At 36.5% G+C, this 56355-nt stretch overlaps 1 protein-coding gene and 1 pseudogene across 1 annotated transcript; both read left to right on the plus strand.

Annotated features, from left to right (window-relative positions):
- Positions 1–27328: 27328 nt before the first annotated feature.
- Positions 27329–29022, plus strand: LOC132270612 (secoisolariciresinol dehydrogenase-like). The gene is made up of 2 exons (XM_059771782.1): positions 27329–27463; positions 28032–29022. The coding sequence occupies exons 1-2, from the start codon at positions 27426–27428 to the stop codon at positions 28801–28803; spliced, it is 810 nt and encodes a 269-aa protein (XP_059627765.1). The 5' UTR covers positions 27329–27425; the 3' UTR covers positions 28804–29022.
- A 5516-nt stretch (positions 29023–34538) lies between these two features.
- Positions 34539–36666, plus strand: LOC132269817 (secoisolariciresinol dehydrogenase-like; annotated as a pseudogene).
- Positions 36667–56355: the final 19689 nt, after the last annotated feature.

Here is a 56355-nt window from a genome sequence, read left to right on the forward strand (position 1 = left end):
TAATATGCTTTTATGTGGTTAGATTGCATTGAAGTTGTAAATTGCGGTTTGATTGTTCAGCATGGCCTAGGATGATTCCTTAGACTTATTTAGAATATAGATGTTAGGTGACATGATCACTTTAGTTGTTTCTGTATTCGAGATTGCAAATTAATACCTTTAAGAACCTATATCTTGTTGCTTTGTATAACGTGCTTCCATATTGTTTAAATGGCATAGATAATGTGATTTATGTTAGAAACACTCTAAGGTGGCTTAGGATGCTCCCTGAGTCTCATTTCGATATAGACGTTAGGTGGCATGAACCCCTTTAACATGTTTCACCTTAAGGTGATAAATTTGTAAAATGCTAGGTCGATGCATGCTCATCTCCTACGAGTAGCTTTACGTTACTCACCCCTACGATACTGGGGCATATTTCAGGTACGAAGACTTGGTTCATGACACCTAGCATTCCTTGGATGTCGTGTAGCTTTTAAGTTTCCATTTCATGCGAATGTTAGCATGAAATGTCATTTTGTAGACTTATATGTCAAAATATGTATATTTGATTCCATGTATGTAATGTGTACTTAAGTACACTTCTTTCAATGTATTTGATATGTATAAGATGAGGCTGAAGGCCAATGAACATTATATTGTATTCTATGTACTTTTTAACTTCATGAAATATTGTGAAAATCTTGAAAAATCGCAAGTCATTGCTTTACCATGGTTGCATCGGGTGTGGGAATTCCATTCTCATTCTTTCATAGGGTCTCATAAATCGTGTTTGAAGTATGTCCAAGGGTCAAACGGTCATTTGATTCCATTTTATATTTTTGGATTTCGAGTTTTCATTCCAAGTTCCATTTTTGCCTTTTTGCCCGTTGGGGGGTCGAATTTTGTATCAGTGGTATTTTTAAGTCGTGGACTATTGTAGTACGTCCAAATAGGTAAGTTATGTTGCGTGCATGGTCGTTTCTGGGCAAAACCTTATCGTTTGTGTTTTGAGCCTCTTGTGAATTCATTTCGCATTTTTTTTGCATATTCTGATCTAGGGGCATTACTGACCTTTCACATCAGTTTTATTTTCTTCTTTTGATATGGTTGAATAGAAAACATGATTTTAAGGGGGGTTTCTTCTTCATATTTTTCCAGAAAATGTCATCTTGGTACCAAAAATCCCTCGTGAAGTTTCAGCTTCCAATTTTCATTTAGCAACTTTATGACCCTCTTGTTCAGTTCTGATCTAGGGGCATTTTGGGAATTTCATAGTGAGTTTTTTTAATTTCCGTCTACAAGGTCGAGTAGAAAACTCGATTTTAGGGGGGGTTTCTTCTTCGTGTTTTTCCAGAAAAACTCGTCTTGACCTCCGTTTCAAGCCTCAGTTCTGGGCAGATCAAAAAAAATGTAGCAGCAGCCAAGGGTTGCCACCAGCCATGTCTTTGGGCGTCGGCATTGGCGCCGGTGGGTTCGCGCACGGGCGCTGTGTGTGCCATGGCCCTCGTCGGGCCTCCGTGACGTCAATTCTTCTTTTGGGCTTTTCTCCTTCATCCGGACTCCGATTCAAGTGAATTTTTTTTTGAACTTGACCAATTTTTCGCTGTCTTTCCAACGGTGTACTCGGTTGCACCCGGTTCTTCTTGGATAATTACCAATTTGCCCTTAAAGCTTTAAGTGTCCGTTTTTCGTCGTCATGCCGTTTCTCCTTCGTCTGGACTCCGAATCATGCGATTCTTGAGTCCATCTTGATTAGTTTTTCGTTGTCCTTCCAGCGGTGTGCTCGGTGGCACCCGAATCCACATTTTATTTAAATGACTATTTCCAAAATGTCAAAATGCTCGGCTTATTTGTCATATTTTGACATTTTGCTTCCACATCAGTTCTCATTGAGTTTCATGACCTCATAGAAGGTCACTTTGACTTCTTAGAGTCCTGTTTTCTGTTTTCGCTTCCGCATATTGGATCCGTTATGGGGTCAAATCTTCAGTTCATCACAGGACACGCTGGCCTAAAAACCAGGGTCGTCACAACATTGGTTTGGATGGGAATTTATATATATAAATTATGGTACCGCGATATAAGCTTGAGTCTCAAGATCGTTGGTTAGGGTGTGCATATGCAGTAGATGCGTAACTGGCTATAGTAGGTTGAGGTGTACCCTGTTAGGTCTAGGTACTCATGCCCACCTTTGGGTGCGTTTTCGCATGTTGCCTTCTATTCAGGTTGAGACCCCTATTATAGTTCAGTGAATGTCCCTTAGTGTGGATATATATATTTTACAGATTATATAGATATGGTTAAGACATCTAGGATGTATCTGCATATCGAGTCTCTGTTTGGATTGTAATTAGGATAGAACTTGTTCGTGGGCCTGACCCACTATTATTTTTTAGGTATCGGACAGTTGCAGGTTTTAGAGCTTGTTCGTGCTGAGCAGAGATGGTCACTCATTCTTCCGATGACGTAGGAGTTTCTTCGAGATTTAGCATTAGAGTTCTTCAGTTGTTGATTTAAGTGTTGTTTATTAGGGGTCCACCAGATGGATTCCCGAGTTGTATTAGAAATGGAGAATTTGGATGTATCAGAATAATTCTTTATTAATAAATTTTTATTCTGAGGTTTTGGTATTTGGATTATCATTCTAGTTTCTTTTCAGTAATTTATTTATTCCTGTTTTCTTAATTGTATTCTATGTTCGTTTATTACTAATTGGTTTGATATCCTTGGGTAATCGGGCGTGAGCCTGACCAACCTGCATCCAAAAATTCGGGAGTATCACAGTGGCTGACCCCCTTTGCTATCCAAAACTATATAGGGACATTGAAGAACTTAACCCATACATGGGTCAGATGGCCATCATTCCTAACCTTAGAAAGACCCGGATGCCATTTCTGTAAATGAATAAGCTTCCCTACAAAGAAGTAAGGGCCAGAAGCGAGGATGGAAGCCAATAAGAGCTTATCAGAGAACCAAAAGTAGAAGAACCCATTCCCATCTGCGTAGACCTACAGCAACCCCTTATTCTTCCACATCATCATTGCTGATTGTTGGACCACACTAAAAGAACGCTTCTTAGAGATGGTTAAATTTTTTGAACCATCTGTAACTAATATGGGTTCTGTGGTGGTTCCTCTAAATTCTCCATTTCTAATACAACTCGGGAATCCATCTGGTGGACCCCTAATAAACTCCAACACTTAAATCAACAACTAAAGAACTCCAATGCTAAATCCCGAACAAACTCCTACGTCATCGAAAGAATAAGTGACCATCTCTGCTCAACACGAACAAGCTCTAAAACCTGCAACTGTCCGATACCTGAAAAATAATATTGGGTCAGGCCCACGAACAAGTTCTATCCTAACTACAATCCAAACAGAGACCCGATACACAAATACATCCTAGATGTCTCAACCATATCTATATAGTCCGTAAAATATATATATCCACACTAAGGGACATTCACTGAACTATAATAGAGGTCTTAACCTGAATAGAAGGCAACATACGAAAACGCACCCAAAGGTGGGCATGAGTACCTAGACCTAACAGGGTACACCTCAACCTACTATAGCCAGTTATGCATCTACTGCATATACGCACCCTAACCAACGATCCTGAGACTCAAGCTCATATCGCGGTACCATAATTTATATATATAAATTCCCATCCAAACCAATGTAGTGCTGCTCAACTATTCATTGCCATGACACGACATAAAATTAGGATTTAAATGTTTTAATTAAATCCCTATCCTTCCTATTAACAGAAAATATAAACAACTATCCGTTATGTCGTTCAATTGTTTTAATTGACAAGACATGCATCCATGTAGGATTTAACTATTTTAGTTAATCCATTCCGTATGTATGAATGGGTTGGAATTAGCATTTTGATCTAATCCGTCCCTCTGTATACCACCGTTCCAAACTGGTGCATACTATGCATATAATCCGTAAATGATGCAACAACTCAATTAGTACATCACATAAATCCACATAATTCAAATAGCTGATAAAACATAATTGAAACAGTACATCAACTATAATCCCAAAATACCATCCCTATAATTGCTAAAACAATTTAATAGTCCAGCAATACAAATCCAAATCCATAATCCAAGTAATTGCATAAACAATTTAATAATCCAGCAATTAAAAACCAAGCATTTAATCCAAGTAATTGCCTAAACAGTTTGATAGTCTAGCAATTAAAATCCAAATCCATAGTCCAAGTAATTGCAGAAAACGTTACATTATTCTAGCAATTGCAATCCAACAGTAATCCAAGTAATTGCAGAAAAGGTTTAATATTTCGACAATTAGCATCCCAAAACATGTGTAGATTAAAACAAATACATAGATGACCCTAACATGCATTAAAAATAAGTTTTAGAACCATCTTAAATCCCATTAAATTGCTAAAATTTTAGTTAAGCAATTAATCCGTTTTTGATTTGTTAACAGTATAGAAAGTTTATCAATCTAATATTGTTTGTCCCACTGACTCAGAGGCCAACTATGATCAATCTAAGGTCTTAAAAACACCCAAAATAAACCATTTAATCCCTCTGTGAAGTCCTAAAATTTTTAGAACAGTTCAATCCTCGCACAATTCAAAATAGTGCGTCAAAAACAACATCAGGAAATTTTTTTGAGGTAGAGCCTGCTCCAAAACTTTGGGAGCCGGCTCCAATTAGCTTGGAGCTGGCTCCAATACCCTTGGAGCGGGCTCTACATATGTGGTAGCCGGCTCCCACTTCTATAGAGCCGACTCTCACCTCCTCTGAGAGCCTCCTACTCCGATGAACTCCGTTTCAGCCCGTCTGCTCTATCTCCGGCCATTCCAACCCATCTGTTCCTCTTCAATACTAAACTTAGGAGTCTTATCTAATCCCAGTAGCATCCCTAAGGGTTTACAGTGATTAAAAGCAATTACAGTAATTTCAACAATACTAGTTAAGTATGCTTAAAGAACAACACTAGAATTCAAACAAACATGAATTGAAACAGAGTGAATTGCAACACATACAGATCACCAATATAGCATATCTTATACATGTATAACTCAGTTCATTGATTAATTAAACCCTAGAGACTATTTAGGTGCACAGAACACGAGCTAACGGGAAAGAGGAAGAAAAGAACTTGCTTCTATGGTTTTTGAATAAAAACCTTGTCACCATCTTCGTATATTTTTCGACGACGTCCAATTCACTGCCAATCTCCTATTGTTCCACCTTCCTTTCTCCTAGGTCCATCCTTTAATCCGCAGCCGAACCCTGACAGCAAATCCCTCTGTTTTCCTTACAATCTCTGTGATACCCCTCGAATTCGAGACGCGGGTTGATCAGGTCCGAGCCTAAACCCGAGGGATATCAAACAATTAAAGTATTTTATAACGAACACAGAATACAAATTGAAATAATAAGAAATAAATAATAAATGGCTAGAAAGAAATCTAATGAAAATCCTCCAAAATTATAATTATTGAAATTTGATAATCCAAAACTCCATAAGTTTACAACTCGGGAATCCATCCAGTGGACCCCTTATTAATATTCTCAATCCAAAACTAAAATGACTGAAATAAAGTCTAAAGCTAATATGGAGAAGATTCCTACATAGTCAGAGGAATGAATATCTGTATCTACTCTGCACGTCCAAGCTCTAACCCTAGAATTGACGAACACCTGAAAAATAAAGGAGTGGGTTAGGCCCACATGCAAGTCCTGATCTACTACGATCCAAACAGTAATCCGATAGGCAGATACATCCTAGAAAAACTCAATAATATCTAGAGTAGTCCATATATGTATATATAGGACACACTATAGGATGCTCATTAGTCCAGTAGGTCTGTCTTAGCCTGAATAGAAGACAACATGCAAATGCGCACCCTAAGGTGGGCATGAGTACCTAGACCTACCAGGGAACAACACCTTTGTCCAGTTATCCATCCTAGGTGATATACTCACCCTAACCATGGTCCTGAGACTCAGGCTCATACCATGGCACATAAAATAAATATATACAAAGTCCGTACTCCCAATACAAAATATCAGCTATCTATGTAGTGGTCTGATATATGTAAACACTCCATCTTGAAACCGTAGCAAGTCTTTCAATTCACAATTGATATGACACATGTAGGTGATGGACTTAACCTTTATGGTTAATCCATACCTTAATCTAATTTAGGTAGGACTTAGTGTTTTAAACTAATCCATTCCCAATATAGGTAGGTCTTAGTGTTTTGAACAAAGCCATCCCTAATATGACACTGTCCCATACCGGTTCATATATATCCATATAAGTAGGACTTAACCTTTTTATGGTTAATCCAACTCATTCCAAATTAGGTAGGATTTAGTGCTTGAGCTAATCCATAGCTAGTATGTCACCGTCCCATACCGGTACATACAATCCTCCAGTTAACATAGTTGACAAAAGAATATTAAATTGTCATCAACCATATTACACAGTATGCACAAGATAAGTTAATCTATATACATAAATATTAGGCATTCAATACAGCCTAAAATCCAACTCCAATAATAGGAATTGCTACAATAAATTCATGCATTCACATTCAACATCATCATCCATGAATTGATACAGTTAACAGAAATTTAAGTATCAATTACACCCAAGCTAAGCACAGGTAATTCCAGTTAATTCACTTTACTTCTAATACCCTGGAAATATGATTTATTATATATATTTAAATCATATTTAATAACCTCGTTAAACTCCAATATATAAAACTAGCAAATCCTCCAACATAGCATAGTTACTAAAACAACACTATATAATTAACTGTCATCCTCCAAAATATACACCAATATGATTTCATACATACATATCAACATTAGGTATTCACTTCAGAACCTAAATATCATGATCCAACAATTTAAATAGCTAAAATAGGTCATAGCATTTAAGTTCCACATATAGTCCATAAACTGATACCATTTAACAACCATTGAGTACCAATTGATTCCAACCCAATCATAGTTGAAATTACAGTTAATCCACTACGTTTATAACATGGTGGACAATATGATTAAATATAATTAATTCATATACCAACAATTTGCTAAGTTCCGGTGATTAAATTCTTTGCCAAACAGTGCAACGTATAGCCGTTTCTTTGAGCTGTTCATTACTCCTTTCCCTAATCCATTATTGTACTAAGCATTTTCAATATTAATATAAGTCCCTAAAATTTAATTACACCTTACAATAGCCTTTAAACAGCTTCTGAAAACATTGTACAGCCCAAACACGCACAAAAACCCTACTATATGAGATTTCTGGGCAAGAGCAGGCTCCAAAATTTTAGAGCCTGCTCCATTTATGTTAGAGCTGACTCCCTAACTTAGGGAGCCTGATCTTTTTAGCATGGAGCCGGCTCCATGCTCCTTGGAGCCGGCTCTTTATGTGAGGGAGCTGGCTCTCTCACTTTGAGAGCCTACTCTCTCCCTTTTTAGAGCAGTTCGTCCGTTCCTGCCTCATCTTCTCCAACTCCGGCGATTATCTGAGCCTCTGTAATGTTTTTAAATCCTTGTTCTAGGTTAAATCTTAGTCCTAGACAAATATTAAACCACTGATATGCAATCACGATCTGAACTAGACACAAGTTTTGCAGCAACGATTATAGAATTTCTGATAGCAACTTTAAGCAACTTACAACAGATTTATTTAGTAAAAATCAAAATTGTTTTAAGATCTTGTTCTAGGGTTTAAACTCATTCCCAGAATAATTACAAGGCATCCAATCATATTACTAATCTCATTAAAATAGGCTTAAACGTAAAAGACACAGATAGTAAAATATTAACACGTATGCAAAACAGTTAATTCACTGAGATCAAATAAATTCATATATGCATGGAAAACATGTAATTATGTTTGTGTCAATCCGTTTTAGCCTTTATTAAAACCCTGAAGTCCAACCAGGCATGCACAGAACACGAATTAAGGGGAAAGAATAGAACAGAGACTTGCCTGCAATTTCATATTTTGAAACTGTAAACCACCGTCTCTGAGTTCTTCGTCAATGTTGTCGACTACTGTTCTACACCTCCGGTGCTCTTGGTTTAATCCAGAAGCAACCCCGTTCCCTTCTCCTTGAACCTCACTATTAAATCCTCAAAGGTTTCACACTCTTTGCTCTCTATTTCTAAGTACGTGAACAAATGTTTATGTATTTTTCTAAAACCCTAAACCCACATAAAGAATATATTTATAGAAGAATTCACTATAACCCTAATCCATGTATAATTAGAGACTAAGCCCTAATTCCCATCTTAGCCAGCCCATGAAACAACTTAAGTTATAATCTTTGTCGGCTACACAAACGTGACTTCCAAAAACAAAAATAAAAGAAAACATAATCCTATACATAAAGTATTTAACTTAACGCAATTAAAATAATCCGATTAAAAACAATAATAAATAAAAGAGAACAATTAATTAAAATAAAACACAATTAAATAAAATAATCCACAATTAATCAATTAATCAGACAAAATACAATTTAAATAATTAATTAAATAAAAATACCATTTAAACAATTAATTAAATAAAAATACCATTTAAACAATTAATTAAATTCCAGGACTGTCCTTTTAAAATTAGGGGTATTACATTCTTCCCCCCTAACAAAAGGAATTCCGTCCTCGGAATTCGCTCTTACCTTCTTCCCACAATTTAGGAAATTGCGAGTGAATGACATCCTCCCGTTCCCAACTGGACTCAGCCTCATTGTGATGACTCCACTGAACACGTACCAAAGGAATAACCTTATTACGAAGGATTTGATCCCTACGGTCAACAATACGACATGGTAGCTCCAAATATGTTGCATCCGGCTGCAACTCAATCTCTCCAACATCGATATACTGATACCGATCCTTATCTCGTAGAAACTTCCACAATATGAAAACATGGAAAGCATTGTGAATGCGATCCAAAGTATCCGGAAGTGCTAACCTATAAACAACAGCTCCAACGCGATCCGTGAGCATGAATGGACCGAAAAACCGCGGTGACAACTTCCCTCTCTTCCCAAAGCGCATAACACCTTTCATAAGCAACACTTTGAGTAGAACTTGATCCCAACCTTAAACTCCAAAGCACGAGTACGCTGATCAGCAAAGCCTGAAACTCTGTACCGATAGTCTGCGGAAAACTCTTCCAAAAGCCAAACACAAAGCTCAAATCCCTATCCGATATAATAGACAACGAGATACCATATAATTTCTCAATTTCAGAAATGTAGAGTCTTGCCAACTGCTCCGAAGTGTAGTCAGTGCGAATAGGCAGGAAATGAGCTGATTTGGTCAACTATCCACGATGACCCAAATGGAATTATGCCCCTTGAAAGAAATGGCCAATCCTTCCACAAAGTCCATAGAAATGCTCTCCCATTTCCACTCCGGTATTGGTAAATAATCTGAAAGACTCACCCAATAGATAATGCCTACAAATACGTAAGGCAAAGACCACTGCTGCCAATTCACAATCATGTGTTGGACAATTAAGCTCATGAGGCTTAAGCTTTCGAGATCCATAAGAAATCGGTCGCTCCTCCTGCATCAAAACACATCCCAGACCCTGCAACGAAGCATCCGTGTAAACAAGATACTCAATCCCACTCTGTGGAGTAGCAAGAACCGGTACAGAAGTCAACTTCCTTTTGAGCTTCTCAAAAGCTCGCTGACAATACTCATCCCACATAAACTATACACCCTTTTTAGTTAGGTGTATGAGTGGTCCAGCTATCTTGGAGAACCCCTGGATGAACCGACGATAATTTTCTGCCAAACCGAGGAAACTCCGAATCTCGGTAGGTGAAGTAGGCTGTCCCACTCAACCACTACTGAAACTTTGGCGGGATCCACTGCTATCCCCCTTTCTGACACCACGTGACTCAGAAATTTCACTTCTTGCTGCCAAAATTCACACTTCTCGAATTTGGCATACAACTGGTGCTCACGAAGCATCTGCAACACTATCCAAAAATGTCTAGCATGATCGTCCTCAGACCTAGAATAGATCAATATATCATCAATGAAAATAATGACAAACTGATCCAAATAAGCCCTGAAGACTCTGTCTATTAAGTCCATGAACACTGCTGGTGCATTGGTTGTCCCAAACAGCAGAACTTATAAGAACCATATCTCGTGAGAACCGCGGTTTTAGGAACATCCTGCTCCTTAACTCTCATCTGATGATACCCAGAACGCAGATCAATCTTGGAGAAGTGTGTGGCTCCCCTTAATTGATCAAACAAATCATCAATCCTGGATAGTGGATACTTGTTATGAATAGCAACTCTGTTCAGCTCCCTGTAATCTATACACAAGCGAAGCGAACCATCCTTCTTCTTTACAAACAAAATCGGTGCTCCCTAGGGCAAAGTATTCCTTTGAATGAAACCCTGGCTGAGTAATTGTTAAATCTGATCCCTCAGCTCTCGCATCCCCACTAGTGCCCTCCTATATGGTGTCCTAGCGATAGGCGTAGCGCCTGGAGCTAAGTCAATCACAAAATTGATTTTACAACTAGTTGGCAACCCTGGAATCTCCTAAAATACATCCGGAATGTCCTATACCATTGGTATGCTATCCAAAAATACAGTAATTCCTTCCTCCATTTCCTTCTCCGTAAGGTACAAGTAAGTGCTAGTGACCCCGTTAAAACGTGGTATAGCAACGACGTACAAGTCCTGACTAGGTATGGTGAAAACCCCAGACCTATCATAAGAATTAATTTGGGCATGGTAATGCAATAACCAATCCATCCCATGCATCATATCATAAGTGTGCATGTCCAGAACTAAAAGACTGGCTAGATATCTGAGTCTTTCAATATCTAGTGTCATCAACTAAACAATCCAAACCAAAATGTTAAATACCCGTAGAGCATAACATGGAAAATATACAAAATACTCCAAAATCAACTCATAGTTAGAACGGCACTCTATTTTGAGAATTCTTCCTTTAATATCCAATTTATCATATTGATTTACACAAGTTCCTCTATAACTCATTAGTAATCATCCCGTCTCAATCCAACGTACCTATAAGCAAATATCTGTTTGCCTATCCAAAACCAAATCACTTCACTGTGATATTCCTTTATCATCGCATCATATACAATCCAATATAGTTTAATAAAACCATTCATGTATACAACACAACAATACTATCAGAATCCACAACAGAGATAGCCAAAACCACAAGTTTACTTTATTTAAAAAAAAAACTTCTTTGAATCATAAACTGTCAAAAGAATAATCATAAAATATTATTGAACATACAAGTGCATGACAGTTAAACAGTACTACTCATTAAATAATACTCCCACTCCTACTAGTAATGAAAATCATATAACTCCTAGAAGAGCATTTATTCTTGAACCCCGGTAACCTCCATCTTGGACATTCCGGTATCATCTCCATCCTAATCTTCTTCGGGGTCTTCCTCTCCGCTTGGCTCAGTTTCGAGCACCATCGAAGTTATGTTGGGTCCACAGTATGGTGGCCAATCCCGCACATAAGAAACCTTCCTTGACTTATACTCCGAGACAACACTGACTGGATACAAGTCCTTGGTCTCCAGCTTTGCTTTCTTAGTCGGCCTTCGCAGATGAATCATCGTAGTAACCTTCCTCTTCTTCTGGTCCCTCTTTGCTTTCATCGCGGACCACATTCTTCTCCTAGTGCCACATATCCTGAAATTACATAATAAGATTGACATCAGTATTTTCTAAACGAACTGTAAAGGAATTCAACGAATCCTAAACTTAAGCTCTAATCAAGAGATAATGCTATGCGGAAGTCTTAATACGAAACACCCTAGAGACACTTCAACCTGGAATGCTCTGATACCAACTGTGATACCCCTCGAATCCGAGACGCGGGTTGATCAGGTCCGAGCCCAAACCCGAGGGATATCAAACAATTAAAGTATTTTATAACGAACACAGAATACAAATTGAAATAATAAGAAATAAATAATAAATGGCTGGAAAGAAATCTAATGAAAATCCTCAAAAATTATAATTATTGAAATTTGATTATCCAAAACTCCATAAGTTTACAACTCGGGAATCCATCCAATGCACCCCTTATTAATATTCTCAATCCAAAACTGAAATGACTGAAATAAAGTCTAAAGCTAATATAGAGAAGATTCCTACGTAGTCGAAGGAATAAATATCTGTATCTGCTCTGCACGTCCAAGCTCTAACCCTGGAACTGACGAACACCTGAAAAATTAAGGAGTGGGTTAGGCCCACATGCAAGTCCTGATCTACTACGATCCAAACATTAATCCGATATGCAGATACATCCTAGAAAGACTCAATAATATCTAGAGTAGTCCATATATATATATATAGTACACACTATAGGATGCTCGCTAGTCCAGTAGGTCTGTCTCAGCCTGAATAGAAGGCAACATTCGAATACGCACCTTAAGGTGGGCATGAGTACCTAGACCTACTAGGTAACAACACCGATGTCCAGTTATCCATCCTAGGCAATATACGCACCCTAACCATGGTCCTGAGACTCAGGCTCATACCATGGCACATAAAATAAATATATATAAAATCCGTACTCCCAATACAAAATATCAGCCATCTATGTAGTGGTCTGATATATGTAAACACTCCATCCTAAAACTGTAGTAAATCTTTCAATTCACAATTGATATGACACATGTAGGTGATGCACTTAACCTTTATGCTTAATCCATACCTTAATCCAATTTAGGTAGGACTTAGTGTTTTGAACTAATCTATTCCCAATATAGGTAGGTCTTAGTGTTTTGAACTAAGCCATCCCTAATATGACACCGTCCCATACCGGTTCATATATATCCATATAAGTAGGACTTAACCTTTTTATGGTTAATCTAACTCATTCCAAATTAGGTAGGATTTAGTGCTTGAGCTAATCCATACCTAGTATGTCACCGTTTCATACAGGTACATACAATCCTCCAGTTAACATAGTTGACAAAACAATATTAAATAGTCATCAACCACATTCCACAGTATGCACAAGATAAGTTAATCTATATACATAAATATTAGGCATTCAATACAACCTAAAATCCAACTCCAATAATGTAAATTGCTACAATAAATTCAAGCATTCACATTCACCATCATCATCCATGAATTGATACAGTTAACAGAAATTTAAGTATCAATTACACCCACGCTAAGCACAGGTAATTCCAGTTAATTCACTTTACTTCTAATACCCTGGAAATATGATTTATTATATATATTTAAATCATATTTAACAACCTCGTTAAGCTCCAATATATAAAACTAGCAAATCCTCCAACATAGCATAGTTACTAAAACAACACTATATAATTAACTGCCATCCTCCAAAATATGCACCAATATGAATTCATACATACATATCAACATTAGGTATTCACTTCAAAACCTAAATATCATGAATCAACAATTTAAATAGCTAAAATAGGTCATAGCATTTAAGTTCCACATATAGTCCATAAACTGATACCATTTAACAACCATTGAGTACCAATTGATTCCAACCCAATCATAGTTGAAATTACAGTTAATCCACTACGTTTATAACATGGTGAACAATATGATTAAATATAATTAATTCATATACCAATAATTTGCTAAGTTCCGGTGATTAAATTCTTAGCCAAACAGTGCAACGTATAGCCGTTTCTTTGAGCTATTCATTACTCCTTTCCCTAATCCATTATTGTACTAAGCATTTTTAATATTAATATAAGTCCCTCAAATTTAATTAGACCTTGCAATAGCCTTTAAACAGCTTTTGAAAACATTGTTCAGCCCAAACACGCACAAAAACCCTACTATATGAGATTTCTGGGCAAGAGCAGGCTCCAAAATTTTAGAGCTTGCTCCATTTATGTTAGAACCGGCTCCCTAACTTAGGGAGCCTGCTCTTTTTAGCATAGAGCCGGCTCCATGCTCCTTGGAGCCGGCTCTTTGTGTGAGGGAGCTGGTTCTCTCACTTTGAGAGCCTGCTCTCTCCCTTTTTAGACCAGTTCGTCCGTTCCTGCCTCGTCTTCTCAAACTCCGGTGATTATCTGAGCCTCTGTAATGTTTTTAAATCCTTGTTCTAGGTTAAATCTTAGTCCTAGACAAATGTTAAACCACTGATATGCAATCACGATCTGAACTAGACACAAGTCTTGCAGCAATGATTACAGAATTTCAGATAGCAACTTTAGGCAACTTACAACAGATTTATTTAGTAAAAATCAAAATTGTTTTAAGATCTTGTTCTAGGGTTTAAACTCATTCCCAGAATAATTACAAGGCATCCAATCATATCACTAATCTCAATAAAACAGGCTTAAATGTAAAAGATACAGATAGTAGAATATAAACAAGTATGCAAAACAGTTAATTCATTGAGATCAAATAAATTCATATATGCATGGAAAACATGTAATTATGTTTGTGTTAATCCGTTTTAGCCTTTATTAAAACCCTGAAGTCCAACTAGGCATGCATAGAACACGAATTAAGGGGAAAGAATAGAACAGAGACTTGCCTGCAATTTCAGATTTTGAAACTGTAAACCACCGTCTCTGAGTTCTCCGTCAATGTTGTCGACTACTGTTCTACACCTCTGGTGCTCTTGGTTCAATCCAGAAGCAACCCCGTTCCCTTCTCCTTGAACCTCACTATTAAATCCTCAAAGGTTTTACACTCTTTGCTCTCTTTTCCTAGGTACGTGAACAAAGGTTTATGTATTTTTCTAAAACCCTAAACCCACATAAAGAATATATTTATAGAAGAATTCACTATAACCCTAATCCATGTATAATTAAAGACTAAGCCCTAATTCCCATCCTAGCCGGCCCATGAAACAACTTAAGTTATAATCCTTATCGGCTACACAAACGTGACTTCCAAAAACAAAAATAAAAGAAAACCTAATCCTATACATAAAGTATTTAACTTAACGCAATTAAAATAATCCAATTAAAAAATATATTAAATAAAAGAGAACAATTAATTAAAATAAAAAACAATTAAATAAAATAATCCACAATTAATCAATTAATCAGACAAAATACAATTTAAAAAATTAATTAAATAAAAATACCATTTAAACAATTAATTAAATAAAAATACCATTTAAACAATTAACTAAATTCCAGGACTGTCCTTTTAAAATTAGGGTTATTACAATCTCCCTCTCTGTTTTCTCTCTATAACTCTCTGTTTGTGAACGAGTGTTTCTGATTGAAGTTTTATTGATTCCTAACCCTAAGCCGACGTCTAATGATTTATTTATAGGTTTAGAAAACTAAAACCCTAATTCTAATTCTTATCCTAGAAAGAAAAGAACAACCACAAAAGGTATAATCCAAGTCTGCTAAATACATTAGAATATACACGTAACCATACTATTATAAAATATATTAAATTATGATAAACAATACCAGTTTAATTAATAATAATTACCAATAAAAACTACCCTATATACATATATACCCATATATACATGTATATATTTCCATGAGTAAAAACTATACCCATTTACATTATTCAAACAGTCCGTTAATCCTATCCAAGCCCAACCTCGTTTTAAAGTTAAATAAATAAAATAACACATTTAATTACACATTCAAATGCCACCTAAGCGTATAATTCAATTAACCAACTAAACATTTAGACAATCAAGCAAATAGTCAAAATTGTAATTTAAAAACCTTTAAACAATTAATTAAAAACACTTAAGCACACACAAATAATCAAAATACAATAAAATAAAATAATTAATTGTCAATTATATCCTTTTGAACCTAGGGGTATTACAACCACTGTAATACCCCTAAGTTTAAAAGGATAGTCTCGGCATTTTAATTATTGTTTTATTGCATTTTTGTGTGACTATTTGCTTATTTGTTTAATTGTTTAATTATTTTAATTAATTATTTGATTTAATTATTTAATTATGTGTTTCAATTGCATTAATTGATTTCTTGTCTTCTTTAATTGAATTGTTTTATTTAATTGTCTTTTGTATTTTTGTATTTTCTTTAATTGGATTAATTTAGTGTTATTAATTTTAATGTATAAATTAGTTTAATTAAATGTTTTAATTGGAATAAATTTATGCAATTAGATTAAATTAGTAACAGTTATAATGTATTAAATTAATAACAGGTATAGTGTTAAACAGTAGGGTTTTCTAAGAAGTTACATATATGTAGCCAACGTATATTATAACTTAGGTTGTTCTGTGAACCGACTAAGATTTACATTAGGGCTCTGTCTCTAATTATACAACGATTAGGGTTTTAGTGTTAAGCCTATAAATACACCATTACGTTTTAGTTTAGGGTTTGCAAATTATAAAGTTAGTTCATAAAACAGAGAGTTGAAAGAATAGAGGCACCATAAGGGCTGTCAAGGAGAGGAACAGAGAGGACCAAGGGAGTATTGTGGTGGATTAAACCAGAACCATAGGAAGCTTGAAGGTATTCAGTGGTTGCCAGAAATTTAGAGACGGCACTGAGATTTCATAACTGAAATCACAGGCAAGTTCTTTTCTTCCTCTTTCTCGTTGGCTTGTGTTCTGTGCACCTAAATAGTCTCTAGGAGATTAATTAGACATTAATTGAACCATGCATGATTATTATATGTTATATTTGATAATCTGTTATCTGAGAAATTTATCTGAAATAATTCTATCATGTATGGTTTCATCGTCTGTTTCTTTAGCATAAAAAGTCATCACTGTTTTAATCTTTGTATTGAGTCTTATTGTTATAAACCAAGTTCTGGACTAATACTAGATAAGATTTAAGACCCTTAAGTTCAATTTAGAGGAAGAACAGAGGGGTTGGAATGGTCGAAGATGGAGTAAATGGGCTGAAACGGACTAAAATTGGACTGGAGACTCTCAGAGGAGGAGAGAGCCGGCTCCATGGAAGTGGGAGCCGGCTCCCATACTCTTAGAGCCAGCTCCAAGGTGCATGGAGCCGGCTCTAAGCACCCAAGAGCCTACTCTCAAAGTTAGGGAGCAGGCTCTCTCAATTTTTCACTTTTCTGAAATTTTTTTTTTACGTACTGTTAGACACTGTTGAGTGGTTGAACTGTTCTGTTTAATTATGGGACTTCACAGAGGGCTTATGTAGTTAATCTTGGGTGTTATTAAGGCCTTAAATTGATTAAAGTTTACCTCTAAGTTAATGGGACGAACAGTATAAAATTAATGCACTTTTTATGCTGTTAACGGATGGAAGACAAATTGATTGCGTAACTAAATTTTAGCAATTTAATGGGATATAGTATGATTATAAAACATATTTTAAATGCATGATAGGGTCATCAATTTAATGGTTTTGATCTATGCATGCTCTGGATGTTAATTGTTGAAATATTAAATTCTTTTCTACAATTACATGGATTGCCGTCTGGATTTTAATTGCTGAAATATTAGACATTCTTCTGCAATTATTTAGATAATGGTTTTGGACTATAAATTGCTAAACTATTGTAATTTACATGGATATGGAGGATTGTATGCACCGGTATTGGAAGGTGGCATACTAGGGATGGTTTAGCCCAAAACGGTAAGACCTAACCTATTGGATTAATGGAAAGGATTGTAAAATATTGAATCCTAATTTTATTTAAGTCAGATCGACTGAGTAGGTTGAGTGACTATCTGGATTAATTATGATTTGTGGTTAAGTCAGATCGACTGAGTAAGTTGAATGACTACCTGGATTTATTGTTATTCGCGGTTAAGTCAGATCGACTGAGTAAATTGAGTGGCTAACCGGATTAGGAGTCTTATGTCAGATCAACAAAGAATTGAATGACATACTCTAGTGTTGGATGGACTTTATATATATAATTATGGTACCACGATATGAGCTTAAGTCTTAGAGTCGATGGTTAGGGCGCGTATATGCAGTGGATGCATAGTTGGCTATGATAGGTTGAGGTATACCTTGTTAGGCTTAGGTACTCATGCCCACTTAGGTGCGTTTTGCATGTTGCCTTCTATTCAGGTTGAAACCCCCTATATAGTCCAGTGAATGTCCTTAGTGTGGATATATATATATATGTATGGACTAGATAGATATTGTTGAGATATCTAGGGTGTATCTGCGTATCGAGTCACTATATGGATTGCAGTTAAATTAGAACTTGTTCGTGGACCTGACCCACTCTTATATTTTTTCAGGTAACGGACGGTTCCAGTCTTAGGGCTTGTACAGCTAAGCAGAGGCGGTCATTCACTCTACCGACGACGTAGGATTTCATTCCATGTTTTAGACTTGGTTTTATTTCCGGTTATTCAGTTTCAATTGGGATTTTATTTAGGGGTCCACTAGATGGATTCCCGAGTTGTACTCTTAGAAGTTTTAGAAGGATTGGATTATTTAATCTTTATTATTTGAGAATTATATATTTTAAAATTCTTTCAGCTTTATTAATTATTTCTTAAATCTTTTTGTCATCTGTATTCGTTTTAAAATACTTTAATTGTTTGATATTCCCTCGGGTTTGGGCCTGGACCTAATCAACCCGTGTCTTGGATCCGAGGGGTGTCACAGCCACATTGCTAGCGCCATCAGGCATCCACTACATGCTGATGAAGCTACTGAGAATAGGGAAAAACTAAAATTTGCAAAGATTCGTGTTGAGATTGACCTCAACTTCCCACTTGTTAAATCTTTCCCGTTGAAGACTGCTAATGGAGACACTAAGATTATTTGAGTGGAGTATCAAAGCATCCCAAAGTTGTGTACAACATGCACGAAGGTGGGACACATGTCTGCTATCTGCCTTGTTGTTTTTGTGGGTGGGCCTTCCTCTTGTGCTAGCCTTTTAAACAGAATAAGGGATGGAAGGTTGTTTCACCCAAGAAGTCAAGGCCTCAGCATTCAAGCCCACAGCACTCAATTACCTTAGAGGAACCGGTTTAAGTTCTGCCCAATGATGGTTGTTTCGCACCTCATGAGGGGGCCTCTCCAATGAAGAAGCTGTCAGTGCTTCAAGCTAAGAATATGGCACGATCACGATGCTCTTTGGATCTCTGCCCTAGAAGTGATAACCCACAGTCTTCCACTTACCTTGGTACAAATTAGTTTACTCCTATTGCAGTGGATGATCATACTTGTAACTTGGATAGGGAACCTGAATGCCCTGAAAATTCTGTGGCTAACTCTTCCTCATCATCAGGGAATCAATCCTGCTCAGACAATTCAAAAGGGAAGAAAATCAGTTCAAAGAAGAAGAGTGGGCAACTAATGCATGTTTTTCCCTTTAAAGGGCTAAGGCATATGAATGGTACTTCCAAAGCCCCTTCCAATGGTTAGCATTGCTACCTGGAACATCAGAGGTCTAAATGGCCTTCCGAAATAGCTTAAGCTGCAAGGCCTTATAAGGTCGCAAAAACTGGATCTCTTGGCGGTTCTTGAAACCAAGGTTTCTCCAGATAACATGGGATGTATTCACAAGTTTGTCGCTCCTAAGTGGTCTTTAATTCACAGTTATGATCACTTTCCACTCGGCAGGATCTGGATATTGTGGAATCCAGATAAATTGCATGTTTCTATGGCTATGGCCACTAGGTAAGTTATACATTGCCATGTACACTTGCCAGGGGGTATGGTATGTTTCATCTCTTTTATCTATGCTGCTAACACCTACTTGGAAAGGAGGGAGTTGTGGAACTCCATTACACTCCACTTATCCATTTTTTGTGGCTCCTCTTGGCTAGTCCTAGGGGATTTCAATACAATTGCTAATTCTCATGAAAAGTATGGTGGGTCACTTAGGTGGACCAATGAATCTTCTGAATTCTTTGACTGTGTTATGGAAGCAAAACTGGAAGACTTGAGATATACAGGTATCCAGTATACATGGAATAATAAGAGTGTGGGCTATGCCAATAGAGCCAAGAAGCTGGATAGAGCATTAATCAATGAGGTTTGGCACACCTCATTTCCCCTCTCTGACTGTAATTTCCTTCCTCCGGGTCTTTCAGATCATAGCCCCATCTTGATAAGATTTGGAGTCACACAAGTAATGAGGAAGCTTTCATTTCGTTATTTCAACTCATGGAGCTCTAGTCCTCACTTTTTGCCTGTAGTAGAGCAAGTTTGGGCTTTTGATATTAGAGGTTCCACTATGTTCAGGATTGTTCAGAAGCTAAAATCTCTCAAATTGATCCTGAAACAAAGGTGTGGGGTGGAAATCTCGTAGGCGTCTGCTTTGGTTGCTCAAGCAAAGCAGTCTCTGGATGCATGTCAAATACAGTTAGATATTAATCCTAGGGATGTTGCCTTAAAACATCATGAGAAGATTCTTATGCAGCAACTTACCTCACACACCCTAATTGAGGAATAATTTATTAAGCAAAAGTCACAGGTGAGGTGGCTGAAAGAAGGGGACTGCAACTCTTCATTTTTCTTCAAGATCTTCAACTCTAAGAACAATAGGAGGAAAATCACTAGGCTGGAGGCTGCTGATGGAACTTCAATTGACCAGGTAAATCTTATCAATCTGGGAGTTATCTCTCACTTTCAATCTTTATTTGGCTTTTCCCCTCCACGATATCTGGGGATTGCTCATTTACAACCTTTCATCAACAAGGCAGTTATAATATCCCTAATTTTAAAAGGATAGTCTTGGTATTTAATTAATTATTTTAATTATTTTTTTTATTTGATTAATTATTTATTTAATTGAATTCTTTGTTTATTGCATTTCTTTGTTTATTTGCTTCTTTGCACTTGATTATTCATTATTTAAATTGATTGTTTTATTTTTTTATTTACTATAAATTGTATTTAGTAAATTAATTATGTTAATTGTTTAAATGGTTTATTTGTTTTTATTGTGTTAATTGTTTAAATGGTTTATTTGTTTTTTTGGGTAAATTAGTTTTATTACTTAATTAAAGCATAGTTAGGGTTTTGGATGTCTGGGAAATCACGTAATGGGTTTAGCCGACTTAGATATAGAATGTATTATTTTCTTTTCCCATCTCTAAATTAAATTAGGATTAGGGTTTGTGTTTTTTCTTAAGCCTATATATATATCATGTTGTGTCTGCAAGGGTTTAGAACTTTTCCCGTAACTGGTGGTAGAGAGAAATAGAGAGGGCTTGAGAAGATGAACAAAGAGTGAAATTAAGAGATAAACAGAGGGGTGGTTCAAGGAGGATGGGACGGAGTGTTTCTGGGTTGAACCAAGGGCAACGAAGGAGTGGAACGACAGTGTAGAAGGTGGTCGGAAAACTCAAAGATCGGTGGTGTAGAGTTTCACAACTGAAACTCAAGGCAAGTCTCAATTCTGTCTCTTTCCCTTAAACCTGTGTTCTGTGCATGCCTAGCTAGACTCCAGGGGTTTAATTAATGCTAAAACGAAATAGTCATACATGCTTAATCAGACTAAAACAGAGAGTTTCGTGATTTTATATGCTTATTCGTGATTTTCTTTATACTTAAATTTTTATGCATGAACTGTTGTTTAAGTTGAATCTTTGCCTACTAAAACACTTAAAATAATTTAGTATGAATGTATGGGACTAAGGTTGAAGCTTAAAGGCCTTAACAATGAAGTTTTAGGGTTTACAGAGGCTGAACAGATGAAGAAGGCGACTTCAGCACCAATTTAGCTTGCTGAATTGGTAACTTAGCTTGCTCAGTTGGACCGCGATCTGGATTTTTGGTTTAATTGCCCAAAATTTGCGTTTTAATTGTTTTAAAGCGTTGCTTGGGCTGTATAGGGTAGTTTTACTTCATATAAACTATTTTAAATGTTATATATGATTGGTATAGACCCGTAAAATTATGAGGAAACATTAATTCATAATTAGACGAAGGAATAGGGCAAGAACCTAAGGGAAAAGCCGGTAGGTTGCGCACTATTGGGTTAATTAAATTACTTGCCGGAATTTGGAGCTTCTATGATATAATTTAGTACTGTTTAATCATATCTAAACAGTGATATAAGTATAGTAAAATACTTGCTATTAACTATGCTTAGTTTGGATTAAATTGGTATTTAGTTTGCTTTCACTGTATCAATTTATGGATGATTTGGAGAATTTAAATGCTATGAATTATTTTAGCTGTTTAAATTGTTGGAGCATGATTTTTAGGTTCTGTAATGAATGCCTAATGTCATGATATATGTATTAAACTGTATTTATGCATATCTTGGATAATGGTTGATAAATAACAATTATTATTTTAACAATTATGTTATGTGGAGGGTTGTATGTACCGGTATGGGACAGTGGCATATTAGGGACGGCTTAGTTCGAAACACTAAGACCTACATATGCTAGGGACGGTTTAGTTAAAAATACTAAGCCCTACCTATTTGGAAATAAGTTGGATTAACAATAAAAGTTAAGTCCTACTTATATATGTGTATATGCACCGGTATGGGACGGTGGTATCTTAGAGACGGCTTAGTTCAAAACACTAAAACCTATCTATTCTAGGGACAGATTAGTTCAAACACTAAGTCCTACCTATAGTGAAATAAGATGGATTAACTACAAAAGTTAAGTCCTACTTATATCTATGTGTCAGGGCAATAAACCTTTTGAATGACACACCTTGAACGGACTTTATATATTTATGTTATAGAGCCATGGTATGAGCTTGAGTCTCAAGACCATGGTTAGGGTGTGTATATCGCCTAAGATGGATAACTGGACAGTAGTTGCTGTTCCCCGGTAAGTCTAGGTACACATGACCACATTATGTGCGATTTGCATAGTATCTCTACTTAGGCTGAGACAGACCTATTGGACTAGTGAGCGTCTTATAGTGTGTACTTATATATATATGGACTACTCTAGATATTGTTAAGTTATCTAAGATGTATCTGCGTATCGGGTTTCTGTCTGGATCGTAGTAGAATAGGACTTGCATGTGGGCCTGACCCACTCTCTTATTTTTCAGGTGCTCGTCAGTTCCAGAGTTAGAGCTTGGTCGTGCAAAGCAGATACAGACACTCATTCCTCTGACGACGTATGATTCTTTCCCAAGTTTTAGAGCTGGATTTTATCTTCAGTTGTTTATTTTAATTTTGGGATTTTTGTTACGGGTCCACTTGATGGATTCCCGAGTTGTTAATTTTATGAAGTTATTTTGGAGTTTGGATTTTAATAATTATATTTTGAGGATTTTCAATTAGAATTCGTTTCAGCCATTTATTATTTATTTCTTATTATTTTAATTTTTATTCAGTGTTAATTTAAATATTAATTATTTGATATTCCCTCGGGTTTGGGCCTGGGCCTGATCAACCCGTGTCTCAGATTCGAGGGGTATCACAGCAGTTCTCCCTTATCTACATGATATGTTAGTATCTATTCCTATTGTGGAAGAAATCCAAACATGTTTTCTCTCTATGAACAAAGACAAATCTCCGAGTCCTGATGGGTACAATGCTTATTTTTACCATGTTGCCTGGTCTATTGTGGGAGGGGATATTGTTGCTGGTATTAGGGCCTTTTTTCTCGCAGGAAAATTACTTAAAGAAATCAACAACTCATACATTGCTTTAGTTCCAAAAATACCAAATCCAATGACTCTTAATGACTTTCGCCCAATCTCTTGTTGCAACACACTTTACAAATGCATTGTAAAACTGATTGTTAATCGACTCAAGCAAACACTTCCCTCTCTAATTGACCCTTGCCAAAATGCTTCTGTTAAAGACAGACACATTAGGGATAGTGTTTTTTTGGCTTAATAACTCTTTTAAGGGTATCATAGGTAGCTTATGCCTCCCAGATGTGCTATCAAAGTTGACTTAATGAAGGCTTTTGACACTGTTGGGTGGGACTTTCTTATTAATTCACTGGTTATTTTTTGTTTTCCATCTATTTTTGTGGATTGGATCAGGACCTACATTACTTCCCCCTCATTCACTATTTTAATTAATGGGGAATTCCAAGGGCACTTCTCTAGGGCCAGAGGGCTGAGACAAGGGTCCCTATCTCTCCTCTACTCATTGTCATTATTATGGAAGTTTTCACCTCCATCACAATGAAACACATCACTGATAATCCCCAATTCAAGTATCACTCCAGATGTAGAGGGCTGGGTATCTCCCACCTAATATTCGCAGATGACCTTCTACTCTTCTCCTACGGGGACCTTGCCTCCATTGACACTCTTAAGAGATCACTGGACCACTTCTCTGCACTTTCCGGGCTATGCATCAACCCTTCTAAGAGCAACTTCTTCATTTCTGGCGTTAGCTTAGACATGGCTAATTATATTGGGACATTATTGGGCTTTGATCGTGGAGAATTACCATTCAAGTATCTAGGTGTTCTGCTTATCTCTACATCACTTAAAGCTATTCACTGTAGGGGGCTGGTAGAGAAAATCACTAGGCAAATCACTCACTAGTCATCAAGCCTTCTATCATATGCAGGGAAATTACAACTTATTCAATCAGTTCTTTTTAGCTTGATAAACTACTGGATTAGCCTATTCATCCTCCCTAAATCGGTGATTAATGAAATCAATTATCTTCTAAGGAATTTCCTATGGTCAGGGAATGAACTTAAACACACAGGGGCCAGAGTTACGTAGGCTAATGTTTGTCGACCTAAAGTTTGTGAAGGTTTGTGGTTTAGGAACTTGGAGGTTGCTAACACCGCAGCTTGTCTGAAGCATTTGTGGAATGTTATTGCTATGCACAGGGACAATATTTGGGCTAGATGGATAAGGGCTCAGCTTGTTAGGGATCGTTGTTTCTGGACTTTGAACATCCCTCAAGCCTGCTCAGGCAATTGGAAGAAACTCATGCACCTGAGAGGGGTGGTTAGGTCGATGGTCCAGGTTAAAGTTGGGAATAGGGCTTCGATAGATTTTTGGGATGACAATTGGCTCCCTAATGGTCCACTTAGCCTACGCACCACAACCAATTTCATTAAAGACTCACCAATCTTGCAGGGACAGAAACTCTCCACACTTGTGACTAATGGCGCCTGGAACTTCCCTAATAAATGCATTCTTCAATTTCTAGAGCTCTTGATGATCGATCCGCCTTCCACTTCAGTTGATGAATATCAGTGGATCCCATCACATGACGGAACCTTCTCTCTCAGATTCACAATCGAATGTCTCACTCCTTATTACCTGCCGACAACTTGGCACCACCTGGTCTGGAACAATTTCTCCATCCCTAGGCGCAAGTTTTCTCTCTGGCTTGCAGTGCAGGGCCGTCTGTCTACCCTTGATTGAAATTGTATGTTGTCAATTGCTGGCGCTGGCCTCTGCCATTTCTGTCTTTCTGATGTAGAATCGCATGAACACCTGTTTTTTTCCTGCCCATTTTCATCACCAATTTGGAGCTTCTTCAAAATGAAGTGCCAATTTCAAGCCCCTCCATCTTGGGTTGATTTGATTCTTTAGGCATCGCGCATTTGGAAGCAGAAGAATCTACAGAACTCAATCAACAAACTTACTCTCTCCACCTTCATCAATCGGATCTGGACTGAACGAAATGATCAAGCTTTCAAAAGGAAGAGGAAATCACAAGCACAGATCCTCAATGAGACAATGGACATGGTCAAGCAACACCTCTTCTCTATGAAAGTGAAGGACTCTGCAGCGGCTCGGAGAATAGTCGTCGATTGGGGACTCCCTGGAGCCTTCATCAAACCACCGACGGAGCCACCAAACTGATTACAGCAGGAGCGTGCTTAGCGGCTTAGCTTCTCTATTATTGTTTGGTACCGGATTGTTTTGGATTGTTGGCGTATATAAGATTAGTCTAGGGTTTTGTACCTTATCATTGTCTTTGTTCAACTTTGATGGACTTGGGCCATTGTTTTCACAGTCTTGGACTAGTCTGTTGTATTGGGCTTTTGCCCTGCTTGGATCGTGTACAGTTACATAATCAATACACTTTAACTTTCTAATCAATCAATCAATCAATCCGTGGTTGGAAATCCGTGACCACCACGGATCCTTTCTTTTTGAGATTCCATGCACTTTTATCATTGTATTGATTGATAACTATCTTTCAAACAGTTGGCTTCAATGAAAAAACAAATAAAATGTACCACCTAACCAGGCATTCACGTTTTAGTGATTTTATTTCATAGATACAAACGGAAAAAAGACGAAATTTATTCCACTTGAAAGGACATGTCATTGATCTAATTACTACAATTGAAAGAAAAATTAGATTAACGGGGTTGGGTGATATTTTGGCGTCGAGTTCTTCGTTTAAATTGTGGTACCAAATTGATTAGACAAAAAGGGAAAGGTAATAGGGGGAGTAGTTCACAACTCCCACGCTTCAATGAAGTTTGTAGTGTTGCGGACCCCCTATTAATTGACAAAAAACGCCACTTCTATGATTTGATAGTTGCTCGCCCACCAGAGGTGTTTTACTCCTAAAACAAGCAATCATCAATCTTACAAATTATTAAAGAATCAATCTTACAAGTCGAGAGGAGAATTATATGTGTCGGAAACAAATACTTTCTAAATATGTGTTACTAATATTTTATATGTGTTTATAAATAAAAATTAATTTTATTATTTTAAACATTTTATCGATATTTTTAAATACATGTCAAAAATGATCATTAATTTTTATTACACATAGGTCAATAATTTATAAAAAAGTGAAAAATACCCTACTGAAATAATTATTTACCCTTGGACCAATTAATTTTTATTGCAAATAGGCCTATAATTTATAAAATTTTACAAAATGCCACTAAAATTAAAGATATTTTTTAAAAATATTTTTAATTTTTCCTTTCTTTTCATTCTTACTCCTCATCATCTTCTTCTTCTTCTTCTTCTTCTTCTTCTTTATATTCTCTTAAAAAAAAAAAAAAAAGTTACATTCCTTTATTTATTTATTTTTTCCTCTTCAAAGTTTGGTAATTAAATTTGTTGCTAACAGGACTCTTGAGGTGTATTTTATGTTTTTGTTTTTTTTAAATAATTATTTTTCAAATTATTAAATGCTATTATTCCACCATTATTACAGTTCTATTTTTTGACTTGTTGTCTTGCATCACTATTCGCTTAAAAAAAATATGATTTATTATCTTTAATAAGGACCCACGCAAAACAAATTCCTGACTCCGCCCCTATGTAGGTATATACATACATATCATTGACTCGTGCACGCATTAATTGCCAAGGGGTGTGCTCTTTGAATCAATCAACGGTAAAATTTTTGCGTGTAAAATATTGAGCACGTTTATATTTGGGACTACAGGTAGTTTCGATGCTTATAAATCTAGTTCATATTTCCTCAGATAAATCATATCATAGCTTGGTTATTGCCTAATATTTTCTTAGATTATAGCTTGGTGTGTGGCTTTGTTTTTCCACAACTTCTACAAAATTTTCAAGTATGGCTAGCCTCCCAATACTATCAACTGCCGCAAGAAGGTAAGGTCATCAGATCCTCTCATTTTTTATTTTTTTGAGAAGCAAATCTTCTTCACTTTTCTCCCAAATAATACTAATGCTATGTTTTGGATTATTGAATCGTGGACTTTGATTTGAAATTGAAACAAATTTAGTTTAAAATTTTAACAAATATTTCTCCAATTATAAATCTAAGTTGACGATTCAGTGGTCCAAAACATAGTATTAGTAGTATTTGGGAGAAAAGTGAAGAGAAAAAACACTTGAAAATTACTTTTATTCTAAGAATAGAGGCAGGAAGTACAACATTTAATACACTTATGAGCAAACAAATGACTCTTGGACAATGTATGAATTACAGATGCTGACTAACCAAAACATGTATCTATTTGTCTAGAAAATTTTATTAATTTATAATTAATTAAAATCAAGTTTAATTACCAGTACAATCTTTAATAGCTTATAGGTGCTAAATTGCTTTTGCCACTTTTGACTTGACTTCTTAAGAATTGCATGGCAAAAGGGCCCAAAGTTGTTTCATAGACCAACCATGTTGAATTCTTGCTTTGTCATGAATTTTGAAAACTAGATTGGAAGGTAAGGTGGCTCTGATCACAGGCGGGTCTGCCGGCATTGGATCCTACACAGCCAAGCTATTCTGCCAACACGGCGCCAAAGTCATGATTGCCGACATCCAAGATGATCTTGGCCATTCGATTTGCAAGGACTTAGGTCCAACTCATGCTTCCTTCGTCCACTGTGATGTCACAAATGAAATGGATGTCAAAAATGCAATTGACAAGTCTGTTGCCAAGCACGGCAAGCTTGACATAATGTTCAACAATGCAGGCATCGGAGGAATTAAAAGACCCAACATTTTTGACAACCATACAACTGATTTTGAGAAAGTTTTTCGTGTTAACGTAGTAGGTCCATTTTTGGGCACCAAGCACGCAGCTCGTGTGATGATACCGGCTCGTTGTGGAACAATAATCAACACGGCTAGTGTTTGCACTGTGATTGGAGGTGGTGTTTCACATGATTATGCATGTTCCAAGCATGCATTGCTCGGGCTCACCAGGAACACCGCGGTGGAACTAGGAAAGTTCGGAATTCGTGTTAATTGTGTGTCACCTTATTTAGTTCCAACTGCGATGGCCAGGGATTTTTATGAACTGAAAGATGAGGAATTCAATGATATATATTCAAACCTCAAAGGGGTGTCTCTCAAGTCAGAAGATGTGGCCAAAGCTGTTTTGTATTTGGCTAGTGATGAGTCTAAATACGTGAGCGGACACAATTTGGTCATTGATGGTGGTTTTTCGGTTGTAAATGAAGGTTTTTCAATGTTCAAGGAATGAAAAATGGTGCTCTGTTTTGAGTTGATCAATTTGACAATAAGTTGAGTTTATTTTAATAAGCTTATGTTCTTACAAGTGTGCTAGTGAATATATTCTTAAGTCTTGGTTGAATAGTCAAATATGTGCAAGAAATGTGGAGTCTCAAGATTTGGTAGACTCTGTAGTCAATTTTTTAAGTGTTTTCTAATGTGCCACGTCGTACTACTTTGAAGAAAGAAAGCCGCGTAACAATCTCTCTCTCTCTCTCTCTCTCTCTATATATATATATATTTTGAAGTGTATATTGTACATTGAATGTGTACATAACAGTGAGGTGTAAGGGTAGTCAACAATAATTGTTTGGTTGATGTGTCGGTGCATTAATAAATAGTGGGATGCATTTTGAAAAACGAGAGCTGCTATTTCACCTGACTAATAAACATCTCATGAAAATCGATTCCTACGCGACGTGTCTATGGCTCACTCCTTCTTTTTTATTTTCTTTTTCTTTTCTTTTTTTCTTTTTTTTGCCACCAGTTTATATTATTTTCCACCAATTCTGCTAGTCCTCTCTTTGGGGTCAGCGACGAGGACAGGGCAATCCATACACCCAAACAGTGAAACCCACGGACAAGGAAGGGAGGGAAAGCAATTGGTGCCGGAGAATCGCCGGAAATAGAAGAGATTGACGGAATCACTACATCAGCCATGGATCTGGAGCGAGCTCAGTCTCTGGTTAGAATCCGATAATATCACAGAGTTTTCAGAATTGACGAAATTGTTCAGAATTTCGTTCGTCGTAGAATGACGATTCGCCCATCACGTGAAAAAAGAGAGGAGAGGGTTTTGCAGAGGAGTGAGAGGGAAGGGCTGTGAGCAGAGGAGCAGAGAGAGTGTTGTAAGCAAATAGTCGGTTGCCAAGTGGAAGTCAGTTTTTTGTCGGTATTTATTTGTCGTTTGAAAAATTAGTAATAGTGTATCCTGATGTGGTGGACATATTAAAGACTGGCATGTCTGATTCATTAAGTATTTTTCTTGCATTGTGCTATATTAGAAACGATTTTTGCTTGTATTTAGGCCTCGGTAAAAACTTTGACAGAAAAGTCTAACTTCACTTTGATAGAAAAGTCTAACTTCACTTTGACAAATAAATTTAATTAATCAACGTATTCATAACATAATTTTTTTCTTCAATTGAATTAACTTTTCACTAATCTTACCATAAATTACAAGCACGTGGGACATATTTTCTTATATTATTACCTCTTTAAAATTTTTATTTACTTATTATTAGGTCCCATCAATAATAGAGATTTAATAGTGAACCCAAAAAAATATAATTCAACCAAAAAATTTTCCTTCCATTCTATATTAAAAATCAGGCTCCAAAAAAATTTTAAAAAAAATAAACTCAACAAAAAAATATTAGCCTGGCAAAAGGTAAGATACGCCAAATTGTATGGTCTATTCTCCCTACTGTAAATCACTAGTTTACAACAACTCATCAAGTCTGAAATGCCCAATGATGACGGTAGAAAATTTTAAAATATTTAAATAATAAATATAAAGCTTGTGAAAACTTGAGGGAGGATTTGTTGGGTTAAATTAATTGCAATAAAAGAGGTATGAAGATTTACCGTCCCTCCAATTACGAAATTTGAAAAAGAAAATTGGATCAAAGAGTAAATAAATAAAATTGGGTCAATTAAACAATATGAAATGGAGTAAAAGTGATAAAAGACGAAGTTTCATTATATTATTTTCATTAATTTAAGGATGGAAAAGAATATAGTCTTTTTTCAAGGAATGGTCAAATCAAAAATAGACAGCCATACAATCCATGGAAAGTAACATAAAGTCGAATCCGACAGAAAATATTTCATATCCATCAAATTGGATCTTGGATTGAACCAAATGATGTATTTGATACATTGTTGATAGAATATTAAGTTTTTTTTTTTTGTTTTTTCCTACAAAAATTATTTGGTAAATAAGTTTCCTAAAGAAAAGACAGAGAAATTATACAGAAAAAAGCCGCCAAAGCATAGCTTGGTGTTGAAGTGTTATTTAGCATTGTTCTATGATTTATGTTGCAAATTGATTACAACACAGAAAATTAAGGGTAAAAAAGTTCACAACTTTACAAGATTTTTGTGATTTAATAGTTTAAAAACAGAAGAAAGAGGATATTTTACTGAAATTTGTAACGGCATGATCTATTTCGTTGATCTTATCTATTATTTAGGATGTCAATTCTATAAAATAATTATCAGGAAAAAAAAAAATTTCTATAAAATAATTGTGCTTCCTTGGACTAAATTTAATTTCTAAGAAGAAATTTTTTGTCAACAGAGACAACAATGAGAGGGTGAGCATTTGCTTAAAAAAAATTTAAACTTGTAATGATGGAAGTCTCTGGTAACCCTTAGGGTTAGTTTGGTGTGGTAGAATTGAATGATTTTTTTTTTTTTTTTTTTTTTTTTTCATTCTTGTGTTTGGTATCTAATTTTAAATTTGGAATCGTCATTCCCTACCATTCTTGGAGAACGGTCATTCCATCAAAATTATTCCACCTTCTCACAAAAGGAATGACCATTTCATTCCTACTTTAAAAAAAATACAAACTAAAAAAAATATTAAAAAATAAAACCTAACAAATTACAAAACCCACGCCGGCATCATCGTCTCCTGTATCAAACCCACCGCCAGCATCATCATCTCCTCTATCGACATTGAAACATACAAGAACACACAACCCAACCCAACCCAACCCAACCCATTGTCTAACAAACATAATATTGATCTTGAACTTCAAAGTGATGGACCAAGTAGGGATGGCAACGGGGACGGGATTGAGCGGTTGTACCCTCCCCCCGCCCCCACAACCGTTTAAAAACCCCGCCCCTGTCCCCGCCCAAAACCGCAAAAAGGGGAGAATTTTTCACCCCATCCCCGTAACCGTTTAACATTTTTACTCCCGCGGGTACCTGCCCCGCCCCATTTAAGACCAAAATTTATTTATTATTAAAATAGATTTGCTTTTTTTTTTTTTTTGCCCATCATCTTCAACTCTTCACCATTGCAAATTTCATTTTAATCAAATTCATTTATTACTTTAATATTCTTATATTGGGTACTTAATATATAGTGGAAAATATATATACTAATAAAATAAGGATACTTAAGTAATTTGCCTATCTAAACGGGGCGGGGCGGGGTGGGGCGACCTCCCCCAGCCCCCACACCAAACCCCTACGGGTTTTTATTACATCAAACCATCCCCGCCCAAATAAGCAAAACGGTCCCCCAAAATCGCCAAAAACGGTGCGGGGTGGAGCGGGTAACTGCGAGAACAGGTCAAATTGCCATTCCTAGGACCAAGACACAACAAAAAATCAAAAGTAGATCTGAGTGAAGCAAACAGTGAACATGACCCAAAAGCATTGAAGTTTTTTCGTGATTGTCTCATTGATTTTGTGAAATAATTGCTGAAACCAACTTGGGAAGAGGGTCGTTTGGTCGTCGTTGTGGAGCTCTCTAGCCGCCGTCCTTGATCACCGCCGTTCGTCGCCGCCGATCAAATCGGATCCGTCCTCACCCTTATTCAATCGCTTCCTTCTCCCCATTACCTTTTCTCGCCCAATCTCCAACACCTCGCTTGCTCAGTTTCTTTCTTCTCTCTACTTTCTCTCTCTATCTCTTGCCCCGATTTCCCTCTTACAGACCTCTTGCACACCACTGGATTGGAAAAAAATTTGATGTTAATTTTTTATTATTAATGATAAAGGTAATTTGGAGGAAACAATATAAATGATGATAAAGGTAAAACAATATAAATTCATTCCATTTCAATTTTTTAGTCCAACCAAACAAATAAATGGATATCATTATTTTATTTTTACACATTCCATGTTTGCAACCAAACAAGAGAATGGCAATCATCATTCCCATTCCATTCTTATAGACAACTTTAATCTTACAAAAATTGACAACACTTCCGACTTAGTTTTCAATACTTTAATCTCATCAACAAGAAAACATGATAAATGGGGTATAAATAGATAAGTTGTCACCACACCTTATATCCAACCCATTTATAATCCATTTATACTCATTTCATTTTTTATCTAGATTTGATGTGGGACAAGATCCTCTTGTGAATGGTGAATGAAATGAGTATAAATAGAAAGGGTGTTCGCCGCAAGGTTAAACCCGATGAGGTATTGACCGTGAATTTCATGCTTCAGCTCTATAACCTCCTGCGAGTACAAAGCAAGGTTGAACCAGGTGTTTATGTGTATGTTGTAGGCGTCGCCAGGAAAGAGGGTGAGGGCCTCGTCGTCGTCGATTGTCCGCGGTAGGAAAGATTAGAGAAAGAGTAAAGCTGAATGTATACATGGCATATTAGACATTTCATGTCAGTTAAGGCCTTATTTGGCTCCTTGTTTATGAAATGGGGTGTCATTGTTTAAGTTCCCAAATTTAAGAGGGCAAGTGGATCACACTTTCTCTAAATTATATCTACCCGTCTTTTAGACAAACTAGAATGTCACTGCACCCCATACCTATGATGAAAAAAGGCGCTACTGAAAAAAGTGGGCTTTATCCTCTCCACGGACATTCCGCATAGCACCTCATATATGATGAAAAAAGGTGGTAGTTTTTCCACAATTTTGGTGAGTGCTTTATAATTAGTCATGCACATGATAAATAAGGCAATCCCACACTGAAATGAAAGTGGTAGTATAATTAATTGGGTAAATTACACCGACACCCCCCGAGGTTAGGTCATATTTCAGCTAGATGAAGATTTTGGTTTTATCTTTCACTTACACCCCAATCATGTGAATGGACCATTTTACCCTCAATTTTTTAATACAAAATATATATATATAATCTTAAATGACAAAAAAACCCTTATCCCTACCCCCATACAACCACCACCATCTCCGGCTCCATTAGATGCACCAATTCGTGTACAACTCCTTCAAGTTTAAGAAATTGGTAAAGTAGTTTTGGAACCTTGTTGGAGCATTTATGTCCCAACATTGAATAGAGTTAAGATCTTCAGAATCTTTCAACAATCTATCCTAAACTGTTTCCGAGAAGCAATGACAATTGCTTTGGGGCAGCCTACATCCACCACTAGTCCACCACTTATCCCAAACCACTGCCACCATCTCCATCCCGACATCCACCACCACATATCCAAACCACTGCCACCATCCCCACCTCCATCCTTACAACCACCACTATTAACCCATCACCCAAAATCTACCGAGTGAAAAAACCATCCTCATCACGAATTGATCTGCGGCAAAACCCACCCCCAAAACCCATCCTTATCGACCTGCAACTTTCCTTTCTGTCCGCACCTTCCACCATCCGCGAAGGTGTTAAAGAAATTCCAGAAGGAAGTGGTTGATGGTGCAGTCGATGAAGACGCCGTCGCCGAGCTTACTGACCTAGACAGCAGTCAACGACTTATAGTGGTCAGCGTAACTGAGAGTGTTGTCGAAGGTTAAGAACTGTTTGAATAAATTGGGTACGTCTAGAGGGGCTAAATGTCATCGATGAAGAGGTGTTTGGCTCTGGCCTGAATAAATTCGACGCCGGTGTCATTGCAGGGGATTTGAACATGGCCGTCGGGATAGGTGAAGAGTCTTCCGGCGAGGTCGGGGAAGTGAATCGGCGACCACAGATTCACAACGTTAGCGAAAATCCCAACTTCTTCGCCAGCGAAAGAAGCCGAAAAGATGGCTGAAACGGCAGTGGATGACGGCCTAATAGCAAAGAATCCGATGAAAACGCGGCCGATGGATGAACGACAGCTTAGGATGAACTGCGGCAGTGAGCTTCGGAGCGATGGCGCAACCGTGGACGGGCGGCGGTGCACGGCAGGATGGAACGGCAAGGATGAAGATGGGTTATGGAGATAACTCAGCCAAAATAATTGATACTAACTAATGAATATTCCTTTTGAGTGCAACAATTTTAACCAACAAAAGAAAGAAAATGTCATCAGGCAGTATAGGCATCGTCCTACACACATATCTGAGGTCAAAATGAAAGTTCATGACAGAGAGGCGGTGGTGATTGTGAGGGTACTTTGGTCACAAAAAAAGTCAATGTGAGGTTAAAGGGTAGTACAATCATCTAACACCTCAAAAGTAGTCTGATTCAATCAAAAATTGATGTTTGGGGTGTAAGTGAAATGCTAAATAACTCATTTAAATATAAGCGAAATCTAAAACCAAAATATTAATCTAGGTGTAATATGACCAAACCACAGGGGGTGTGAGGGTAATTTACCCTAATTTATTTATAGGTAAATTTTGTGTGTGTAAAATATTGAGCATGTTTATATTTGGGACTACAGTTAGATTTGACGCTTATAAATCTGGTTAATATTTTGCTTATATAAATCATATCATGGCCAGTGATATTGCCTAATATTACAAGTAATAGCTTGGTGTGTGGCTTTGCTTTTCACACAACTTTTACAAAATTTTCAACTATAGCGACTCTCCCAATTCTATCAACTGCCGCAAGAAGGTATGGTTATCAGATACTCTCATTTTTATCCTTGATTTTATTTTCTTGATAAGCAGATCTTCTTGACCTTTTCTCCCAAATGACACTACTATGTTTTGGATTACTGAACCATCTTTAATTTGAAATTGAAATAAATTTAGTTCAAAATTTTAACTAATTTTTCTCCAATTATAAATCTAAGTCGACGATTCACTGATCTAAAACATAGCATTAGTTCTATTTAGGAGGAAAGTGAAGAGGAGAAACACTTGAAAAATACTTTTATTCCAAGAGTAGCGGCAGGTACAACATTTAATATACTTGTGAGTAAACAAATGACTCTTGGACTATGTATGAATTACAGATGCTTGGACTGACCAAAACATGTATCCCTTTGTCTAGAAAATATTATTAATTTATAATTAATTAAAATCAAGTTTAATTACCAGCACAATCTTTAATAACTTAATAGTTTTAGCTTATAGGTGCTAAATTTCTTTTGCCACGTTTGACTTGACTTCTTAAGAAAAGGGCCCAAAGTTGTTTCATAGACCAGCCATGTTGAATTCTTGCTTTGTCATGAATTTTGAAAACTAGATTAGAAGGTAAGGTGGCTCTGATCACAGGCGGGTCCGCCAGCACTAGATCCTACACAGCTAAGCTATTCTGCCAACACGGCGCTAAAGTCATGATCGCCGACATCCAAGATGATTTTGGCCATTCAATTTGCAGGGACTTAGGTCCAACTCATGCTTCGTTCATCCACTGTGATGTCACAAATGAAACGAATGTTAAAAATGTCATTGACAAGTCTGTTGCCAAGCACGGCAAGCTTGACATAATGTTCAACAATGCAAGCATCTTAGGAATAAAAAAGTTCTTTATGTTAACGTAATAGGTGCATTTTTGGGAACCAAACACACAGCTCGTGTGATGATACCGGCCCATCATGGAACCATAATTAACACAGCTAGTGTTCGTTCTGTGATTGGAGGGGTTGCTTCACATGATTATAAATGTTCCAAGCATGCAGTGCTCGGGCTCACTAGGAACACCGCAGTGGAGCTAGGAAAGTTCGGAATTCGTGTTAATTTTGTGTCACCTTATGTTGTTCCAACTGTGTCGGCAAGGGAGTTTTTTGACCTGAAAGATACGGAATTCAATGATATATATTCAAACCTCAAAGGGGTGTCTCTCAAGTCAGAAGATGTAGCCAAAGCTGTTCTGTATTTGGCTAGTGATGAGTCTAAGTATGTGAGTGGCCACAACTTGGTCATTGATGGTGGTTTTACTGTTGTAAATGAAGCTTTTTAAATGTTCCCCCCCCCCCCCCCCGGCCGCGAAAATTAAAGCAATTTTCATTAAAGGAAATATGTACAATAGGCCATTCGCCCAAAGAAGCAATTACAGCTTAAAACAAGCCCATGAGGGCTGCCCAACAATGAAAACATTGAAATCAAAAAATAGTAACTGCCATTAACGGCAATTGCCATTAACAAGATGAACAATACTTGAGAATAGCTCTTGATGAATCGCAATCGCGGAGGCACCCCAATTTTAGAATTGCAGAGATGGTTGAACAGATCTTGGCACAGACAACTCTCTGAGAGGCCTTCTTCTCTCTAAAAATCCTGGCGTTTTTCTCCTCCTAGGTATGATACACTAAAGCTGAAAGCCCCAATTTTCTGTGTAGATTAATTGAGTTTTTGACTTTCCATTGGATACTTGCCCACTAAACAAGAGCATCCTAACTCTTTAAGGCTGTAGAAATGTTGAACTTGTATTTGATAAAAAGCCACAGTGGAGAGAAAAAAGAGCAATTTAAGAAAATGTGATCATGAGATTCCATTGACATGCTGTATAGTGGGCAGATATTGATGTGCTTAGACATTGATTTACTATCAAGAGTTGGTAACTTGGATTGGACCACTAGCCAAAAAATGAACTTTATTCTAGTTATGGAAGGAGAGTTCCAAACTAGATTATGCCATGGGGCATTGGAAGGTTCCCCACCAAATAGGAGACAGTATGATTGAATGAGTATAATCTAGTAGGAGAGGCTACCCACTTCTTTGAGTCCCTAGAAGAAGAAGCTGGTAGGTTAGCCAATTCAAGGATCGTATTAGTGAGGGATATGGGAAAGAAGCAGTTGTAGTTATGAATGAAATTGTTAAGTGTTACTCCTTCATGAATTCCCCCCTGTGTTAGTAAGGAAATTAGAAACCTTAAACAAAGAGGACCCCCTGGGGCCCAATTATCCTACCATAATGTTGTATCTGCCCCATTGCCAATAGAATGTTTGATGAGTGATCTAGCAGTATGTCTCTATTAGAGCATTTTCCTCCAACTTCAAGAACAGGGTTGGGGGTAATTAAAAGTCCATAGGTTCTAGGATTTAAGGAGGTGTGAGTGGCACCATTTTACCCGCAGCCTGTTTGAATTGTCAGTTTGGAGGTCCCAAATGAACCTTAGGATTCCAGCCCTATTAGCAGCTTCCAAATTAGGGATCCCTAGACCCCCTACAAGTTTAGGTATACATACCTTGCCCCAAGCAACCTTTGATCCTGTGGCCTTCAACTCTGGTCCAGACCAAAGAAACCTTCTGAAAATTTTGTTTAGTTCATCAATAACCCATTTAGGAAGGATGAAGATGTTGCACCGGTAATTTTGAATGGAGACAAGGACTGATGAGCACTGAAAAGTGCGCATTTAAACCCCTTAAGCTTAGGTATTCTAAGACCTTTATCTATCTTATTTTCTTAGCTTAGACTAATTTTGTGTTATTGCCCTTTTCAGACACTTATCCGAAAAATAAGTTAATTAAGCCAAATAAGAGCTTAAAAAAAGCAATCTTAAGCTGAATGGAAGAAAGGAGCAAAGTGGAAGCAAAGTGTGGAAAAACAACAAGTTCGATCGATCTCAACAATTCTTCTATCAATCTGCAGGTGATCGATTTAGACATTTCAAGATGGATCCAAGCCTTTGTCCTTATTTAAAAGATTCCACCACCTTCGATCGATCCAACTTTCCTCAGATCAATCGAAATTGTTTGATCTTATCCTCACCTACGACCCCACCTACTACTCTTGTCTTTTTCCCAAAATATCCCAAAATATCTCAGAGATTTGTCTATACTCAAAAGGCACCGCCAAGGATGATCGATCTCTGCAGTAGTCGATCGATCTCACCAATGTTCAATCGATCTCAACACAGTTCGATCGATCGAACCTCCCCAAGTCTGAAATAAAACAAAGTCCAGCTCATTAAAAGTTGGCTTGTGGTGCAATCATTGTAAGGGCCCTAGTGTACGAGTCTAGACCATTGGGTGTGACACTTGAGCTACCTATATATGGATTTTGAGCCATTTTAACATTCAACATTCATCATAACTTACACATCTCATATCTTGGAGAGGAGGCTAGAGACTAGAGAGCTTTTACACATCTTTGGGAGTTCTTCTATCCTTCTAGGGTTTCCATCAAGAAGGAAGTTATTCCTACCATGGAGATAGCCCTTAAGGGTTGGATGACTACTTCAATGAGTGGCTAGACATCTACTTGGGGCTAGAGTAGCCCCTAAGTTTGCTTCCTAGACCTAGTGCTTTGTATATTTTTGGGAATTTGCTTGTAATAAATGTTTTGATCTTAGATTTATATATATATCTTATGGTTTCTACTTGATGTGTATGGATTAATGCTTTCAATTGATTGTTTATTTCTAACCACATGTCTATGTATGCTAGAATGAGTGATTCACGTGCTTTTATCTAGATTTAATGGAATTTATGTGATGCGACCCGAGCGCGTGCACAAAATAATGCATAACACTTTGGTTTTGGAAATGGTATCAAACAGGCATCATAGTTTACATTTATAAACCGCTAGACACTTATACTATGTAGTATGAAGTGAGAAGGGATCGTCCCAAGAGATTGAACACGTGTTGGAATTTAACTTGACTTTAATGCTAATTAGATTAAAATGGTAAGAGAGAGAGAGAAAGATAGAGAGTTTGAGAGAAAAAGAGTTTGGTGAAGTGATTAAGTTAGATTTCAATTAAAAACATAGAAATGGAAATAACAATGCAAATAAATTTAACTAAAGTAAACTAAGAATTAAAGAGATAGGAAGAGAGTCTTAGGGTTAGGATTCACCACTAAGCCCATGCAATTAACCAGTTGCTTTCAATTAATGGGGAAATCATTGGTGTAATCATAGATGTGGTTACATTATCATCACAAATCACAATTGTAAGCATAGATTATCAACATCAAGAACGAATTGTCTACCTAATAACAACTAAACTAAAGTGTAGAACCCATTCAAAACTACGTCATAACCCACCATACACATTCACAAATGTATCCGATAAGAGCACACATCAGTCAAGAAGATAATACTAATTGTAATTAGAATATGGATTAACATAATCAAGCACAAATTGCCTACTTTACTACAATTAACTAATGACAAGTAAGCTAATTTGTAGAACAACCCATCAAGATTAAGCATTTATCCATCAAATTAATTAATAATTGTATCAAATAAGTATCATGTTTTGGCCATCACTAAACATAGCTACAAGGAGTATCTAGTGTAGAATATAATTCTAAAGTAATCACACATAGACATGCAATTTACATGTAGAATTAATGGAAGAATTAAGTTTAAATCATCTAATGAAGAATAAAATCCCAAATTAATCATACATAGACATACAACTGGAGATTTTAATGAAAGAATTCATCAATACAATCCTTAATTTGTCAAATCAAGCATGTATATATAAAGAAATCACAATGCCATACAATTAATTACATTTTAATTCCCCAAGAAAAGAAATTACAAAAGTTTAGGTTACATGAACTTAGGGCTCATCCAAGCCCTAAGTGAAGAACTAGCTCATAGAGGAGATGATCATGGTGTCAACAAGCTCCATCTCTATCTTTTGGCTCCTTCTTCTTCTTCCTTCAATTGCAGACAGAGAGCCTGTAAAATTTCTTGAAACCCTAACTTTTTCTTTCTTTTGCTTTTTCAAGAGAGAACGATATATCTTACAGAAAAACTAAAAACTAAATAAAAAATAATAATAAAACTCATTTACAATGGGTCTTTGTTTTTCCTTTAATACCCACATTAGTGGAGGCCCATAGTTCACCAAATAAGCCCCAACAAGAAAATCCCGTAGCCAAGTAGAAGCTAAATCCCGCAATGCTGCAAGGGGCTGAGGATCGATCCCCAGGGGGTATTTTTTTTGCACCTTTTTGCCAATAGTGGGGGATCGATCCCCCAGTGCTAGAAATCTCTTTTAAGCCCTGTTTAACTCCATTTTGGCCCTGGGCTAATCGGTTTGCTTCTTGATTGTTGGGAACATCATTAAAGGCCCAAAAAGGTAGAATTGACCGCTTTTGAAGGATAAGCACACTATATGAACAATGGGCTGCGGCCTCTTTTTGTTATTTTCTAAACTTTTTCTGATTGTCTTTGCTTGACTCCAAAAAGGTTTTAATGAACTGAAATTAGTCCATTTGAACCTTATTGACCTGAAAATGACAAAAACATAAATTAGAACTAAAATATGCAAGTAAGATAGATGTAAGGACTTAAATACCCTAACTTAGGTGCAGAAATGTGCAACATTTAAGCACTTATCACACTCCCAAACTTAGATATTGTTAGTCCCTAGGAATAAACTACGCTATGAAATGAAATAAACATTGATACAACTACAAACTAATAAAGCAATAAATAGATAACACCGTTTTCGTAGGGATCACGATTGCATTTAGCATATGCAACAAGCCTTTTAAACCCCTAGGTTACCCCTAGTGGACGAGTGAAGTCTCGTGAAGGTTTCCAGAAGTGATACCCACAAACATCAATAGCTCTTTCTTACTTGAGAAGCAACGACACATATCAAACAAGTGTTGAAAGTAGACTACTTCAAGTATGCAAATTTCTATCATTTCTAAACTATTCTCAACATTTCAACATTATGTAAGCAAAAATGATCCTCCACACATCAAGTAAGTTAATCATGCAAATTGAATCAATTCTATCATCATTTTTTAGTGAACCAGCATCAAAATGTGTTGCTATCCTAGTAAATCAAAGTAATGGCGTACCCTTACCCTCAAACTAGCATACAGATATAGTACCAGATATCAAGACATTGAAAGAACCTTATTATTCAATCAAATATTCTTTTTTTTTTTTTTTTTTATTGATTTCATTTTTTTATTTATTTAATTTTTTTTTTTTTTACGTATGACCATGTGTAATGTTCAAGTTCCTTAAGCTCTCTAATCACCCCATGTAACAAGCGTTGAGTCAACGACTCCCAAACCAGATGGTCTTAGGGCGTTAAATGTAAAGACACTCCTAAGGGCGTAATGACTCGGAATGGCTAGGCTACGAACTCAAACTAATCATACATCTTACATTATTTCCTTGTCTTCCTTTTTAATCAGTTGACATGTTGAAATAATGCAGTTTTTTTTTTTTCCTCACCTTTGGTGAGTGTTTTTATTTCTTTTCTTTGCAAGGTCATTTTATCAAGAATGAAAACTTTCAAAACATACTAGCTCAATTGGGATAAACCAAAACAATAATCAACTAAGCATGAACCCCACAAATTGAATGCTAATGTGCGCAAGTGCAAGTGTAGAATTCTATAATCAACTCTCAAAACATTTTCAACCAACAAGATGATGTGTACCACAAGAGCAAACATGATATCAAAAATTAAAAATTTACCCCTAAATGGCATCCTAGAGCATATAAGAAATATTAGACTCTAACAACTTGTTTTTCAAAGGCACTATGCTTCAAAAATTCGAAATCATTGCCAAATACATCTCAAATCTCATCATGCATTTAAAACTCAACTTAAAATAGAATGAATCATGATGACCTTACCCCCAAACTTAAACTGTACATTGTCTTTAATGTGCAATGAGAATAATGAAAAATGATAGAAAGAGTATACCGTGATGGCAAAGACTATGAAGTCCGGCAATGATCCAGTAAGAAAGATGTCTCCCCCAAGCTTGGATGCAAAAACCTATTTGTATAACTATACTAGCAAACTCACATCAAATATCACATGGGATAAATAATGCATACAGTTCAAAACAATATATAACACGATGCAAAGAGATATGAGATGAAACCCTTTATAAAAGATTAAAACATGCATATCCAAGCATACGGGCATACCGGTAACACATACATCCATCAAGAAGATAATACTAATTGTAATTAGAAGTATGGATTAACATAATCAAGCACAAATTGCCTACTTTACTACAATTAACTAATGACAAGTAAGCTAATTTGTAGAACAACCCATCAAAATTAAGCCTTTATCCATCAAATTAATTGACAATTGTATCAAATAAGTATCATGCTTTAGTCATCACTAAACACAGCTACAAGGAGTATCTAGTGTAGAATATAATTCTAAAGTAATCACACATAGACATGCAATTTACATATAGAATTAATGGAAGAATTAAGTTTAAATCATCTAATGAAGAATAAAATTCTTAATTAATCATACATAGACATATAATCAACTGGAGATTTTAATGAAATAATTCATCAATACAATCCTTAATTTGTCAAATCAAGTATGTATATATAAAGAAATCACAAGGCCATACAATTAATTACAACATTTTAATTCCCAAAGAAAAGAAATTACAAAAGTTTAGGTTACATGAACTTAGGGCTCATCCAAGCCCTAAGTGAAGAACTAGCTCATGGAGGAGACGATCATGGTGTCAATAAGCTCTATCTCCATATTTTGGCTCCTTCTTCTTCTTCCTTCAATTATAGACAGAGAGCCTGTTAAATTTCTTGATACCCTAACTTTTTCTTTCTTTTGCTTTTTCAAGAGAGAACGATATATCTTACAGAAAAAATAAAAACTAAATAAAAAATAAAAAATAAAAACTCCTTTACAATGGATCGGACCACGGACGAAGCGGGATCGGACCACAGGTTTTTTTTTCCATTCTGCCCAGATTTCATCAAACATCCGATCCCGCTTCGTCCGTGGTCCGATCGAGCTGAAATTTGGAAGATAGGTTCATGACTCAGTATCGCACAATCTGAACGGTGAAGATCAGATTTTGAGTTTGGGAATAGTGTTTTGTACCCATGAACAGTAACCGGGTTTTGGAACTCGCCGGGATTTTTTAAGAAGACGACGTTGAAACTTTGAACAAAAGTTTCTGAGGCAAGATTCTATCCTTACTCTTTCCCTTAGGCTTCATACTCTTTGTACTCTTAAATGATTCCAGGATTAATGAAGATTAAACCAAACTAAAATGATATCTGTTTTGCTATGAAATTGGTAGTTACAGTAGTGTTGTATGCTTGTTCAACCTAGACTAAGCATGTTTGTGGATGCATTGTGGTTCCGTGGTTCACGTTTTTCCTTACCACTGCTAGTATAAATTATTGAAAGGATGGGTCTAGATGATAGCTATCTTAACTTCTGTAATAGTAACTGTTGCAACTTAAATACTAGGAGGATTTGAGTTTAACACTAGATCGGTTTTGTGGAACACTATAATTTGAGCATGTCTACATACATACTGTGAATATTGTTTTGATGCTTACATTATCACAATTAGTATCAACTGTGGAGGTTAGGATTTTGTGATACATACCCTACATATCTGTATGTCATTTGTAAGGTGTTAAATGAAAGTTTTAATTAATTCTGTCTTTATATCAGACTAAAGGGAACAACTTAAATTGGGCATGTATATGTTGTTGTTGTGACCTTGTTTATCAATACTTATTTTATCACTGCTAACATTAAATGTTGGATGTTGGAATTTAGTTGATATATACTTGATTTATTGGTATTATTGACTACTAGAAGATTAGAAAGTAGGCACCGGTATGGGACGGTGGCATACTAAGGATGGGTTTGGTTTTTAAAACAATACCATTACCCACCTACTTGGAATAAGGATGGGATTAACTAAAAGTTAAGTCCCGTGGATTTGTATTGTCATGGCAACTACTTGTTGAGCGGCAATACCAGGGATTTTGGATAGATTTTATATATGTACTGTTATGGTGCCTCGGTATGAGCTTGAGCCTCAGGACCGATGGCTAGGGAGCGTATATGCATCAGGATATGTAGCTGGCTACGATGATTGGAGGTGTACCCTGTTTAGGTATAGGTACATATGCCCACTTTGTGTGCGTTTTAGCATGTTACCTCTATTCAGGTTGAGACCGGCCTGTAGTCCAGTGAGAGTCCTTTAGTATGACTATATATATATTTACGGACTATTAGCTATTGTTGAATTGTTTAGGATGTACATACGTATCGGGCCTCTGTTTGGATTGTAGTAGTATAGAACTTGCGCGTGGGCCTGACCCACTTCTATTTTTCAGGTACATGACAGTTCCAGGCTTAGACGTGTTCGTGCTGAGCAGAGGTCTCTATTCACTATTTCGACGATGTAGGGCTCTCTCTATAGTTTTATTTCTGGACGTTTATTACTTTTGTTCTATCTTCCGTTTGGATGTTTAATAAGGGTCCACTAGAGATGGATTCCCAAGTTGTAAACTGATGGAGTTTTGGAGTTTGGGTTTGATGGATTTTAATAATTATAATATTTTGCAGATTCTATTTTTAGTTCCTTCCAGCTTTAATTTCATTTCTTAATTTATTTTGTATTCCGTGTTCATTATAAAATATTAATTGTTTGATATTCCCTCGGGTTTGGGCCTGGGTCTGATCAACCCGTGTCTCGGATCCGAGGGGTATCACAGATCCCTCAGTGCTAGAAATCTCTTTTAAGCCCTGTTTAACTCCATTTTGACCCTGGGCTAATCGGTTTGCTTCTTGATTGTTGGGAACATCATCAAAGGCCCGAAAAAAGGTAGAATTGACCGCTTTTGAAGGATAAGCACACTATATGAACAATGGGCTGCGGCCGCTTTTTGCTATTTTCTGAACTTTTTTTGATTGTCTTTGTTTGACCCCAAAAAGGCTTTAATGAACCGAAATTAGTCCATTTGAACATTATTGACCTGAAAATGACAAAAACATTTAGGTGCTGAAATGTGCAACATTTAAGCACTTATCACACCCCCAAACTTAGATATTGTTAGTCCCTAGCAATAAACTACGTTATGAAATGAAATAAACATCTATATCACTACAAACTAATAAAGCAATAAATAGATAACACCGTTTTCGTAGGGATCACGGTTGCATTTAGCATATGCAACAAGCCTTTTAAACCCCTAGGTTACCCCTAGTGGACGAGTGAAGTCTTGTGAAGGTTTCCAGAAGTGATACCTACAAACATCAACAGCTCTTTCTTACTTGAGAAGTAACGACACATATCAAACAAGTGTTAAAAGTAAACTACTTCAAGTATGCAAATTTCTGTCATTTCTAAGTTATTCTCAACATTTCAACATTATGTAAGCAAAAATAGTCCTCCACACATCAAGTAAGTTAATCATGCAAATTGAATCAATTCTATCATCCTTTTTGAGTGAACCGGCATCAAAATTTGTTGTTGTCCTAGCAAATCAAAGTAATGGCGTACCCTTACCCTCAAACTAGCATACAGATATAGTACCAGACATCAAGACATTGAATGAACCTTGTTAATCAATCAAATATTCTTTTTTTTTTTTATTGATTTCATTTTATTTATTTATTTTTTTTTTTTTTATGTATGACCATGTGCAATGTTCAAGTTCCATAAGCTCTCTAATCACCCTATGTAACAAGCGTTGAGTCAACGACTCCCAAACCAGATGATCTTAGGGCGTTAAATGTAAAGACACTCCTAAGGGCGTAATGACTCGGAATGGCTAGGCTATGAACTCAAACTAATCATACATCTTACATTATTTCTTTGTCTTCCTTTTTAATCAGTTGACATGTTGAAAGAATGTAGTTTTTTTTTTTTTTTTTCCTCACCTTTGGTGAGTGCTTTTATTTATTTTCTTTGCAAGGTCATTTTATCAAGAATGAAAGCTTTCAAAACATACTAGCTCAATTGGGATAAACCAAAACAATAATCAACTAAGCATGTACCCCACAAATTGAATGCTAGTATGCGCAAGTGCAAGTGTAGAATTCTAGAATCAACTCTCAAAGCATTTTCAACCAACAAGATGATGTGTACCACAAGAGCAACACATGATATCAAAAATTAAAAATTTACCTTTAGATGGCATCCTAGAGCATACAAGAAGTATTAGACTCTAACAACTTATTTTTCAAAGGTACTATGCTTCAAAAATTCGAAATCATTGCCAAATACATCTCAAATCTCACCATGCATTTAAAACTCAACTTAAAATAGAATGAATCATGATGACCTTACCCCCAAACTTAAACTGTACATTGTCCTTTATATGCAATGAGAATAATGAAAAATGATGGAAAGAGTATACCGTGATGGCAAAAGACTATGAAGTCTGGCAATGATCCAGTAAGAAAGATGTCTCCCCCAAACTTAGATGCAAAAACCTATCTGTATAACCATACTAGCAAACTCACATCAAATATCACATGGGATAAGTAATGCATACAGTTCAAAACAATATATAACACGATGCAAAGAGATATGAGATGAAACCCTTTATAAAAGATTAAAACATGCATATCCAAGCATACGGGCATACCGGTAACACATACATCCATCAAGAAGATAATACTAATTGTAATTAGAAGTATGGATTAACATAATTAAGCACAAATTGCCTACTTTACTACAATTAACTAATGACAAGTAAGCTAATTTGTAGAACAACCCATCAAGATTAAGCCTTTATCCATCAAATTAATTGACAATTGTATTAAATAAGTATCATGCTTTGGCCATCACTAAACACAGCTACAAAGAGTATCTAGTGTAGAATATAATTCTAAAGCAATCACACATAGACATGCAATTTACATATAGAATTAATGGAAGAATTAAGTTTAAATCATCTAACGAAGAATAAAAACCCTAATTAATCATACATAGACATATAATCAACTGGAGATTTCAATGAAAGAATTCATCAATACAATCCTTAATTTGTCAAATCAAGCATGTATATATAAAGAAATCACAAGGCCATACAATTAATTACAACATTTTAATTCCCAAAGAAAAGAAATTACAAAAGTTTAGGTTACATGAACTTAGGGCTCATCCAAGCCCTGAGTGAAGAACTAGCTCATGGAGGAGACGATCATGGTGTCAACAAGCTCCATCTCCATCTTTTGGCTCCTTCTTCTTCTTCCTTCAATTGTAGACAGAGAGCCTGTTAAATTTCTTGAAACCCTAACTTTTTCTTTCTTTTGCTTTTTCAAGAGAGAACAATATATCTTACAGAAAAACTAAAAACTAAATAAAAAAAAAAAAAAAAAAAAAACTCCTTTACAATGGGTCTTTGTTTTTCCTTTAATACCCACATTATTGGAGGCCCATAGTTCACCAAATAAGCCCTAACAAGAAAATCTCGTAGCCAAGTAGAAGCTAAATCCCGCAATGCTGCAAGGGGCTGGGGATCGATCCCCCAGTCTTGGGGATCAATCCCCAGGGGGTATTTTTTTGCACCTTTTTGCCGATAGTGGGGGATCGATCCCCCAGTGCTAGAAATCTCTTTTAAGCCCTATTTAACTCCATTTTTGCCCTGGGCTAATCGGTTTATTTCTTGATTGTTGGGAACATCATCAAAGGCCCGAAAAAATGTAGAATTGACCGCTTTTGAAATATAAGCACACTATATGAACAATGGGCTGCGGCCTCTTTTTGCCATTTGCTAAACTTTTTCTGATTGTCTTTGCTTGACTCCAAAAAGGCTTTAATGAGCCGAAATTAGTCAATTTGAACCTTATTGACCTAAAAATGACAAAAACATAAATTAGAACTAAAATATGCAAGTAAGATAGATGCAAGGACTTAAACACCCTAACTTAGGTGCTGAAATGTGCAATATTTAAGCACTTATCATTATGTATGTCTATGTGTATGGATGAAGTTAATCTAGTGATGATCAAAATATAGTATTTAATTGAACACTCTTGTAATTTATTTGATGGTTCACACTTATTTCTTGATGGATTATGCCACACCTTTAGCTTACTTTGTTTAATTCCCATGTCTTTAGTGTAGACGTAGTGTAGTTGCTTTAGATTCATAGATAGGTGGATAATCTATTCTTGTTCCTTGGTGTTCCATACTAATGAATGTAAAGGGTGTATGCTTCTAGATAGTTGTGTGTGCATAAATTGTGGTTTCATTGAATGAATGTTGGTCTCATTTGATAGCTTGTGTTTTCCATTGAGTTAGCTAGACAATCTATACTTATTTGCCATCCATAGTTAGTTTCAATTAATGTCACACACACACATAAGTTACAATTTAATTTCTGCATTGATATATAATTGCTAGTGTCTAGTGAAGTCAAGCTTAGTGGTGAGCTCTAGTACTCCAAGTCCTTCCCTTTATATCTTTTTCCCTACTTTTTAAATTGTTACCTTTTACTTGCTTTAACTCTAATTGCATTGTAGTTTAATCAACCAAGCAAACCATCTTTTGATCACTCAACCTACTAACCCTATATATTGTTTCAATTGTAAACACGCCCATAATCCCTTGGGACGATTCTTACTCACCCTATCTATATTTTTAGTTAGAGGTAGTAGTGGCATTTTTAAATTCAAAACTTGGCCACATTGTACACTCACATTTTTAACATATTTTTTAGACGTTGGTGACGTGACAATACCAAGTTTTTGGTGTCGTTGCCTGGGATTGAATTGGCAACGCCGTGTTTTGGAAACAATTAGGAATTAGTACTCTTTTGATTGTATCTTTACTTTATTTTCTTTTTTTGGATACTTATTGTGTTTATTCTTGATTGGCTAGGTGCATTGAGCTAAGAGAGTCAAGTAAAGGGAATTAAAGAGCAAAGGAAACAAGGAAGCCAAGTGAAGCTAAGCAAAAGCATAAAGGGCTAAAATCTAAAATTTGCAAAGCATAGCAAGTCTTTAAAATTGAAAATGAATTGAAATTGCTTAAAGACCCTTTGTGAAATCTTTCTAACTCAATCTCTAATTAAATCGTCGGCCCGCGTGGTGGCAAGTTTTTCATTTCATAGATAGATAGTGAGCCCGCGTGGAGGCAATTTAATTTTCTTTGCATATTGTTCAAGCATGGGAGTATGGGACCAATGTATGTGAAGAATGTTTGTTGATTGATTTGTTGTGGGGGTGAAGTGATTGCTATTTCCTTATTATCTGTTTTGCTAGTGCATGCATGGTCGTAGGTCATTAAATCCTACTCTTGTCCCTCCTAATTTGCATCTTGAATCGGTTATTCGTAATCCTAGGGGAAGAGGTAGTTCGCATTACTCTATTTCATCAATGGAGGAGCAACATGATGACCATGTGGAGGACCTTGGTCACATAAACCAACAAGGCATCCTCCACCCTAATGTGCATCATGAAAATATTCAAGTACCATTAGGCATGCCTAGACCATTCATCCCACCACAACAACAAGGCCAAATTCCATTGGGAATGCCTCGGCCAATTTTTGCTCCAACACCTCCCATGGTTCAAGTTACTCAAGGTGCTTATGTAGCACCACCGGCCAAATTCCATTGGGAATGCCTCGGCCAATTTTTGCTCCAACACCTCCCATGGTTTAAGTTAATCAAGGTGCTTATGTAGCATCACCGGTTGTGAATCCTCCCATTACTTTAAGAGACCATTATGTGCCTAATGAATACAATGCACCTACATGCATTTAATTGCCCCCATTTAGAGCACATCACTATGAGATTAAGCCACCAACTATTCAAATGATTCCCAACTATCATGGACTTCCAACTGAAAAACCATATAAGCATTTGGATGAGTTTCTTGAAGTGTGTTCCACCGTGAAATACACGGACATGCCAGAAGAAGTTTTAAGACTTAAAATTTTTCTTTTTACCCTTAAAGACAAGGCAAAATATTGGTTCAATAATCTTAGGCCTTTTTCGATAACTTCTTGGGCAGAAATGCAACAAGAATTCTTGAAGAAGTACTATCCGGTTTTAAAGACCAATGCTATGAGAACTTCCATTCATGAATTTTCTCAAGGGGATGGGAAAATGTTTCATGAGGCATGGGAAAGGTTTAATGACTTGCTTAGGAAGTGCCTACATCATGACATACCTAAATGGCAACTAGTTCAATATTTCTTTGAAAGTTTACGATAATCACAAGGGTATGGTTGATGTATCTATGGGTGGTTTTTATCTTGACAAGTATAAAAATAATGTGTGGCAATTGTATGAAAGCATGAGTGAGAATTCAATGCATAGATCTTTGTCCACTAAAAATGGTAGAAATCTAGGTGAAAGGAAGAATGTTGGCTTATATCAAGTTAATAATTCCAATGACATTGCCGTCGAGATGAAATCTTTGTTTCAAAGGTTTGATCAATTTTTTATCAACCAAAATTCGGTGAATCAAGTATCTTATTCCCCTAATCATGTTCATCATCATGCATCTAATGAATCATTTATGACTTGTTCAAGTGTCTTGCATTCTACTTCCAATTGTCCCCATGGACATGTGCAAAGCGAGAACCATGAACAAGCAAATGATGTCTTTGCTAACTAAGGGAATAATCCCTATTGGTCATACTATAATCTAGGGTGGAGAAACCATCTTCTCTTGGAAAAGCAAAGAGGAAGGCTCAAACCCTCTCCAAGGTAGTTTTCAAGGAAAGTATGTTCCACCTCTAATGCAAGGCCAAGGTTCCCAAGGTTATAGATCTTCTTTTCAATCATCACATGAAAATCAATTTTCAAATTCTCATTTCCCTAACCAATCATCGTATTCTCAAGGAAACTCAAGGAGTCCCGCTTTTGAGGAGAAAGTGTTGACCGCTTTAGGCACTCTAGAGGTGAACACTCAATTGTTTCATTCTCATTCTTAATCCATTGCTAAGCTAGAAACCCAAGTCGGGCAAATAGCTAGTACTTTGAATACTAGAAAGAAAGGGAAGATACCTTTAAATGCCCCACCAAAACAACAATGTGTTGTAGAGACTCATTCCTTATCGGAAGGTTACACAATTGAGCATGTCAATGCGGTGATAACCTTAAGAAGTGGGAGAATTGTTGATAACCAAGTAGGTATTCCCAATGAAGAGAGTGAACCGGTACAACCCAAAGTTAACACCCGTCTCGTTTTACATTTTATTCCTCCTTCATTACATGTGCATGATCATCTTATTGAGAAAGTTGTCAAAAATGAATTGAAAGATGAATTGAACAATGATTTGAAAAATGATTCTAAGAATTCTTGTGTTGAAAATTCTTCAAAAAAAGATTTTGAAAAAGATTTTGAGCCAAGAACTTCATTTCCGGATGCCTTGAAATGATCCATTTCGCTTTAAAAGCAAAAGATAAAGACCAATGAAATTATTGATGTGTTTAGGCAAGTGAAGATCAATCTTTCGCTTTTGGATGCAATCAAACAAATTCCAGCTTATGCCAAATTTTTTAAACATCTTTGTACCCAAAAGAGGAAGAACAAGAGCCAAACACCAAGAAAATTGGTCTTGACCGAGCAAGTAAGCTCTATTTTGCAACACAACACTCTCCCAAAGTTTAAGGACCCGTGTTCACCTACTACTTCTTACATTATCGGTGACTATGTCATTAATCGGGCTCTCTTAGATTTAGGAGCAAGTGTTAACCTTCTTCCATATTCCGTATATGTTAAATTGGGCTTAGGAGACTTGAAACCGATATCGGTGGTTTTACAACTTGCTGACCGATCCATCAAAAAGCCACAGGGTATCATTGAGGATGTTTTGATTAAGATTGATAAGTTCTTCTTCCTGTTAATTTCGTTGTCATAGACACGGAACTGGTTTCGAATCCCAAGAGCCAAATTCCAATTATCCTTAGCCTTCCTTTCTTGGCAACCGCAAATGCCAACATCAATTGTAGGACGGCGATAATGAAAATCTCATTTGGCCACATGAAAGTGAAGTTGAACATTTTTAATCCAACCCCGAATTCAATAGACAAGCATAAAGAAGTGTGTATTGTTGAAAAATGCATAGCCAATGAATTTGATGAAGTTGAGTCTTTACTTGATAATGAACATTTCCATGGTTTGCATACCAAAAAGAATTCAAGGAAAGTTGTTATGAAACCAAGTGTTCCAAGGGCATGGAAGCCCAAGAATTATATTGATAAAGGACCGTCAATTTCTTTTGAATCAAATCCAACAAGTTCTCTAAAGAACTATTTGTTGGGTGGGATTCAAAAATCCATTCACCCCGTCAAGGAGGGGATACATAATAAGATATTTGATCCGGGTTAAAAGAGCCCAATGTCTTGCTAGAGATGTTAAAGACTAGTGCATTTTGTAGGGTTTACAACCCTATTCCTCCCTCATTTCTATTTTACCTTTCATTTCTTGCATCGTCTAGATATATTTTGGGTTCATACACATTACTAGCAACTGTGATTGAGAATGCATGCCATGTCATGTTCAAATCAAGCATTTTGTGCATGTTCGATCAATCTCAAAAGAGGTTCGATCGATCAAACATCCATCTCTGTATCCAATCATCTTTCAGTCCCATCGATTGAGAATTTTCTGCATATTTCAGCTCTCTATGTATCGAGCGAACTTCAATTCAGATCGATCTGAGTGTTCTAAGATCGATCGAGATTTTCCTCAAATCAATCTTCATTCCATACTTAGAAAATTTTCTAAAATCCATGAGAAAAAGGCCTCTCTGTGTATCGATTGAACTTGTCTGCAGGTTTTCACCTGTTTGATCGATCAAAGTCTTTTCCAGATCGATCTTGGATTGATCGCTCTATGTTCCTTTGTTGACTTTGACTTTGACTACCCTTTTGAACTATGATTTTAATATACAAAAAACAAAAATATTTTCAATTTTTAAAAATGTTTTTAGTTTTAAGGAATTTTTCAAAAATACAAAAAAAAATATTTTTCCTTTATTTTATTTTATTTTTATTTTAAAAATATTTTCAAAAACTCCAAAAAGATTTTTATTTGATTTTCATTTTTATTTTTATTTTATTTTATTTTTCTAAAAAAAAAAATTCCAAAAACATTTTATTTTTATTTTTATCTTCGAAAATCCAAAAATATTTTTAAAATTCAAAAATTCAAAAATTTTCAAAAATACTTTGTCGTTTTGAAGCTTAGATCGATCTATGTTCCTTCAAGATCGATCTATGTTTGATCAATCGGAAATTTTTCCAAATCGATCGAACATGTCGGAAACAGTTTTTAAAAATAAAAGCCTAGGGTCATTTTGATTGATTTACACATCGATCTCAAACCCTAGCTCCCTTTCGCCGCTGCAAACCTTCTTCCCAACCTCCGGCGAACCTCCGGCGAACTTTCAAAGCTTCGAACTCTTCTTCTTCATCTCTGATCTCATCATCTCTCCTTCGTCTCTACTTCTCTTCTCGGATTAGGTAAGTTTTGAGTTTTATTGTTGATTTAAAGCTTCAATCTTGTGTTTTTTGTGCTTTCCATGCTAGATTTGAGCTTCCATGCTAGATTTGAGCTTCCATGATAGATTTATTGCCATATATGACATTTTGAAGCATGTGTGTATATATATATACATATATATATATATATATGTATATATATATATATATTTAAATATTTTGATTCTGATTTCGATATTGGGGGTCACGTGCCAAGATAAGTGACCATTGTTGAGTTGTTGATATGTGAGAGGGCCCATGAGCTTGCTCGGGTACCTCCTGTGTCGTCCACGTCACAGATCTGTGACTTCTCAAATTTCTCACAGCAGTTCGATCGATCAAATTTTTCTCTGATTGATCAGAGAAAGATCGATCTCACTTAGTCCTGATCGATCAGGGTTGGATCGATTTCATATTTTCCTGATCGATCGAACATCACAGATTTGCATATGTACCTCAAACACCATCTTTTGTGTTCCATGTTACCTTATTTATGCCCAATGCCTGTGTTTTCACATTGGATGCATTCCATACTTATCATATTTAGCATGTTTCACTTATTCATTGTCTATACCTGGCTGCATGATCACTTGCATAGATTCATGTCAATTATTCTGAGTTGTCTATCTTACTTGACATACATGTTTCTATATACCGTGCTTCAATTTTCTATTATCTGTTACTGACTTCTATTGCAAGTGTTTCTTTTCTGTTTTGCAGGCTATGGCACGGGTTAAGATAGTTACCCGTCAACAGTATGAGAGAAGAGTCCGGCAGAGAATAGAGGAGCACACAGAGCCTTCTCATGCCCGGGATCCAGTTCCAGAACAGGTTGATCAAGCTGAGCAGTTAGAGGAGTATAAAAAGCCAACTCTGGCTCAGCCTGACCGTTCTACCTCTACATCGTCATCCCATTCTGATGAGGCTGAGCATATACCTTCTCCTTCTCTACCACCGGCACAGCCAGGCCAGATCAGAGATAGACTTATCTGGAAGTTCAGATGCCTTTCAGTGGCACATGAGTCAGTTTTCAACATTGCTTTCTTCTCTCGATCGATTCTGACCCGGTCAGCTTTTGATGATATTGAGCGGCGCGGCATTTCAGCCATTCTGGCGCCAGTTACTTATCCTGTTTACCCGCGGCTTGTTCGATTGTTCTTCCAGAACCTCCGGCCGGCCCCGAGTAATCTATCAGAGCTGCAGACTACCATCATTGGCTATCCCATCCACATTACAGTTGATACATTGGCCACAGCTTCTCGATACCCACATGTCTGCCCTCTAGGTCTTGATTATCCTATTCTGAAGAAGCCTTCTGATGCAGACATGGCCGTTGCCCTGACTGGCCATTACGCAGATGGCAAGACTTTCGCCACCAGGACTTATCTACCTGATGATCTCTGGTTCTTTGATTCGGTCCTATACCGAAATGTATTTATGGCGAGCCATAAGATCCAGAAATGTTCAGACTTTCTGGCAACTCTTTATGCATTCTATACTAGGCAGTGGTTTTATGTTCCTGCACTAATCTAGAGTGTCATGATGAAGCTATACACAGATTATCTCAGCAAGGCCAAGCCCAAGCGGACCAAGTTCCTTCCATTTGCACATCTTATTACACAGATCCTCAGGGATCAGCGCTACCCTTTCCATCCACAAAAGCGTACTGAGTCCGGAACTTGCCACTACGGCAAGAAAGACTGGAACAAGAGCTACAATGCTCTTATCAAGAGCTTAGAGGAGGAGACTATTTTAGCAGCAAAGGAGGCTACAGAGTCTAAGGAGGCAGAGATAGCAGTAGCAGTAGCAGCAGCAGCAGACGATCCAGCAGATGCACTGGCGGCTGTAGCACATATGGATATAGACCTGGAGCAGCAGCCACCAGAGGAGTTACAACATCACTCTCCAGTTGGGTCGCCAGTTCATTTCCAGGAGCAGGGTTAAGATGTACTACAGTTTAATGATCCAGTTATCCCTGACGCTCCAGTTCCAACACCTGGCCTAAGAGAACGTGTACAGGCATTGAAGGATGCAGTAAACTCTCTCATAGCAGATATTTCTACTCTCCGTACGGATGTCTTAGCTGCGCTGCATGACATATCCAGAGATATTCGGGGATCACGCCCTGCTCGCCCTGTAATACCCCTAGTTTTAAAAAGGGATATAATTGGAATTTTACTATTTATTTTATTATTTTCATTATTTCTTTTATTATTTCTGGGTGCTTACGTGGCTATGTGTTGATGTGTTTATTTAAATTAATTAATTATTGATTTGTATTTATTATTTGATATTTGAATTAAATGGATTTAAGTGCTTTATGTGAATTGTTTGAATTATTTAAATAGTTTAATTGTTGTGTGCTATTTAAATTGTTAATTTTATTATTCTATTTAAATTTCACTATTGTAAGATTAGGGTATTAAATTAGGTTAGGGTTTTAGCTTTATAATACATCTCACATATGTAACCGACATTTATATATCATAGGTTGGTCTATGTG

Source organism: Cornus florida, unplaced genomic scaffold (assembly GCF_030987335.1).
Source record: "Cornus florida cultivar Cherokee Brave unplaced genomic scaffold, ASM3098733v1 CherokeeBrave_3.0.0_Hap2_Chr08, whole genome shotgun sequence".
In the NCBI taxonomy this organism is placed as follows: domain Eukaryota; kingdom Viridiplantae; phylum Streptophyta; class Magnoliopsida; order Cornales; family Cornaceae; genus Cornus; species Cornus florida.

Bases quoted from the DNA above. Each gene is read 5' to 3' on its own strand.
- LOC132270612 (XM_059771782.1), top strand. From the start codon at position 27,426: ATGGCTAGCCTCCCAATACTATCAACTGCCGCAAGAAG. The intron at 27,464-28,031 runs GTAAGGTCATCA...TTTGAAAACTAG, and splicing joins CTATCAACTGCCGCAAGAAG to ATTGGAAGGTAAGGTGGCTC.